This window comes from Rosa rugosa, chromosome 5 (genome assembly GCF_958449725.1).
Source record: "Rosa rugosa chromosome 5, drRosRugo1.1, whole genome shotgun sequence".
Lineage (NCBI taxonomy): Eukaryota > Viridiplantae > Streptophyta > Magnoliopsida > Rosales > Rosaceae > Rosa > Rosa rugosa.
The window spans coordinates 36,847,046-36,919,134 of NC_084824.1; the positions used below are offsets into that span (position 1 = coordinate 36,847,046).

A 72,089-nucleotide genomic window follows, 5' to 3' on the forward strand; every position below is an offset into this window, starting at 1 on the left:
ATCAGTTAGAGCTCTAGTCTGTCTGCCAAATATTGAGTGACCTTATGGGGGAAATTGAGAGTAACTCATAAGTGTCTATATATATATATATATGAGAGTGAGAAAGTAACGTGGGTTTGTGGTGGTCTTGTAATTTAATAAATCAACAGTTCTTTCTTGTTTACTCATACTAGCTGTCAAAAGCTTACCGGGTTTTGTGCTGTTGCAACTCCCGGTACACTATTCAAATTGTGTAGCGGGTAATCCTACAGGACAGGAGAACCAGGACGGTGATCGTGCGGTTAGAGCAATTGTTAGAGTTTTACAGCAATTGTACGTTGTGAGGTGTGTTATGCTCATTTGAGCTTTACAATATTGCTTGTGAGAGTGAATTGTAATAATGAACTCGAAGTTTCGAGATTTGGATTTTGTAATTGTAATTATTCATGTTTCGGATTTGAATTTATTATTCAAAATTCGGGGCGTGACAATTGGTGTGTGTTGTTTCGGTTGTTGTATTTGAGTTCACTTATACAAGCGTTCATAAGCGTACCGGGTTTATTGTGTGGCAACCTGATACACTATTCCATGGTGTAGGGGTTAATCCAGCAGGTTAGGGTAATCGTGGCTGAAGCTGGGTTCCGATAGTTGCAGCTTTACGGTAGGAAGCCAATTTTGTGACTTTACCGTTGTTAAGACTTCCGCTTGTAGCAAGCTCTGAGGAGCATTTACTTAATATTTTGTTGTGGCAATTTAATTCATAAACTTCTGTAATATTTGACTCTGCGGAGCGAGTCTGTATTGACATAGTGGGTTCAGGGCATTAGTATGTACTTGGCTTAAAAGGAAAAAGTTTTCCAGGTATTCTATATTAATGGCTGAACCATTCACTCACGAATAATTCAGGGATTATATTGATTTTTAATGTTGTTTAAAAATCGGGCCGTGACATTTTTATGATGATTTTTATTGAGTACTTTGAGTATCGAGTTATTGAAGATTTTCCTTTTTGAAAATGGAGATTTGAATATTATGAGTTGATGAGTTAATTATGAAATGAGGAATTAATAAGTTGGATTATGAATTGAGGAGGTAAATTATGAAAGATGAATATGATAGTGCATACATGCATTACCTGGTCGGCAGTACCCTCCAGCTAATAGTCTGGTTGGCAGTACCCTCTAGACAATATTATGGTCAGCAATACCCTCCAGAATGTATATTTCAGTCGGTAGTACCCTCCGATGTGTCAGTCGGTAGTACCCTCAAATGCGTTATCTGGTCGACAATATCGTCTAGATGGCATGAGATGATTAGTCGACAGTACCCTCTAGCCATCGCCTCCTCATATTCCAGTCGGCAGTACTCTCTGATGCGTCACCTAGTAGGCAGTACTCTCCAGGTGGCATGAGATGACTAGTTAGCACTTAGCAGTACCCTCTAGTTATCGCCTATTTTCTTAAGAGATATTTTGAAATGGAGTTTGAGATATCTATATATTTTGAGATTTCAGAAATGATTTGAGATATTTCATTCATGTGAGTTTTTAAATTGATTTTGAGATGAGTTTATAGTAGATTTTGAGATTAAATATCACAGCATGTTTTGAGATGATTTACAGAGGATTTGAATTTATTTTGAGATATCATTACTAAAGAATGATTTGAAGTATTTTTATGAAATTATACTACATGCTTTGTTTTTAGGGCTAAATACTTCTTACTACCCTGTAGTTTGGGTCCAAAATCAATTCAGTCCCTGAACTTCTAATTTCATCAAGAACACTTTCAATTTTGATCTAATAGGTCCAATTTATTAGTCTTCCGACAATTGAGTCATTTAACTTGTTGACGTGACTCATATATGGCCTATGTTTTATGATGTGGTGGCCTACATAATCAATTTAGGAGTGAGATCCACTATTAGAAATCTATCAAATAAATAGTTTTTCAACAAATAATCTAACTATAACTTGAACCCATAACAGAATATTAACGAATTTGACCTATTATATCAAAATTGAAAGTGCAGGGGTGTTTTTGATGAAATTAGAAGTCCAGGGACTGAATTAATTCTGGACCTAAACCACAGGGTAGCAACCAGTATTTAGCCCTTGTTTTTATAGGAAATTAAATTTAGGAAAGCACTAAATTCTATTTTTTAATTCGTTGAAATTATTTATTTTTCGTCCACCAACTCTAATAGTTTTCTAAATGCTTTTCCCTGGGCTTTTTAGTTTGTGTGCCCAATCTGTAGATAGGTTGAGATCGGGCTTGCATAGGAGTTCTCCACCACTTCCCTCTTCGTTGTAGGTTACTATTTAATCTACTTATGTGATATAGCGGTTTAATTCTTAGATTGCTCTGATTACTAACATTTGTATAACTTTGTATTCTGAGTAGATTTAGATTTATTGAAATTGTTGGGGAGTTGGTTATGAATTATGGAGAGCAGGTAGGCTCCAACAGATGAGGATGGTTATGATTATTAAGAAGTGTTATAGTATGTTTGCAGGTTTTGGGTAGTCCACTTTTAGGGGAAGTGGACTAAAAGTGGACATCAATACGAGAGGACGTAGCACCACCCTACAAGGAGGTAGACATGGCGCCAACGCCATAGAGAGTGACACTCTGGCGTTACAGGCCATGGCCCTAGCTAGGATGCTTGGGAGGCCCGTGGATTCGATGGATACTTTGGCACAACTGAATCCTTTGATCATCGACACTCAAAATCCGTCTCATGAGAACATTCCAAATTAAGGTTATCGTTGGGGGACGTCTCAACGTCAGAACCTATTCCTGAGAATATAGAGCTCATTGAAAATTACACTAGTGTACATGAGACATGGGATAAAAACTCCATCATAATTGATGATGTATTTGCGCATTTCATAGCGCATGAGTTTGTTAAGTCCGATGATATTGAACCACGCTCCGTTGATGAATGAATGTCAACATAGAGAAAATTGGCCTAAATGAAAAGATGCGATCCAGGTTAAGTTGGATTCTCTAACGAAGATGAAGGTTTTTCGAGCCAGTGATGCCAACACCTCCTAACATAAAACCTATTGACTAATGGGTCTTCGTTAGAAAGCGTGATGAGAAAAGGATATATGGTAATCTCGTCTTATGGCGCAAGGCTTCTCACAAAACGCCCTGGAATTGACTATGAGGAGACATATTCTCTCGTAATTGATGTCATTGCACTCCATTACCTTGTTAGATTGGTAGTTTCTGAATAACTGAACATACAGCTTATGAATGTGGTCACCACTACGTATCTTTATGGGGATCTAGATACAGAATACACATGAAGGTTCATGGTGAACTGCATTTACCCAAGTCAAGTGGCTCTAAACCACGGAGCGCTTTTGCAATGAGGTTGAAACGCTCACTAAAGTGACTACTTGATTGGAAAGGGATATGTGAATGCCCTCGCGTCTCTAAGACAAGTGTCACACCCCTAATTTTTAACACAAATAAAAATCGATATATAATCTCATAATTATACAAGCGTGATGGTTCAGCCATCAATACAAAATATCTGGAAAACTTTTTCCTTTTAAATCAAGTACATACTAATGCCCTGAACCTACTATGTCAATACAGACCCGCTCCACAGAGTCATATATTACATATGCTTACGAATTAAATTGTCACAATAAAATAAAACGTAAATGCTCCTCATAGCTACTACAACGGAAGTCTTTCCAACAGTAAAGTCACAAAATTGGCTTCCTACCGTATAGCTGTAAGCACGCGATCTCAGCTTCCACCACGATTGTCCTGACATGCAGGATTAACCCCTATACCATTGAATAGTGCACCGGGTTGCCACACAACAAACCCGATAAGCTTATGAAAACTCGTATGAGTAAACTCAAAACCACAAAGCAGAAACACATTCTTAAGTCACCTCAACCTAACAACGATAAGCACATAACTCACAACTACAGCCATCTGTTTCATAACCTTCCATAACATGCTTATGTAGGTCAACTCGTGACTAAAACTGCATGCTCAGATTCTCAACCTAGCATCTAATTACACAAATTCCAATCAAACAAAACCTCCTCAAGTAATGTTTGGAAATCCTTTGACGCACAACGGCGAGTCACAAAGATCACACTCATTTCCTTCCCACCGGAAGCCTTTGTCATCAACATGACATCAAAGGTGAAAAGAATGAATCACCTTCATATCTTTTGACGCACAACGGTGAGTCACAAAGATCACACTCATTTCCTTCCCACCCGAAGCCTTTGTCATCAACATGACATCAATGGTGAAAACAATGAATCACCTTCCTATCCTCACACAGAGCACAATCGTAACCACTATGGCCTTTAAGATCAATCAAACCATAAATCAATAAAATCAAGAAGAAAACAAGGCAATCACAATTCAAAACAAGCACAGCAGTTCATAGTAATCCCTGCGTACAGTTTTAGTTCAGGATGTCACATTAAGACAAACAATTCAAGTCATAGTAATCATCATAACCTCACACTCTGACATCCGTAGGTAGCTCCGACCATCACAGCAGACCTCTCGATCTTTGTTAACTTAATAACAATTCAACTTCGCTACCGAGCAGTCATCACACAGAGTTCACCGGTCATCACACAGATAGCCATCATCCTACTGATCATCACACAGATTTCACCGGTCATCACACAGATAGCAATCGTCCAACTGATCATCACACAGATTTCACCGGTCATCACACAGATAGCAATCGTCCAACTGATCATCACACATCACACAGATAGCAATCATCCAACTGATCATCACACAAATTTCGCCGGTCATCACACAGATAGCAATCATCACAAAGATTCATCACATTGATGTCATCGAATCATCACACAGATATTCCTACACAAGCTTTACATGACAATCATCACAAAGATTCATCACATTGATGTCATCGAATCATCACACAGATATTCCTACACAAGCTACCATATCTTAAATCTCAATTAAGACTGTCGTACTAGACTCATGGTATCTCAACACATGAAATTCTACAATCACAACTCAATACACAATTTCACCATTCTCGAGCAATAATGAACTCATTTTCAAATATTGTTCGCATCACAACGAAACCACCAATACATATATATTTCACGTAAATATATATATATATATATATATATATATATATATATATATATATGAAGTCATCCACTCAGGAATGCCACTAATACTAACTATAGTTTGCAGTTAAATAAATAACTCTCAAAACGATCATGGTATTCTGTTCTTAAATGAACCTTGTAAGATTACTCACCTCTGAATCCCGCTGCGTCTTCACACACTAACCAAGACAAGCACAAATCGCCGCAATCCGCTCAACACAAGCCTGTCAAGTACCTAAACACATACGGTCTCGATTCAGTGCGCGAATCACAAAGTGATTAAAGTTTGAAACCCCATTTTCAACTAAAATCACAAAAGTGACGCCAATTGAGGCGAAACCACATCCGAGACCATCCAAAGTCTCCGGAATACTTCTACGATCGATATGTCAAAACCACAAGTCGATCGAACACTCAAATCCTCACGGATCGAATAATCGGTTCGAAACCGTGAAAACCCTAACATGCTCATACGATCTCCAAATATTAAGTGTTGTATATCGAAATGCTCATATCGACGAGTAGATCAAAATCAAGAACAAAAACTGAAAACTACCACAGTGGCGGCCCCGCTGTCGGCCCAAAGTCGGAATTTGACAAAACTCCCAACACAAAAGTTTTTCATATGAACTCCAATTACAACTTTCATAACTAGCACAAAGTCTAAATCAAAGCCATATGGCCGGAATTTACCTCGAAAGCTTTGAATTTCGATGAACTCTAGAATCTCAAATTCCAAAATTCGATCTCCACAAGTTGAATCGTTGCAAGCCACCTTAGGAGAAAGCTTCTACGTCTTCTGGGCTTCAAAAGCCCTCAAGAATCACCGGCAAAGATGCCCGAAATCTCCAGTTCCGACGAAAGCGATTGCAGCTCCGTCACGGCCTCTTCTCGGCCTTGCAGCGCCCAACACAGCTCGACCCACACTCGATGGCTTCCACAGACTTGTAGAGGAGATTAAGGCGAAGAAAGCCCACTTGGTTTCACGTCCTATGGTGGCCGGACGAGGGAGAAATCGCCGAAGTGGAGAGAGCGACTTGGGCTCGGGAGAGAAGAGAGAGAAAACTTTCCGAAAATGGAAACTCTGATTTTTCTGATATTTTTTCTGGAAATTTCCCATATATACCAAAATGGAAACTTTTTCCAATGGCCATAACTTCTCCATATGAACTCCGATATCCGCGTTCCACATGTCCACAAACTCGTATCGACGCGCTCTACGACTTTCTTGAAGAAAGTTTTCAGAGAAACCCAACGAATAAAAAGTCAACCCTTGCGCCCCCCCCCCCCTAAAATGACGCTTCTTGAATAATTATTCGCCCGAAACACTTCCACTCCATCCACGAGCCACGAAACCATCCGATAACCACTAATTAAATTCTGGAAAATCCTCGAAAAATAATAACGAATTTTCGGGGTACTACTACATTCTACCCTCCTTAAAGCAATTATGGTTTAAAGTCTACAACAAATGAGCCTACGAGCATTTATGAGGATAATGCTGCTTGCATTAAATAAATGAAGCAAGGTTACATCAAAAGCGGCAACACCAAGCATCATCAGCAACAACAGACTCTCCTCAAGATCAAAATGAACTAGCTTCGATTTGAGGACAGTGTGGCAGACTTGTTCACTAAGTCACTGCCTAATTCCACTTTTGAGAAACATGTTAGTAGCATCGTTTACAGAAGTTCTGAACTCCCATGACCATTGTCATCAGAGGAAGATGCAGACATCAGGAAGAGATGTCTACACATTTAATCTCGAAACGTGAAGGGTGTGTTGTACTCTTTTTCTCCTTCGACCGAGGTTATTTTTGTGTCATTGAGTTTTTGTTACTCAGCAAAGTTTTTGACAAGGCAACGAAAGAAGCACCACATTTGAGCGACACAAGAATGAGTGTTCAAGTAAATCCAGAATATGTGTCTGTCTCAAACTCTAGTTACTTGTGAAAATTGTAATAGGGTTAATATTATAGAAAATATCAGAGATATCTTTGTAGATATCCATTCATTATATTATTATGTTTTCATGTACAACTCTGATTCTATGCTTGTAATCCTCTATATAAAGAGGTCACTATTATCAATAATATCACGACTCAATTATCTCCCAATTTCAGTTTTCCTAAAATACATTAGCTATTAGAGAAGAACTTACAAAAGTCTTCATGGATAAGGGGGAATTAAAAAAAAAACTTATTGGGGTAAGTGGGATAAATGACCCTAGAATTAGGGTAAAATGACAAAAACCTTTTTATTTTTTATTTTCTTCAAATAATTTTTTTTTTCAAATAAAAGATTTCTTTTTTATTCTTTATTCTTTTATTTTATTTTATTTTCAGTGACTAATTTTTTGAATTCTATGAGTCAAAAGAATGGAATTTGCATTTTGGCTTCAATATGAAGAACTTGCAGCTTAAGTTCTTGTGCATATTCTTACAAATGGTACAAAAATTGTGTCCGAACTCTGGTATTTGAGCATACCCAGCATACCGCAATGAACACAAAGCATGTATCTGCATGATACCTCATTCCTGACCATGTCGTAAGATGATATATATCAAGTCTTGAACAAGATGGATGAAACCTGAAAGAAGCATGCTCTCGGAAACGTCAGAATGGACAGATTATCTATACATGTTATGATAGAACAGCTCAGCTGAAAAATGGCTCTAGTCTCCAGCTAGTGAGAGCTTGCACACATCAAAAGCCTAACATCCACTGTATACAGATTGAGCATGCATTTTAAGGCTTGGTAGGGAATCAGGAAAAAAACAAATAGATATAATTGACATGGAGATAACAATATCAAAATCTATGTCAAATCAATATCTGTAGTAGAAAAGGAGTTCCTAACACATTATTCATTGGCCTCGAGAAGCATATTTAATTTTTTTAATAAAGAAATTAATGAAAAAACAATGGAAACCTGATCAGAATGAACGAGCAAGTGATGGGGTTAAACCAAGAATTAGACTTCATAACATCAATTTTTCAATCCTGGCCACATACTTGAGCATAAGAAAATTGGTATTATATCCACTGATAGATATGGAAATGCATGGACAGATCTCTTATGACTAAAGTTCAGGAATAAATTATTCAATTATATTTTCTGTCAGTAAAGTTTATTATGAAGTTAGACTATCAGCCTACTTATTTTAATCTCCCCTCCCCAGAATTAATAACTTCAATAATCAGCTTACTGTAAGGTAACGGAAAAAGTTTTATAGCAGAGTAACAACGATTATGCAGGAATGAGCTCCAAAGCTGGAGCTTCGAAAAGCACTTCCAGTGCAGGCACATCATAAGATTAGAAATTTCCAACAAAAGTTTGGAAATGAAAACGGAAATAAAGAGAAAATATATGAATAACAGAAAATGAGCAAATGCACAACATGATGGTGGAAATAAAATTTGAAATACATACAATTGTGGAAAGAACAAAAAAGAGCTGAGTTTCATGGAAGTTCAGTAAGATTATGTCATGCAAAGAGATTGTCATCCCTGGTATATTATGAATGTATGCTAAAGGTCAACAAAAGATGTAAAAAGATCGCATACAACCCATCAATCATGAAAACAGAATATCCAAACTTTCCACAGCTATAGATCCTAACACAAGGGACAACATCACAGATATATATTGCATGGGAAAGCAAATGTAAAGAATTGCTACAGTTTATGAGAAAGTAATATCTAGACTTGCATAGTGTCTTCTTAGTTTATTACATTTTAAAGACTTCACAATAATACAGAATTAGTTGGTTGTGACCTATTTTCTTTTCTAGTAAATATTTAGTAACGCAACTATACACACACCTTAAAAGAGCAACAAGTTCAACTTTTATCCTAAAACTAGCTCTACTTAAATTTACTAGAGGCATACCAGAGAAGAGCACGTTTAAATAAGAGATATGATAGTCATATCAAGGGATTATTAAAAGATATAAGTCAGACGAACCTTCACATGATGTGGCATAATCTTAATATCGTAGGGTGCATGAAGCCATGCTTCAGGTGGATAGAGCAAAAAATTCTCTGGCTTACTGGTATAGACATCTGCATATTGATGAATATGATACGCGAAAGCAGATTCTTGACCTTTATCCGTAAGGAAGGTGGCTCCGAAAGAGCTATTGAACATTCTCTTCATCTTGTAGCTTGCCTTACGCCTGCACTCATTTAGCTCCTCCAACAGTAACTTGTCCTCACTTTTCTGACTATTAGCTACCGTTGCATGCAGTCTACCAAGCAATTCTTGGAATATATGAAATTTTGCCTGTGTCCAGAAAGAAGTTTCAGTGGCAAACTTAAAAAATATAAGAAAATTAACTACTTTGAACAGAAGAAATTCTCCATACACATCAAGGATTTTGGCCATTATGCAACATCAGTTCATCCTATCTACCGGAATCGACGTTGTACCCAACACTTAAAATCTACTATTGCAATGTTGATTCCAATACCAGAATTTCTAATTTCCTGTAGTTTCTCTACATTCTAATCTCTTTGTTCTACATCAATGAGAACAGAAGCTCATCAACTATTTAGATAAATTGCTTTGTCAAATAATTTTAACAGATTTCATGGGTGCACTGAATGAAAGAGAGACGGTCAAAAGAGAGTTGAAAACTCAATTGTCATAAAAAATTAAAATTTTTAACTAAAGACCAGGAAAGAGTACTCTAAAGATGATAAAATAATGTTTCATGTAATTACTAGATGTTGCTCGTAGTCAATCTATAGTAGTTGTACACCAACTTCAAGAAGAAACAAAAATATTCCCAACCCACCGAAAAAAAAATACAATAAAATAAAATATGAGACCACCACCCAGTAAATTAAAATGAGAACATTTTCAAAAAATATACCTGCTCCACGCGGTAAGCATCCTCATTTTGTATACGTATTTCATTCTACAAAATTAATGGAGCATTTCAATAATGTGAAATCATAATAAATAAAAAATAAATAAACAAGACTTAATCTGAAATGTTCATAAAAGCCAAACAGCGCATCTCATAAACTACCAGATCTGACCATTGATTATCCAAAGCTAGGTGTTGATAAAATCTCCAAAATGGTGTTTTCTTTTGACCAGTGATTATCCAATTATTTGGAAAGGATTAGTAGTAACCCAGGTTGCTCTCACCTTAATGAGAAGACTAGATTATACTAGCTGATATCAAGGCAAACCGACAAATAAATGTAAAACAGTATGACACAAATGACTTTATCAGCTGTGGGTAGAGCTCCAAAACTCGACATCAAAGTTGGGGAAGAAAGAAGAGGGATGGGGCCACAAAATCAGGTACAAATGATGTAAAAATATAATACAAACAACAGAAAGGCTACAACTTCTAGTTGTAATGCAAAAGAGTCACTTAAAATGGTAGATCATTTGATGTAAAGGCTAAAAATGTAAATAAAACCTTCTGTCAGAAGACCACTGATGTAGGATAACCTAGGGGTTTATATGTTTATGGTCTGAGAAGGTGGGGTTCAGGGTTATGCTCTGTGGGGGAATGGGTCTTCTGATTTAAGAGCTGGAATTGAAGGGAAAGGAAGAGAAATTAGATAAACCTAGAATCACACCAAAAGGGTTCTTGGCATCGCACCAAAATGTCTTGGGAGTCACACCAAGACTTCTCATGAATCACTTGAGGGGATATTGTTTGTAACAAAACACAATCAATCTCATTCGCTCTAATTCCAGACCAAAGATTAAATGACCCTCATAAATTACCTCTAGAAACCCTAAAAGACTAATTATTAATGACTGACAGCTAATGGCTTAGGAAAACAAAACATAAGACCCAAAAAAAAAAAACACAAAACACAAAAATAAAAAAACAACTGTCAAAAACAGAAGAAAACCCAAGAGAACTCTGGAAGGAACAGGAAGACTCTTCATTTTCCATCAACCACCAAAGAGAACAAAAGGACGATGACGTCAACATTCATGAACTGAAGACACACATATACACACACTCCTTCTGCTTAAGCTATGATATACTTTCTGCTTAAATATTGCTAGGCTTAACAAAATAAACTTCTGCCTAAGCTAGGGTATACTCAACTTCTTCTTTAGAAAGTTTATATAAACCATCCAGTGGCCTCGTGAGTCCTCTCTGGGTCGGCCTGGTCTAATTAAACTCAACTTAATCATACAGAATAAGAGTTATCACCCAAAATTCTCAAAAATAAATAAAGTTATTACCCAAAGAAACAAACTTTCAGCCATGCAGATCGGACATATCAGGGGCTCGGTTAATATACCGATTGCAGAGCGAGGACTCAAATTATGATTCTCATCACCAACAGTGTAATAGACCAAAAGCAGGAGTTGAGAGAACCAGAAAGATGCAACAACTACAGCTTTTGAAGACCTTTATCAACTCTGCAGGATCAACAGTTAGATCCTTTTCAGTAGCATAACACTACGAAGAGCTCTGCTCCTATTTCTAAGATCACCATTCCTTTTACCTATTAGACTGTAAAATTATGCAAATTGTAAAACACTATTCTGAATATATAACACAACATTCAGAAGAATTATGGAGAAAGTCATACTTCTAGTTCATGGATTATAGCAGCAGTGCGCCAACCAGCTTTTGATGGTCCCCTTAGGTCGCTAAAGAGATGATCACCAAAGTATATCACCTACCAAAGGGGTGTAGGGAAAGGATTAGTTTTAATTAATCAAACAGAATAATAATACCTCTATATGAGAAGTTTGAAAAAAAAAAAAATAATAATAATAAAATCAAATGATATGTTAATACCTCTGGTCCCTTCCACTTAGTAATTTGAAGGAATGATTTCAGGCATCCATGGTAATAAATTTTATTAGGAAGGAACGCATCCACCTTCATGAAAGCTAAATTATCCTTCTCTGCATCATAACAACTGCAGAAAACAAGTTTCACAAAACACCATAGAAGCTACAATGTTAGCTTTTCTTGCAGAAATAAAGAATAAAACTGAACTAAGAAAAGGATACCAAAGTACACAAAACAAGAGGTTCGAAGAAACTATTGGTAAATATTTACCAATTTTTAGGTGTATAACATAAATGGTACAGGCATTCACCGTTTGACACTCAACTTCTATACAAGGAACCAACAGTCAAAACCAAAGTTTTAAATAGCCAGGGCGTTTTTGTCTCACATTGCGCCTCATAGTCTTGAAGCCTTGACGCATAAGCTCTCCCGAGTGCAAATGGGAGTGCTTTAGAGTTGGGTGTTATTGGTTAAAGTGAAAGACTTGGGCATATTTGGCTGAGAAAGCAAAACAACGTAGGTTGCAACTTTTTCAAAACCCACTCCCAAAGCTGTCGCTTTCGGTTTTCTATAATAAAAAAGAAAAAGAAAGGCCAGATCTTGATGTCATCTCCACATACGCTTGGATGAGTTTTCCACCACCTCAACAAGAAGGGCATGCTTCACTGGAGAAGCATGTGCCTACTGTGCCTTTTGCAAAACAGACCGATGCCCTGAGGCCATTTTCTTCCACCTCTATGGGTCAGGCATTTGAAATACTGGTCAAACCCTCAGTCCAACAGTTGAAACATAACCTCAATTCTTATTGTTTAAAGAAATAGTGTGTATCCGGATTCCACCTCACCTCAGTGTTCATGTGAATTCCCAATGCAACTACAAATTTTTTTGTTAGAAAAGCCGAAAAGAAAACTGAGCACAACCACAGTTTTTTTTTTTTTTTTTTTTTTTTTTAAGAAGTAAACAAAACAAAGCACCTTGTCATGTAACTATTTATGAAACAGAAAACAAAGTTGAAGATACACACCGGAATGGATGCTCAGATGTGTAGAAATCTGGCTTATTGGCTTTGGCAATCACAACGTCAAAAAGTTCCCTCCAAGAGTCATTACAACCCAAAGAATCCTAACAAAAAGCCATATTAGACTTCAACTAATTAATCCACAAAATGCCAAACGAGAAATATAAGATATTAACCTATGCACAGACACATTCACGTTCACATGAATAACAGACAAACCAAACCTTTCTTAAGCACGCATCAACTTTTTTTTTTTTTTTCCCAGATCATACAGAACCCCCTCCTATTTAGCTCGAAGTGGCTGGCAGTTATGAGACGGAAGCCATGAATTTGTGGGATCCTTCCCTAGTGCAACAACTAAAACCCCTTCCAGCCAAACCAAACCGATTCTGGTTGTGCCCTTCTTTTCTCAAAAATGGTGGCCATCTTCTTCAAGGTTGGCTTCTGTGGCTAGCACCACATATAAAACCTAGCAAGTCTCATATACAGCTTCAACACTTTACTTATAATCAAGTGTTACCAAGGCTACAATAGGATCTAATTTCACACTCGACAAGATGGATACTAATTTATAAATCAACCATATACACCTCGGTACTGCATCTATGTCAGTAACAATTTCAGTGATGAGACAAAAAGATGGTATGTCTAAACTCTTAAGACATCAGAAGGATTTGAAGATTAGAGTGCATGAGTATAAGTGTATAACTCAAAAGTTGGCTTGGAAAAATTGAATTGTACAGAGTTGTGATGATGTGTAAGACTGACATTCTATACATGCATGTTGATCCCTCAATGTGGTTGTAAACCAGGACGCTCAATAGCCCAAACTCCGAGATCCTAAATATTAACCACAAACATCTGGAATCACCAACTCCCTCCCCTCCCCAAATACGAACAAAAGCATACATAGTCAGGTAAACCCCTAAATCAGAAACATGATGCATGCCCATACAAGCAGATCATCCCTAACAAGACAAGATTATAAACAGGTTGGATTAGTGGAGTCAATGGACTCGACTAATCAACGGGTAGGATTAGGTACTGATATTTAACATTAGACAGAATGAGACTGCTCAAAAATGACCCCTAGCATGAATTGCCACCCCTATACACTATCAATACTTTATAATTCCTCTATTATCGAAAGGCTGCATATTTAGAAGATAATGATTCCTCACAACAGAATAGCATGCTAAAACTGGTAGGGTAGAATTTCCAGTTATTTGACTTTACCTCCAACAAAAAACGCATTCCTCCATCCACAAAGTAATATGGAGAGTTAGTCAGCAAGAAAAGTTTCTTTCCTTTTTCCCTGAGCATCTTCAGAAAGTGTAACAGCTGGTCCTATATTGACCAAGATAAGAAAAAGCAACAGGATATATAATAAGCTCAAAGCCTCAAACTAGACAATTGGATTAGATGCTAGGGTGATTTTATTCTCAATAAAGCAGTCATCAACACCAGCATGATTGTAACACATCATCTTGCTACATAACAACACACTTACAGATGTGAAAGGACTTACATTTTTAACAAGATATTTACGGGGATCAGAAAGAATTCCTCTATGAACAAGGCCCGTACGGTGAACATGCTGAATCGCACGATTTACATCTTGATAGATGTAGCAAGCATCAAATTCCAGCTTAGCATCCACAAAATATTGTACGATGTCTGCAATCAGGCATGCCTATAAAGTACAATTTAGACAAAACATAATTGAGTTACACCAAAGTGAACTTATTCCTATAACGTAGGAGATGACTGATAGCAGTTCACCTGTGCATTGATAGCAGGTCACATGTACATTTTTTTTTTTTTTAAGGGAGATGAAAGTACAGAGTATTTCTTTCTTCGCTGGCCTGTTACCCTATTAATTTAGCACGATATTCTTTGGAAGCTAATGCATTTTTTCTTGTGTGGAAAAAGTAATTTGCACATGGAGGGGTTCAAGGGAAGAGCAGAACCGTTATTAACTTAATATGTGAGGGCTGTTGTGTGGATGCTATAAATGGAAAGAAACAAAATGATCTGTGAAGACTAAAGGGCGGAAGGAGGGAGCATTGGTACATTAGAGGCGCAGTTTCTGGTAACATAGAGAAAAATACCATCATTTGTTATTCTTAGGTTGCAACAGGTGATACTTAAATTTACATTTGGGATCACTCAGATGTTATTCTATTTCAAATGGAAAGGCTTAGGATTCTGTATCTTCTCCAGTAGACAGCTCCTCTATTATGATTGCAGTACAACCTTTCTGGTCTAATTTGTGTTTCTTGACAACAAAGTTAAAAACTTGCCCAATGGCTGAAAGATTGTGTAAACAGGTCCATACTATTCTCATCATATGTATATGTTCTATTGCAGAAATGTTGAGATCACCACCTTACAGATATGAAATGAACCCCACCCCTTCCCTTGGAACTTGTTGGGAGAAATGTGGTAATTAAATAGAATAGCTAACCTCACTAAAGCAGAAGAAATCCATCAACCCAACAAGGCTTCCTGCTTGATCACGACCGATACGCCTTGTGCCATATATCTCATCTATTTCCTTCCTACTAAGCTGCATGAGATTTCAGAGAGAGAGAGAGAGGATGGTAAGAAACAAATTTGTGCACCAAAATCTTATTGAAAAACTTTAATTGGCAAAGAAATGCAACAAAATTTTGAAATGCAAAGAAGAAAAAATCAAGAGCAAGATTATATACAAACAATATTGAAATTACAATAGAAGTGAGTGAATAGATATTGTTGAAACAAAAAATAATAATAATAATAAAATAAAATAAAAAATAACAGCAAGGGGTGACCTTTTCCTTTAAGCATCAATCAACAAGAATTATTAGAACTCTGGACAATCCTTAAAAGCAATGAGGTCAAATCCAGATGATAAGCAATTAGATTCTCAGGATTTCATACAAGTTTGGGTTCTGGCAGCTAGTAACCATGGGCCAGCGAGTTATTGTGCAAAGAAAAAAAAAAAAAGGCCAGCTGTTCTCATAGTGAGTCACATTACAAATTCATCTTTGTAAATGCACTTTATTCCTAAATTTGAGTAAAAAGAGCTACAAGACAATTTTTTTTTTTAACAGTAAGGCCAACGTCCAGAGAGAAAACTAAAATAATGAATCCCTTTACTTAAATTTCTTGGAATTATGAATCTCCTGGCATAGGGTATCCATGCCATTCATTCGTTCTACTAAGTTAATACGAAACTACTAAGTACTATGAGAAATGGCATAGACTACGGCCTAAAGCTGTTAAAGCAAGTGATCTAAAGATCAAAGTTCCCAGTCCCTTGCAGCCTTAGTACTACTGCCCTATCTCCATGCCCCACAAATCCTTTTGGTTCTTTTGGCAAAATATGTGAAATACATATTCTGCAGCGACAACTGTTCTTAGTTTATTAAGCATGGTCTTTTATGTAAGAAAAAATTAAACAAATTGCTTACTGTTAAAATCGAACACAAGTTATATGAATGGACATGTATCTTCTATGTAAATAAGTTAAAAACTCATGACTAGACCTTCTAATTTTTCAGTTGCCAAATTGAAAACATCAATCATTTATAAGTTCTATCCCTCATTCCCCAAGACAGAATAACCATTACTATGATGTGGATCCCTTAAGCCATACATTTCTGATTAACTGCAAAACACTATAGTTACTTTCCTCAAAATTTGCTATCTTCTTTTCCTGGGAACCCATCAAGCACCTTAGAAGCATTATCTATAGCCTAGGGGCCTAGTAAAAAAATAAAGAAAATATCTCCATATAAACTCCCAGTTCTGGAAAACATTATACAGTACTCAAAGCAAAATAATTAATTTTGAAGTACCTTTCGACGACCATAGTAGCATCCATCTGGCTCAATTGACCCAAAAAAGTCCAGCTTCAAGAGACACCCTTTCAATTTGTCATAGCACAGTCCTCTAATGGGAAATGTAGGATCGTACTTAAATTCCATGCAAACCTCAGGATACCGGAACTGAAACAATCACAAACAAATATCTCTAGTTAAACAAGAGCAAAGCATCAGCGCCAGAGAGTTTACTAGTATTGCTTCAATGGGTCTCAACTGACCTCATTGACCATATGCTCCTTAGCAAGATCATATATCAAGTTCTGTAAATCTGCCGAGTAATGCGCCAGCGTGTAGTCATAGTCAAATCCATAAACTTGAATACTGTCCAACCTCAGGTTTTTATTTACATATATCCCTAATTTGGATGTATGACATTGATCAATAACACAACTGACACGAGTAATCAAGCTCAACTGAGAAACAGGAATGCTGGACTGACAAACCTTCTGGATTCATCTTCGGCAATTCTTTAAGTGCCTGTGGAATCTTGAGGAAACTCTGCTTTGCGGCATCAAATTCCCGCCGAATCTTTGCTATCTCATCATCAGCAGTCTCTCCATTCTCAAATTTCAACACGGTTGGCTCGGGTGTAGCAATGGCTCCATAACTCCGAAAACCTAAGTTTAAGTAAATTGAACAGCTCCATTCATTCGTAATCATCAACAGACAATCACATTTACAGTAAACGATACAAATCATAGTGCAACTCATTTTCTACAGGCCTCCAATGGATTAGCAGTTCCAATCATATAGTAACAAAACACAAAAGATTCAGGCATTGTTGAACAAATTCATATCGAAATTCAACAGAGAGAGGAAGTGAACCTTGTAGAGCTCCAGATGAGCAAAAGCTCGCCCTCTGCAACAAAGCACAAACAGATGAGATTAGAAGCTTCACACAGAGAGAGAGATATCGAGAGAGAGAGAGAGAGAGAGAGAGAGACGTTGATGGAAGAGCAGAGAGGGAGCAGCCTGCGAAACAAGGCCATGGGTTTTAGGTTTGCAGTCGGAGATTGGGGATTAGAGAATGGAATGAGAGAAGCTCAACTTGATTAGTGGTGTAGGCGAAAATAAAGCGCCGCCATTTTAACATTCAGGGCCTGATGCAGCTCAACTTGCTTAGGAGAACAGGGACACGACAAAAGTTATACATTTTCGTCAAAACTTTTGACTCCGTCAAATGTTGATTATTCCACCGAACCAGGGGCGTAACTACGTAGGAGACTGGTTGGGCTATATAATTCTTTCAATGTTTCATTGATTTTAAGTGCTAACATTTCTCATATTCATGTTGGTTCAGTTGGCAAAGTGAATAAAGTAATTGTAATCTCTTCAAAATTACGATCTACTAAAGTATATAAATAATGGGAACAAAGTAAGTTCTTCAATCCATTTTGTTGCTCAAAATCCATCACTGGCAGTCCTTTGGATCTGTTGACACCCAAAAATCGAGCTAACAAGCCCAATTCATATTTCAAGGAGAATTACACCTGTCACGCCACGCACGTGAACCCAAGCCACATTCATGCACTTGGGGCTTACAAGAATGGATGTGATGTGGAAGGTTACGGAAAAGTATGAACCCATCGTTAGTTTTAGACACTAGTAATTTTGGACTTGGGAACCAAAATTCAAGCCTAGTAGTCTAATCCTAACATGGGTAAGTGAAGAAGACAGAGAGCCCAAAAGCCCAAGCCCAAATCCTTTAGAACCAAACAAAACAGTAAATGCTAAACATAGGATTCTTGATCCCAGCCACATAACATAATCTCATAGAGGAACATAATCCCAGCAGCATAGCAGAAATTCTGGGATTTTTGCAATCTTACGAGCAGATTTAAGCAGCGGGAATCCTGCAATAGTAATCCCAGCAGCAGATTTCACGGCACAAATCCTGGATAGCAATCCCAGCAGCAGATCTTAGGGATTATGATCACAACCATACGTCAAAGGCAGCAAGAGTAATGAGGCATCATGACTCAACTCCTATAAATTCAGAGTTCTTGCGGCTACAAGGGGGGCATTCAGAAACGACCCCAAAGAAACCCACATGCAAAGCAAACCCAAGCAATTCTCCAATACTTATCCCAGAAACATTTAGGCAAACCCAGAAACAAAACCAAGCAGTTTCTCCTAACACCTATCCTAAAAACCCATTTCCAATCCAAAACCTCATCAACCACAATCTGAATCCAAGCTTTCATGGCTGCTGTGAATCTCTCATCTTCAATACAAATCATGATTTTCTAGCTCCCACGCCATGCACATCTTGCTAAGCCCTCCATTGAAAGTAACAAACAACCAGTTCACTGCCATGAGTGAGTATTGAGCTGCCGGGAGGAACACAATAGCAAGCTTCCTAAGATTCTCAGTCCTTCGAAGTTTGTTGGGCCTAGTCTTCGCTTACTCAGATAAAGGGGACAAGATTTTGGGTTCGGCCATGGTGATTTCACAGCCGTACAACCCTGATCAAAAGTGCCTCTACATTTTGGCGACTTCACTTGGGACTAGGCTGTGTTTCCACCTCAGCTTCCTTAACAGTAGCATTTTACTCCATAAATTTTCCATGCTTGCTTCAAACCACTCATGCTTTACCACTGACAATATGTATCAGATGCAACCAATGGGAGCTCTCTTGATGAACATGCCAATACTCATTGCCACACAAGCTTGTTGCTTATTGCATTGACTATGAAAATTTAATCCATGAGTTTCTGTTATAAGAATCATGAAAGCTGTTGTCACACCCTGATTTTTAAACACAAATAAAAATCAATATATAATCTCATAATTATACATGCGTGATGGTTCAGGCATCAATACAAAATACCTGGAAAACTTTTTCCTTTTAAACCAAGTACATACTGATGCCCTGAACCCACTATGTCAATACAAACTCGCTCCGCAGAGTCAAATATTACACAAATTTACAAATTAAATTGCCACAAAAAAATAATAAGTAAATGCTCCTCAGAGCTTACTACAAGCGGAAGTCTTAATAACGATAAAGTCACAAAATTGGCTTCCTACCGTTAAGCTGCTAGCACACTACCTCAATTTCAGCCACGATTACCCTGACCTGCAGGATTAACCCCTACATCATTGAATAGTGCACCTGGTTGCCACACAACAAACCCGGTAAGCTTATGAAAGCTCGTATGAGTAACTCAAAACACACATACATACAACTCGCCCAACGAGGAAAACCCATCAACTCGTGAAAAATGAACACACACCTTGTTTTCCCAAAACAACCCATTCTTTTCCCAAAAGAAAACAACAGAAATCACCCCGTGACAAAAATCATATTAATTGAAACTCTGACAATTCAATATGCATTTCCCCAAAAGTCACACCGTGACAAAATCATATAAATTGAAACTCTGACAATTTAAATATGATACACAAGTCCACCCTGGACATTTAAAAGAAAGAATCCCCGACACTCCCTTTTAAAACACGTTCTCAAATCAACAAAAGTCACCCCGTGACAAAATCATAATAATTGAAACTCTGACAATTAAATATGATACATAAGTCCTCCCTGGACATTTAAAAGAAAGAATCCCCGACACTCCCATTTAAAACACGTACTCATGAGCATCAAATAGCTCCCCGCTACCCCCCATGATGTACAATGGCAACAGACTAGAGCTCTAATTGATCGTATCCACAAACCCGGCCAAAGGCGTGAAGTCCCGATTTATATGCTCAGGGTCACTCCCAGCAACCCCGAATCCTCAGACCGCCCCGGCCGTTAGATCAAAACATTTCAAAGTGGTCACTCAGGACCAAAGTTACTAGACTCTTAAAAGGAGATGTCACCCCATGACCTCCGATCATCAGACCTCCCCGGTCGTCAGATCAAAACATTAAGCAAGTCGCTCTGGACCCAAAATGTTAAATCAAATCAAAAGGAGAAATCACCACTTGTGACTCTCAGATCTTCCGACCCCCGGTCGTTAGATCAAAATATTAAGCAACTCACACCAAATCTTGACAATTTTCAAATCATAGAAATTCTTAATTCCTAAAACAATGTTTCCCGAAAAGTCAAGCCTCAAAACAATAGAATGAAACCCATCAATCTCTATTGCTTAATTCACCCATCAACCCTTAAGAATATACATATTTCACGTAAATATATATATACATGGTCATTCACTCAGGGATGTCACTAATACCAACTATAGTTTGCAGTTAACTAAATAACTCCCAAAACAATAAAGGTAACTTCGTTCGTAAATGAACATTGTGAGATTACTCACCTCAAAATTCTGCTGCGTCTTCTATACAGAACCGAATTACACTCTCCCCAACAACTCGTCCAAATCACCTTAAGAAATACCTAATCACCGATGACCACAATTCAGTACACGAATCACCAAGTGATTAAAGTCCGAAACCCCCGTTTTGAACTAAAATCCCCATAAGTAACGCCAATCAAGGAGAAACCTCATACGAGACCACCCAAAGTCTCCGGAATGCTACTATGATCGATATGCCAAAACCACAAGTCGATCGAACGCTCGAATCCTCACGGATCGAATAATCGAACAGTTCAAAACCGTAAAAATCATAACATATTCCTTCGATCTCTCAAAATTATGTATTTTATATCAAAACGCTCGTATCGACGAGTAGATGATATATAAAACCATAAATTATCCCTTACATGGCCGGAACGCCGCCACAGGCAGTGGCACACCGCCGCCGGACCAAACTCAAAATCACAACAATCAAGCCATCCAGAAATGTTCATCATGAAGAGTAGAGCAACTTTCATACCTGGAGCTAAGCCTAGATCAGTCTAGATCGTCCTAGATCACGCTTGCAAGATCGATCAATCGTTGTCGTCCGATCAAGCTCCAGATTCGTTGTGCACCGCTGATTTTCAAACCATGCTCTTTCACTCCACACGCAAAATTGTCCTTCAAGGAGGGTATGAGGATGATCAAGAGGAGACGTCGCCGGAAACTGGGAAAATCCAACCGGATCCGATTACGTTGACTGTAGCTGCTCCGATCTCCACTTTTCGGTGGTTGTCATCGCCGTCGATCACCAGAGGGAGGACGGCGAGATGGTGGCAACCACATCTGCGTTGGTCTCGTCGCCGGCGGACATCGGGAACGGCCGGAAAACTAGGGTCGGATCACTGGGTTTGGGTCGGGTCGCGCGGGGGCTGAGGAGAGAGAACGGAGAGAAATCTTGGGGAGAAAATGAGAAAAGGAAAAATTCTGGGATTTATGAAAAAATCTGAAATTTTCTCCTATTTATATAAATTTCCTCAAATTTCAATCGCTCATAACTTTCTCATACGAACTTCGATTTCCGCGTTCCACATGTTCACGAACTCGTATCAACGCACTCTATGACTTTTGTGAAGGAAGTTTTCGTAGAAACCCAACATATAAAAAGTCAACCTTTGCGCCCCCCTAAAACCATACTTTTCAAATAACAATTCGTCCGAAACACTTCCGCTCCTTCCACGAGCCACGAAATCGTCTAATAATCACTAAATTAAATTCAGGAAAATAAATACTAATTTCCGGGGCACTACAGCTGTCAAAATCAAATTTATTCACTCATTATTCAAGCTTCAATATTGAGTGAACAAATTAAGAGTCGTATTACTCAATCTATTAAAAGCTATCTCACCTTGAGGCTTCAACAAAACCAAACAAGCTACCACAAATAACCTCATCACCAGTTGATGCATTTCTTCCATATTTGATAAGGTTTGAACCTTCTGCCTAGAAACTAGGCCATGATTCTAGCGGCTAACTTCTTCCTTGCTGAACATATATATGTCACGCTGAATCTTGACTACCACTGCTGGGAGTAACGTATAAACACGTTGCAAGCATCACAACCATTAGCACCACAAAACTATCTTACCTTTGTTTAGCCACTTTTCAAGCATTTTGGGCCTATTTACCAGATTTTTCATAAAACTTACCAACAGCATGGAAGACAAAATATTAGTCTTTATTTGTGCTAATACCATGCCTAAATCAACTCAGTATACTAAATCTCAAAGCTATCCTTTTTTGCAAAAGAAATTTCAAGTTTCATGCAAGAATACTTGGGGGCTTTGCTTATGAAATATTTCAAAAACATGCTATGATTTAACCACGACCCCCTCTATTTCATAGCAGTGCTCTATGCTTAAAAATAATAATAAAAAAAAAATCATGCTCTTATTCCATGGCAGGATGACAATTTTCTTCAAACTATCTATGTTTTGCTATCACAACACCGCCAGATATAATCAAGCAAAACAACAACAAACTTCAAAGTGATGCAAACAAGCTTATGGCCATAAGCACAAGCCCTTCACACTTCTCAAGTGATATTCATTGCCAGATAACATGCAGAGCAAAGTCAAATCTTGTTCTTCTAATCAAGCTACTGCACTTAGAGGCTGATGAGTTAGTTTATGTTAATTACTTTTAACAGCAGCTCATCCATCACTTTTGAGCCTCATATTCATGCATCAAGCTGATCCCATCTGAAAGCAAAAAATATTTAAATCAGGCAAAATCATTCCCTTTACATTCCATAACCAGCTCTAAATTATATCAATGAAAATCAACATCCAAATTCCGACAATACCTCAAGCATATCCGCTCTCAACAACCATACCATTTCAATCTATTACATCATTCAAGAGCACCCTTCCAGATCTATACACCAAAGCCAACCAGCAACAAGCAAGTTTGAAGAAAAGAAGAACTGCTAGATTACTGACAGATCTCGAGCATATTCATATCAGGCACACACATGCAAAATTTACAATTTTAATTTGAGAATAAGTCTTTCAAGCATACAGAAGAAGTGAAAAGAAACTTCAAGCACAACATTCACTCTATTGAAAAAAAAAAAAAAATTCATGTATGAAGACGGGAGCAACCAAGCAAAATGGACTGAGCATCATGCAACTCAAGCAACGTCCTAAGCAATTTAAGCATTTCAAGCTGCTTAGATGCGTAGACAACTTAAAATGAAAGAAAAGTTCACTGCTGTAACAAAGCCAAGACTATAACATTCCCCATTCATGATCACGTCACTAGTAAATCATGCAAGTCACAATTCACCACCATGCTAAAAGGAGCTTGAAAACAAAAACAAACCATTATGCCCAAAGTAACTCAAATATTCTAAGCTATTCTAGTGCCGATATCATGGTATTCACTTCCTTGCAGGCCTAAAGCTCTGAGATCAACAACTAGACCCATTTTACTGCTGGGAATAAAGATGACGTTCAAATACATCCATGAAGAAACTGTACTTTTAGCATGCTAATCCTATCTGACCATCAAAGAAAAACAATTCAATTCGAAGAATTTAAGCAAGCAAAGTATTATCCAAACTCGAAGATCAACAAGCACTTATTCAAGATTCAAGCTTCCATGCTCTATTGATTTCAGACGATCAAGCATACATGCATACTCTCAAAACCAAACTTTGCACCATAATACTTTCAATATCTGAGTCTACCTCCCTTTACTAAAAATGCCATCCATTCTTATAATAAGACATCTAATGTCATCCCCCTTCATTTTCTTAGATGAAAAAAATAAACACTTCTAACCAGTTTTCATTACCTGTTGTCTTTATTCCCTGTAAACCAAAATAGCTCATCATCGTAATCAACCGAGCATACATACATGTCATTAAAGCTTGTACTAAAGCAATTCCAGCAGAAGTTCATACAGCAACTGCAATTCCTACTAAATCCTAATTCAACAATTTCAAGCCATGCCAAGCCAGTGATTAGTCGACAAGTAATCGATAGACATGAGAGTATAGCTGGAACATGCTAGCTATATAAAATTAGACCTGAGCTTAAATCTCTATTATGTAACTCAAGCAAGAATCACGACATGCGAGCAAACATGACAGCCTTTATGCATGCATATCTATAGTATTGTGTCACTGCTGTGTTACATGCAAAACATCGGTTTTGCTTCAAGTAAGGTATACTTGGGGGCTTGGTGAAAGATGATTCATGATAAAAAGCACAGGCCCATGGTCTATTGATTCATTGGAACATACGAACTAGAACTTAAGGCTTCCAAGCACACTACTGCTGGATCAATTCTATTCATTTTTATGCTAATTCAAGGCATCATGACTTTTTTAAAAAAAAAAAAAAAAAAAAAGAATTAAAGTTCTTATGATGTTCGAATTATCAAAAATTCATCTACACAATGCCAAACTCATGCTCATGCCACTCATACATCATGCCAAGCTCATGCTCATGCCAAGCTCATTGTCAAGCCAAGCGGATTCACGACCGAGAGTAACATGTCTATAAACAAGCTTATGTCAAGCAAAAATATTTTAAGCATATAAGCATACAAACGCCAATCATGCCAAGCTTCTCTCTAAGGTCGTGCATCCATTAGAGAACTAACAAGAAGCATGCGCAGGTCACTCCAAGCTCTTATCTTGTAAGATCGTATATGCATCGAAAACCAAATGAGAGTCACACCAAGCTAATTACATCCAAGCTCATGCTTGTTAATGCTAATGCATTCTCATTTGGCCATTAAAGAAACTTGAGGAGGTCATAAGCTCATACCATCAAAGCACATGCCAAAGACATGCCCAAGCATAACGATCACTAATTGAATCAATTCAAACCAAAACAAGCAAGCGGAGATCATACAAACTCATTCTCTTACCAAGCCGAATCCCTTACAGGACAACAAATTAATCAAGACATACATGCCTGGAGAGTCAAGCAAGACAATGTGAAAAACTAGATTGCCAAACGCTGCTGTAAAAGCAACACAAACCACTACCATGCCATATAATTCAAATCAATAGTCTTTTCCAAACCATTTTGTGATAATCTTACTTCGTTAAACCAACATGCTAACCTATTTTTAACCTTATCCATACCAAATTGTTTCTAAATTAACAATCTCTTGATGTTGTGACAACCTCTTATCATGCTAGCTAGACCAAATCTCGATTCTTCTTAAAATGACCAAACCAAATTTCAATAACCAAAAGCACCTTCCTATCAATTAACAAATATTTCTAGCCCTTTAAACAACCATCATGCCAAACTAATACCTAGAACACCTCATGCATATGTCAATCGGATCACGACCAAGACAATCATGCCAAGCATACAAACTTCTCTCTTTCAAACTAGTGCTTCCACCAAGTAACCATGTGAGAACCATGCAAAACAACTGAACTCATTCTTTTCAATGCCAATGTGCTCTCCCTTGATAACTGAAATAATCATGCAACTGCTAGCTCAAGCCATCAAAAGCTCATGCCTAGAATATGCCCAAGCATGACTGTCACAAGTTCAATTGAAACAAAAACGAAGCCAAGAAAAGATATTTTTTGTTTTACAATATCAAAGCTAATCAAGCAAGACCAGGCCATGCAAACCAACGCAAATTCAAGCCAAGCAAATTACTGATATAAGTGTCAGTAACATGATCAGGCCAAACTAAGAAACTTACATATACCAAGTCAAGCAACGCCATGCTATACCATTAATTTTCACAATTATAGAAGTAAAATAGAAGAGGCTCACAAACGGCTTGCAAAAAAGGGCTCACAAAGACAGGTTACATTACAACCCTAGCAACAAAACAAAGTATGTGATAACTGCAGCAATTAAAACAAGCCACAGCAAAACATGCCATGCAAATTCATGTTATATCACTATTAAATTCAATTCTTGACAAGCAATATCCATATTCATATACTGTCAATCAATCATGGTGATTATTAAGCAAATTCAAAACCCAACAGCAAGCATAAAGAGTTCACCACCAGGAGAAAAGACCAATCGATGTTTCAATTGGATTCAAGAATACAACTTTAAAAGATCAAATGCAAGCATATCATTCTTGTATTGATGCTCACCTAGATATCATGAAGAACCACAATGCAACGATTTAGCCCAGTATGCGAATTCCTAGCAGCCAATTAAAGCAACGACAAAGCTAGCACCACCGCAATAAATTCAAGGTTGTGTGTGGTCAGTGCGTTACCACAGCTACCATAAGTCATACAAATTCACAGAGAGCATGCTCAAATAAGTAAGCAAGCCAAAGCCAAGCCACAAAGAAATCTAATACAAATGAAAATTCTACATGAAAGCATCTATTGATGCGGAAGATAACACCAAGCAAGATATAGCAAAAAAAAATGTATATGACTCATATATGCTAGTCAAGCACATGGTCATGCAAATCTATGACAATGAGTCAATGAAGGAAAAGCAAGCTAAGCAATTCAAGCAAGAAAAAAAAAATTCAGTTACTGTGATCAAGTTAAAACTCACTTCATTGCCGTGTTCAAAGCTTCCACCATTTACTTACATCTAGTTTATCATTGGAATTGAGGCTCTCATGTAGACCCCCGTACTTTTATTGTTTATTTTATTTTTATCGTATAACGTATGAAGCTACGTATTCATAAGGTACAAAAGTATTCGCACTTAGGTTAAGACTTTGAGGCTATTTTAAAGGATTAAGAATTTAGAGAAATCCAATTTGGGTCTAGGAAACTATTTTTAAAGTATCAAGGCTTAGGACAAGCCCGGAAAATTTTCCCGAAATGATTCGGTGAAGTGTCGGAGAAATAAGGATGTTTGAGGTGTATTTTCGGAGTGGACTTGAAGGAAATTAAGAGGAAAATGAAAATGGAGCAGCCCAAGCCCACTTGGTCCAAAAGGATGGGCAGATTGGACTTTTCGCACTCATTAAAAGGGAGAGATATTTAAGCAACACACTCTCTCAAAACCCTAGCCTCTACCCTCATTTTCTCACTTCTCACTCTCTCTTTTCAGCTCTCCCTCTCTCTCATCCGATTCTCTCTCTCCTCGGAAGCTGCCGGACGCCGCCGGCCGCCGGAACTCCGATCCAAGCCCAAATTTCCAGATTTTCTTCTCTTCATTCCCTCTTCCCATTTCTTCAACCAAAATCATGAAATTAATTTGGCCATTTAATCCTCCAAAAACCCTAGAACCCTAAGCTAATTTGGGGGTTTTTGTGATTTCTTCATTCCAAGTTCAAATCAAGGTAATCTCCCTCCTAATGTAGCCTCTATTCATCTGATCTATACCTATTTCTTCCTAAATCCGAGTTTTTGATTTTGATTTGTGATTTTGATGCATGAACCCGATTTTCCCTAAATCAAGAGGCTAGGCTACGGGTTTGGCAAGGATTTGTGGTAAGGATCTATCCATGCAACCTTGTTTCAAGTTTTTGGTTGTGATATTGATGTTGGACAGATTTGTAGGTGAAGAAGGCCAAGGAGGAGGAATAGGCCGTGAGTTTTGAAGAAGAAAGGGGAAGGAATGGGTTTTGGACAAACTCTAGAATTTTTGGAATTTGTTTGGTTAATTTTGATTTTGTTGAGCTATTGTTGTTGTTGGAAAAATTGTGAAAATTAGATCTTTGAGGAGGGTTTAATTAGTAGAATTTTATTAGCCTAGTTTTCAAAGTGTTGGAATTTTGTGTTGAGGAGTTTGGTGATTGTTGTGTAACTTTCTTCTTCCTTTTCTTTTTCTTTTTCGCCAAAAGAAAAAGAAAAGGAAGAAGAAAGAAAGTCTTTATTTTTGGAAGAAAAAGAAAATAAAGAAAAAGAGTAAAAGTTGGATTAAATGAGTTTTTACAGTGGTAAAGTGGTAAAAAGTGAAGAATGTGAAAGTAAAGGTAAATTCGGTAAAAAGGAGGTAAAAGGTAAAAGTGAAAGTATGGAGGTAAAAATCACGGTAAAAGTAAAAAAGTGAAAAAGGAGAAGTAAATGGGTAAAAGTAAAAGCAAAACTTTATTTATAATTATTTACTTATTTATTTTTAATAAATAAGAAATAATGGTAAATAAAATAATACTTAGTCAAAAGTCAGAAGTCAAAGTCAAATGTCAAAAGTCAACTCTTAGAGTTGACCAAGGTTGACCGACCTCGTAAAACGAGAGGATCGACTCGACTTTGGTCGCTCGGGTTGGCGATAGTTTAACGGAGCAATAAGGACGTTTTTCCTTTTTAAGAAAGAAGTTAGTTTCCTAAATTGGTAAAAGTTGAAAGGAATAATAAATGGTCTCATTGAAATAAAAGGATTTAGTATGCGCGATTACTTAGAGATGATCATGATGTTTACCTGGATAATTACTTACAAACTAAGTAATGGTTCAGGAAACACGATCGTTAAGGAAGCTTAAGCGGAAAGCACCACAGTGCTATATGTGTGGAATGCTCTAGTATAATAGTATGTTGCATGCAAGTATGTTTTTGGTTGTTCATTAGTTGATGCCTCGTGATACCTGTATTTTCATAACTGATAATTGCTGATTGCAAAAACCGAGGCTAGACTTGCATGTTGAGATATTGTACCCTTTGTATGTTTGTACTTTTGACTCGAAAGTGAATGGGACCTAGACGCGTTGATTCCTAAGGATCCCACGGTGTCGATAACCGTGAACCTCCTGAGGGGGCTGTGCTCCTATGTTTGTCGAGGAAGGGTGAGTACCGACAGTGAACCAATCATAGGAGACTTAGGACCAAGAAATGGACACTTTCGCTACTTGTAGTTATAAGGACTACAGTGTAGTTGGCCGGTTCTCGAAGGATGACGAACCTGGTCGGTCACCGATTTATTTTAGTTTAGCCGACAGGTAAGTATCTCGGAGCTCCAAGTTGTGTGAAGCATGCTGCATATGATTTCTCAAAAAAGGACAAAGATGATTGTTTTTGTTTGCATTTGTTTTACTCGATTTTACAAATGCGCGCAATCTATATTCTAGTAGTTATGTGTTACCTATTAGTTTTCAAACCTAACTAAGGTTAGGTCGGCCCCTATTGGGCTAGCGAGGACGAAATGCTCACCCCTACATTTCAAGTTACAACGAGGTCACTCCGAAAGATCTGGACTAGAAGTGGGTCGTTGGCTGAGTCTGTGTGTTGTTGTCCCTATTGCTTGAAGTTCTTCCCTTTTGGTACTCTATTGATTTACTCGCTTTTCTTTCAATGTTGAACTCTGTGAGGTCCGCCTACCTAGGAGTTCACCTCACCCTTTTTTTTATTGTTGTTGTTGAACTCTTTTCATTTCGGTTAATTATGATGTAAGCCCTAAGGCGTCACAGTGCACTTTCCCACTTTATTTTGAAGCATTTTCCAGACTTACTAATTTGAATATTGGGTTGTTGATTGAAAATCCTTTCTTAAAAGTTTACTTAATTGGTCTCCTATTTTCTAAAATTTGCATTTTCAAAAGGCTTTGTAGTATTAAGTTGGTAGGTCTACGGCACGTCTATGACGTATCGAGCTCCTATTGGCTTAATATTACGGCGCTGTGGTATATCCACTCGAGTCGCCACATCTCATATCCTGTGTCATTGGCCTCTACTACTCCACTACTGAAACAAAAGCTGCCGTAATCAATTTTATCAAGTCAGAGCTTAAGCACAGAGTATCTCATCTGAAGCAAAAAAAAATGTGGAGAAGTCATAAGCGCTAGCATTTACGATCCAGCAAGCATTATACAAGCTTTCACATGCTATGATTTCAACATCAGGCATATACCTACTCTTAATTCAAATTCCAACCTGTCATAGATTTTTGCTCCAACACCAACACACTACATATAAAGATCCAAATATTGCTACCCATATATACAAAATTCAGCAACCAAAGTCATACTCTAACCCTTCATTACTCTACACAAGCATCTACAGCCATACTTTAACGTCAAGCATCTACATATCCAATCAATCACCAAATATAGTACCCATTCTTCACATCAAGTATTACCATCTAAATGTCCTGTATATATCAAGTTCTAATTAAAGGCCCAAAATCTTGAATCCAAGCTGTTAATTTCTCCCTCAAAGCATCGCAAAGAAAATAGAAGAAAAATCATTGTCGAGATGGACCTACAAGACGTAGAGGCAAATGAGAAATCAATGAAATCTGAGCCCAAATATGTCCAAACCCTATATAAGGAGCAATCATGAGAAATTTCATGCTTAATACATGACACTTAATCTAACATCATGAACCAATATATCATGCCGGCCAAGTCCATGCAAATTCCAAGCTTGTGCTCGTGTCACTCAAACATTATGTCATGCACATGCTCATGCTAAGCTCATGCTCAAGCCATACAGATCCACGACCAAGAGAAACACGTCAATACTTAAACAAGCTTATACCAAGCAAAAGTAATTTAAGCATACAAGCATCAGACATGCATACACAAGCCATGCCAAGCTCCTCTCTTAAGGTCGTGCATCTACCATAGAACATATGAGGGTCATGCCAAGCAACCAAGCTCACTCAAACATTATGTTTTCATGTACAACTCTAATTCTATGCTTGTAATCCTTTATATAAAGAGGTCACTATATCAATAATATCATGACTCACCATAAGAAAACTGAAATTGGGAGAGAATTGAGTCGTGATATTACCCTCACCCATAACCAAGTTTAATACCCACCACCCATAACCAAGTTTGTTTATGAGGGTATCCTCATATGTTCCATAATACCCTCATATGTTCTTGGTATCCTATTCAGTTTATCCCCTTGAGGTTTGAGGGTAATTTTATGTTAGTCTCTATCCTCCCAATTTAATCAATTTACCCCCGAGCTTGTCAATTTTCCTCAACCGTGTCCAATGTCTCACTTTCCGTCCAATTTGGATGTTAAATATGTAATTAGGGCCCACTTCAAGGGCTAAAATGGTCATTTCAAGACAAAAATAATAATTAAAAAAAAATCATAGGGAAGAAAACCAGTACCATATACCATACGGAAGAAGCTTCAATTCTTAGTTCTTCTCTGTACCCATATACTTAGAAGAAAAAATCATTGATCAAAAACTAATCTTGATCCTTTTCTTACCAAACCCAGATCATTCCCAGCTTGTGCTCGAACATCAAGCATGTGGTCTTACCCAGAAACCTTGTTCATCTTACCAATTACCCATAACATACGCAGGTACGTACCCATAAAAGAATCAAATTGCCTTGATTCTTTTCTGACCACTCCAAACCAGACCCATACCAGAATCATATCAATCAATCAAAATTGCATTGTCAATCTCTTGCTCACACAAGTATTGCAGAAAATTAGCCATACCAATACCCTCAACAGAAGAACTTTGTTTCTTCAATCTACCCACCACCCATAACCAAGTTTTTTGCTCAAAGATTGAGCAGAAGCTCATACCATAAGATACCAAGAACAAATTTTGTTCGTCATCTAATCAGTACTTGTACCATACTCAGGAAGAAAGTCAAAGTACCTTCCGATTCCGGCGACCCGACCTGCAACTTCGACCCCCTCCGCCGCTCGGATCCTCCTTTGACCCAGAACGAACTGCAGCTCGGACCTCAGACGTCGGACTGCCTGTTACCAAGGAGAACCATCGGCGGTGCCATCGGATTTGAAGAAGAGGCCTGAAAAAGAAGCTGCCACCCAGACCTCTTCCACAAAGAATCTGCCAACCGATCAATTCGGAGATTGAAGATATCAAGAAGGGAAGATCGATTCGGACATGGTCAAGCTCATGGAGTCACCAAAACCGGTTGGGCTACAAGAATCAGCGTCACAAGCCCTTATTTTGCTGTTGACAGTTCGGTCGAACTGGAATGAGTTGGATCCCAAAAACGAAGCGGTGAGCCACAAGGATCGGTGTCACAAGCCCTTCGGCCGCTGCCATCCAGCATGTCGGATTTTGTTAGGGTACGAGCCCTAACTTCCAGATCAGAGAAAGAGTAGAAAGAAATTACAGAGAGGAAATCTAAGAAGAAAAGAAATTGTATTGCAATTGATATCGATTCGTACAGATTTGCCAGCATATGTAGCTAGACGATAACATGTGAGACACGTGTCAGTAGGACACTGGTAACCTCAAGATAGCCTAACAGCTCATAGATTCCTCTTCGATGTAAACAAAACGGTGCGTATTAACCTAATGACTTAAATAAAGAAGGAAAAAATTCTGTTTACTACCCTGTACTTTTAAGGGTTCGTCAATTCAGTCCCTGCACTTTTAATTTAATCAGAAAAGTCCTCGCACTCTCCAATTTCATCAAATCGATCCATTCCGTCACTATTCCGTCCATTTTCTCTGTTAATGTGCTGACGTGGCACATTTTCACAGGGAAATTCCCAAAATACCCCTACTCAAAGCCTCTTCCTGCAGAACAGAGCTTCACTCTCTCTCCCACTTCTTCTTCCCCAAACCCTCTTTCCCTCTCTCTCTCTCTCTTCTCCCCACCCAAAAAAATGGAGGAGAAAAAGAAAACCCATTTCTTCTTTTCCATTACCTTCACTCTTCTCCTCTCCTTCTCCTTCTCCGTCGCCCTTGACCACCAGACCCTCCTCTTCTCCCCCTTCCCCTCCGCCCCTACTCTCCCCCAACCCGAATCCTTCTCCGCCACCTCCGAACCCGACCCAGATTCCATCTCCCTCCAACTCCACCACCTCGATGCCCTCTCCTCCAACCAAACCATCTCCCAGCTCTTCCACCTCTGCCTCCACTGCGACGCCCTCCGCTTCACCTCCCTCACCTCTCCCTCAACCGCATCGGTGTCGGCACTCCCCCTAAATACCTCTACATGGTCCTCGACACCGGCTCCGACGTCGTTTGGCTCCAATGCGCCCCCTGCAAACGCTGCTACTTGGACTCTAGGAGGCTGGATGATGGAGTCGAGGCAGGACACGAAGCTGTAGTTGTTGATCCGGGCAAAGTTGGGGTCGTGGTGGGAGAATTCGGCGGCGATTTCGGAGGGGGTGATGAAGGAGAGTTTGGATCGCCGTTGAGGGTGTGGTTGCGAGAGGAGGTTGTGGTCGGGACGGTCGCCGAGGGCGTTGAGGACGGAGTGGGTCTGGGCGACGTCGGAGACGGCGCGGGTCATGGCGGCGATGACTTTGGGGTCGGAGAGGTGGGGCATCTGGCTGAGGAGGATGAGGATGGTTGCTGGGTATGATGAACTGGGGCTGGCCACGTTTGTGTGTGAGTTTGTATTTATACTAAACAAAATGATGAGCCAAATTTCTTGTTTTGTGTTTTGCTTACTGAATGGTTCATTGTGGGCTTGTTTTCTGAGTTTCTGGTTTAGGTTGATGGTGTTGAAAGCATAGAGTCCTCTCATTGATTGTTGGGGGTTTTGTCTTTGTGAGTTGCTCTTGATTTCAGTACTCTTGCTTGGATGAGTTCATATTTGGAGTCTTTGATGTGTTTTGGTATGCATTTGATTTTAGTATGACCTTCCAAGTGAGCTAGTAGTGGGGATCGATCTTGGGAAGTTGGTTGAGAATTGAACAAGGGAAGGACTGAGAAGAAGGAGAGTAAACAGAATATACTTGTATGGGTATTTTGGGAATTTCTCTGTGAAAAAGTGCCACGTCAGCACCTTAACAGAGAAAATTGACGGAATAGTGACGGAATGGATCGATTTGACGAAATTGGAGAGTGCGAGGACTTTTCTGATTAAATTAAAAGTGTAGAGACTGAACTGACGAACCCTTAAAAGTACAGGGTAGTAAACAGAATTTTTTCCAATAAAGAAAATAGACTAACTTGTCTTAGTCAACTGGTAAAGATAATTCTTAACTTCATAACAACTCTACCCCCCTCAAATCGAACTTGACCACAAGTTCAAAACTGTACTGTAACTCTCACAACACATGGGGTTGATCATGGCCCTCCACATCAGGATTAAATGTTGGATACCTGAGTAAGATTGTTTCTGCCTCTTCCCAGGTGGCTTCTTCTGGTGTAACTCCCAACCACTGAACCAGCCACTGAGTTACTACTGCCCCCTTCTTTTTGAAGATTCTTCTATCAAGAACAGCTACAAGCTCCCACCTGGGGTTCTCAGGATCACATATTGGAGGGAGCTGTGCAGCCACTGTAGCAGTTTGACCAAGCTTTTTCTTCAACAAGGAGACATGGAAGACATTCTGAATCCTAGCTGATGGTGGTAGGTTGAGTCTGTAAGCCACCTTCCCAATTCGTTCTAACACCTCAAATGGACCATAGTACTTCTGTGCTAGCTTATGAAACACATTCTTATGCATAGAATGTTGTTTGTAGGGTTGCAGCTTCAAATATACCCAATCTCCTACCTCAAACTCCCTTTCAGTGTGTTTCTTATCGTAGAAGTTCTTCATTCTAGACTGAGCCAAATGAAGGTTTCTCTTGAGAGCAGAGAGTATGGTATCCCTATTTTGCAGTTGATGGTCCACTGCAGCAATAGAAGTTGAACCCGGCAGATAAGGAATGATGGATGGGGGTTCATATCCATATAAAGCTTGGAAAGGTATCATCTGTATAGCAGAATGATAGGCTGAATTATACCACCACTCTGCCCATGGCAGTACTTGTACCCAACCAGTTGGTTTCTCACTTGTCACACACCTAAGATACTGTTCCAAAGTTCTGTTGAGGTTTTCAGTTTGTCCATCAGTCTGTGGGTGATATGCAGATGACTTGTCAAGCTTGGTACCCTGCAATTTGAAGAAGGATTCCCAAAATAGACTGAGAAACACTGGATCCCTGTCAGAAATAATGTGTTCTGGCATGCCATGAAGTCGGAAAATTTCTTGGACAAACAGTTTTGCCACTGATGCAGCAGTATAGGGGTGAGACATAGGTATAAAATGGCCAACCTTAGTCAACCTGTCCACAACTACCCAAATGACTGTTTTTCCTTCAGAATTTGGTAAACCATCAATGAAATCCATTGATATATCAGACCAAGCTCTTTCTGGAATTGGGTTAGGCTGAAGTAATCCTGGTGGTTTGACTGTTTCATAATGATTGATTTGACACACATGGCAATCAGCTATAAACTTTTTGATGTCCTTAAGCATTCCAGGCCAAGCAAAGGTTCTGTGGATTCTCTTGTGAGTTCTAGACCTACCTGCGTGACCTCCAGTATATCCACCATGTAATTCTTCCATAATCTTCTTCCTCCAATCATTGGTCTGAGGTACAAATATTTTGTCCTTGTAGATGAGCTGGGAGTTGATGACCTTAAAGTTTTTTCTGTTTCCCAAACCATGATTGAGATAATCCAATATCTTAGAAGCTTCATCATCCACCAAGCAATCCCTCTTCATTTCATCCACAAACTGATGTACAGGTTGTGATACTCCAGTTAATGCAAACTCCAATTTCCTTGACAAGGCATCTGGGGCCACATTATTTTTACCAGCCTTATATTGTATAGAATAATCATATCCCATCAGCTTGAGCAACCACTTTTGCTGAGCTGGAGTGGTGATTCTTTGCTTCAAGAAGTGCTCTATGGTTCTATGGTCAGTGTAAATTTTGAAATGGTGGCCCAACAAGTAAGGCCTCCAGTGTTGGACTGCAAACACCACAGCCAACATCTCTTTGTCATATACTGACAAAATGGAATGCCTTGGAGCCAAGGCCTTACTGAGAAAAGCAATTGGATGCCCTTCCTGAGATAGAACTGCCCCAATCCCTCTTTCTGATGCATCACATTCCACAACAAATTCTTTATTAAAATCTGGGATAGCTAACACTGGGGTAGAAATTAAAGCTTCCTTGAGCTGCTCAAATGCCACTTCAGAATCTGCATTCCATTTGAAACCATCTTTCTTCAACATGTCAGTTAGAGGCTTTGCAATCACCCCAAAATGTTTCACATATTTCCGATAGTAACCAGCCAAACCTAAAAATCCTCTTAGCCCCTTCAGTGTTTTTGGTTTTGGCCACTGCTTAATACACTAAATCTTGGAGGGATCCACTGCCACCCCTTCAGCACTAATGATGTGTCCCAAATATTCCACTTGTGCCACCCCAAAGTTACACTTACTTTCCTTGATTCTTAAAGAGTTCTGCTGTAATTTGTCAAAGACCAGCTGCAAATGCTTCACATGATCTTCCAATGTAGGTCTATATATGAGTATGTCATCAAAGAAAACCAAAACAAACTTCCTCAAGAATTCCCTGAGAATGTTCATAACAGACTGAAATGTTGATGGGGCATTAGTAAGCCCAAAAGGCATCACTAAAAACTCATAGTGACCAGAATGAGTTCTAAATGCAGTTTTGCTGACATCTTTTTCACACATCCTAATCTGATGGTAACCAGATCTCAAGTCCAACTTGGAGTATATTGTTGCCCCATGCACTTCGTCAATCAACTCATCCACTACTGGTATAGGGTACTTATCCTTCACAGTTGCTGCATTCAAAGACCTATAGTCAACACACATTCTCCAAGTTCCATCTTTCTTTTTAACCAACAGAACGGGGGAGGAGAATGGTGATACACTAGGTCTAATGATGCCATTTTCCAACATTTCCTGTACTATTTTTTCAATTTCTGCCTTCTGGAAGTGGGGATATCTATAGGGTCTGACATTAATGGCTGAAGTGTTAGCTGCCAACTCAATCCTATGATCTTGTGTCCTTGCAGGTGGCAATGTGGTTGGAGGTTTAAAAATATCAGCATAACGGTGTACCAACTTTTGAATTTATGGATGAACAACATCAGTAGCAGATTGCATGGAGATAGGACTTAACTGTACCATTATGGCTTCTTTCTCTTTTTTGAGCAGTCTGATCATTGATTTGCAAGATACCACTGTGGCTTGTGCCTTTGTCTCTCCCTGCAGTGTGAATTGGGCCTGGTTACTGTAAAATGGCATTTTCATGGTTTCAAAGTTCCAGGTGATGTCCCCAAGTGTTCTGAGCCAAGAAGCTCCCAAAACTACCTCACAACCTGAAATAGGTAATATGTAACAGTCAGCAGAAAAAATGTATTGTTGAAGCTGCATCTCAACTCTTACCTGACCCTTGGTCTGCATTAGTCTGCATTATAGCCCCACTAGCTAGCTTGACCTTCAGTGGCTTAATGTCAATAATTTGAGCTCTCATTTTTTTTTAGCAAGGATGGATGGATGAAATTATGAGATGCGCCAGTATCAATTAGTACATGCACCATTCTTTTGTTAAATACATCCTTGAGTTGCATAGTATCAGAATTATTCTGTTCCCCCATTACTTGCAACTGAATTTCAGGTTCAGGGATGTCTTCCTCATTTTGAACTTCTTCTACGACTTCATTATTGGCAGGTGCAGGTAAGTCCACCTCATCTTGAGTCACTTCAATGACCATAAGCTGGCCTTTCCTGCAGTTGTGGCCCGGTCTAAAAAGTTCATCACAAAAAAAACATTGGTTCCTAGCTCGTCTTTCCTGATATTCAGCTTGGCTCAATCTTCTATTCCCTGCGTTAATGTTGTTGCCTATAGCAGAAACAGTCACAGCATTATTCCTAGGTGGGAAATTATGTGGTCTTTCTGAATGACTCTTATTGAAACTCATTCCACTTCTTCCTGAAGTAGCAGGAATTGTGGTTGAAAATGACCTACTTCCCATTGGGGTTTTGGCTTGGTTTCTATGCCCTGCTTCCCTTTCTTCATAAATTCGAGCTAATTCACAAGCCTCATATAGTGATTTTGGTTTTTGAGCCTTAACATCTGCTCTGATCTCACTTTTCAACCCTCCCAAGAAACACGATAAAAGCACCTGTTGAGAAAAACCAGGGGCTCTCCTTGAGAGTTTGGTAAATTGTTCCTTGTACTGCTCTACATTTCCGGTCTAGCTCATTCTAGCTAGGGCTGCTTGATAATCCACAATATTATAACCACTAAACTCTCTCATCAACAGGTCTGCCAATCCTGCCCAAGTGGGGGAAAATTCATGTTTGAACATATACCATCTGTCAGAAGCCTTGTCTGCAAGGTGCATGGTTGCAATTGCTAGCTTTTTTTCCTCAGGGATTTGGTAGAATTCAAAGAACTGCTCTGCCTTGTTTAACCATTCCACTGGGTCCCATCCACTGAATACATTAAATTCTAATCTCATCTGCCTCATTGTAGGTAAGTTGGGATCAGTTTGATGTTGATTTGGATGCACAAACTGATGGCCACAAGGATGTGAGAGAGGTGTACTGTAAGGCATATAGAATTGAGGTAAAGCATATGAACTCTGCAACTGTGATGAATTCATAGGTGGAGTTGTGGGAATTGAAGCAGCTAAGCTGTTGTGTGGCTGGTAGGGCACATATGAATAAGGGTTGGTCTGAGATGAGCTCATCTGTGTTGAGGTGTGGTTTGCGAGGTATGATGGTATGGCAAAAGGCAAGGTGGGATGAACTTGCTGAGGAAAGTTGATGGCTGTGTAAGGATAAGGACCGGAGTAGTTTAATACAAAGGGCTCAGTCTCACTGTAGTGAGTGGTTGCAGCAGTTCCACATGAATTGAAATTTTGGTGCATGTTAGGTACTGCAAAGGGCCCCGTGAAGTGATTAAATGGTAGAGACCCAAAATTTGTATGCTGAAAATACTGTTGTTGCACACTAGACCCTGATTGAGTAGTTGGGTTACTAGTAACCTCTTTGTTACCCAAATTATCTAACACACCAGACCCACATATCATAGCACCATTAGTTTGCACAGTCCCAGCAGTGTTCATCAATTCAGAATAAGTATCACTAGTAAACCCCAATATAACATCACTATGACTCAAAGATGCTGGATGATTAATTGTAGAGGGTTTGGAAATACTACCCATTCCAATAGTGGTAGCAGATGAAGACGTAGCCAACACGGAAGAAGCTGATGTAGTGCGTCCCATTAGGTTACTCGCTGGAGTACCCTCAGACATGTGTAGAGACCCAAATTTTAGTTGTGGTGATCCGATCTGAGCCTGACTAGACTGAGGTGACCCGATCTGAGGTTGAGGGTGCTGAGCCTGAGCTAACAGTGTACGCATATCCTCTAAGATCTGGTGGCGTAATGATGCGACTGATTCCTGTATATCTGTCACCGTTCCTTGAACTGTTGCTACAGATTCCTGCATAGCAATAAGTTTGGCAGTTGTCTCATCCTTGTGAACTTGCAGGTCAAATTCCACACTAGAAAGTTCACCGGAGATGTGTGGTTGAGCTCCGGCACCTCCAGCTCCCTTGAGCTTCACCATCGCCCCAGAAGAAGGGCTCTGATACCAGATTGTTAGGGTACGAGCCCTAACTTCCAGATCAGAGAAAGAGTAGAAAGAAATTACAGAGAGGAAATCTAAGAAGAAAAGAAATTGTATTGCAATTGATATCGATTCGTACAGATTTGCCAGCATATGTAGCTAGACGATAACCTGTGAGACACGTGTCAGTAGGACACTGGTAACCTCAAGATAGCCTAACAGCTCATAGATTCCTCTTCGATGTAAACAAAACGGTGCGTATTAACCTAATGACTTAAATAAAGAAAATAGACTAACTTGTCTTAGTCAACTGGTAAAGATATTCTTAACTTCATAACAGATTTCTTGATGGGCTCGGGTTTCGACCCGTTGCTCCACCAATTTACCGGAAGAAAAAGAAGACCCAGAAGCTGGAGTCGTCGGATTGGCAGCAAGGCGACGGTCCAGGTCGACCCAGAAGACGGCGTAGGGATTGAGGTACCTAGAACAATGGGTGCCCAAAGCATTTATGGGTATGATGAGATCGGCGCGTGAGCTGGTTTCCTGCGTCACCGGACGATGCGGAGGCCGGACAGAATTTGTAGGAGACTGGCGAGTATGGTGATGGTGATGAGTTGCGATGAAGTGTGGTTTGGTTTTGGAGAGGAGAGGATCAGAAGGGGAGGAAGAAGATGATTTTAATTTTTTGTCGTAGAGTTCTTTTTTTGTCTTTTTTTTTTTAATTATTTTTTTTGTCTTGAGATAACCATTTTAGCCCTTGAAGTGGATCCCATTTACAGAATTAATGGACGGAAAGTGAGACATTAGACACAGTTGAGGAAAATTAACAAGCTCGGGGGGTAAACTGATTAAATTGAGAGCATAGGGACTAACATGAAATTTACCTCCAAACCTCAGGAGAGTAAACTGAATTTAATCCTTTTTTTTTTTTCAAATAAAAGATTTCTTTTTTATTCTTTATTCTTTTATTTTATTTTATTTTCAGTGACTAATTTTTTGAATTCTATGAGTCAAAAGAATGGAATTTGCATTTTGGCTTCAATATGAAGAACTTGCAGCTTAAGTTCTTGTGCATATTCTTACAAAGAATGGTACAGAAATTGTGTCCGAACTCGGGTACTTAAGCATACCCATCATACCGCGATGAACACAAAGCACCTATCTGCATGATACCTCATTCCTGACCATGTCGTAAGATGATATATATTAAGGCTTGAACAAGCTGGATGAAACCTGAAAGAAGCATGCTCTTGGAAACGTCAGAATGGACAGATTATCTGTAGATGTTATGATATCTAACCGCTCAGCTGAAAAATGGCTCTAGTCTCCAGCTAGTGACAGTTTACACAAATCAAAAGCCTAACATCCATTGTATACATCAAGATAGAGCATGCATTTTTTAGGGTTGGTAGGGAATCAAGAAAAAAAAAAACAAATAGATATAATTGACATGGAGATAACAATATCAAAATCTATGTCAAATCAATATCTGTAGTAGAAAAGGAGTTTCTAACAAATTGTTCAATGCCTCGAGAAGCAAATTTAATTTTCTATAACAAAGAAATTAATGAAAAAGCAATGGAAACCTGATCAGAATGAACGAGTAAGTGATGGGGTTAAACCAAGAATTAGACTTCATAACATCAATTTTTCAATCCTGGACGAATACTCGAGCATAAGAAAATTTGGTATTATATCCATTGATAGATATGGAAATGCATGGAACGATCTTGTATGACTTAAGTTCATGAATAAATGATTCAATTATATTTTCTGTCAGTAAAGTTTATTATGAAATTGGACTATCAGCCTACTTATTGTAATCTCCCCTCCCCAGAGTTAATAACTTCAATAATCAGCTTAGTGTAAGGTAACGGTAAAAGTTTTAGAGCAGAGTAACCACGATTATGCAGGAATGAGCTCCAAAGCTGGAGCTTCCAAAAGCACTTCCAGTGCAGGCACATCGTAAGATTAGAAATTTCCAAAAAAAAAGGTTTGGAAATGAAAACGGAAATAAAGATAAAATGAGCAAATGCACAACATGATGGTGGAAATAAAATTTGAAATACATAAAATTGTGAAAGAACAAAAAAGAGGTGAGTTTCACGGAACTTCAGTAAGATTATGTGATGCAAAGACATACAATTGTGTCATGGAAATAAAATTTGAAAGACATACAATTTTGAAAGAACAAAAAAGAGATGAGTTTCATGGAAGTTCAGTAAGATTATGCCATGCAAAGAGATTGTCATCCCTGGTATATTATGAATGTATGCAAAAGGTCAACAAAGAAGTAAAAAAATCATCAATCCCGAAAACAGAATAGCCAAACTTTCCACAGCTATAGATCCTAACACAAGGGACAAACATCACAGATATATATTGCATGAGAAAGCAAATGTAAAGAATTGCTACAGTTTATGAGAAAGTAAATATCTAGACTTGCATAGTGTCTTCTTAGTTTATGACATTTTTAAGACTTCAGAATAATGCAGAATTAGTGGGTCGTGACCTATTTTCTTTTCTAGTAAATATTTAGTCATGTAACTATACACACAACTTAAAAGAGCAACAACCTCAACTTTTTTTCTAAAACTAGCTCTACTTAAATTTACCAGAGGCATCCCAGAGAAGAGCACGTCTAAATAAGAGATATGATAGTCATATCAAGTGATTATTAAAAGATATAAGTCAGACGTACCTTCACATGATGTGGCATAATTTTAATATCGAAGGGTGCATGAAGCCATGCTTCAGGTGGATAGAGCAAAAAATTCTCTGGCTTACTGGTATAGACATCTGCATATTGATGAATATGATACGCGAAAGCAGATTCTTGAACTTTATCCGTAAGGAAGGTGGCTCCGAAAGAGCTATTGAACATTCTCTTCATCTTGTAGCTTGCCTTACGCCTGCACTCATTTAGCTCGTCCAACAGTAACTTGGCCTCACTTTTCTGACTATTAGCTACCGTTGCATGCAGTCTACCAATCAATTCTTGGAATATATGAAATTTCGCCTGTGTCCAGAATGAAGTTTCAGAGGCAAACTTATAAGATGAGAAAATTAACTACTTTGAACAGGAGAAATTCTCCCATGCATATTGAGGATTTTGGCCATTATGCAACGTCTGATCATCCTATCTACCTGAATCGACATTGTATCCAACAGTTAAAATCTACTATTCACACATCCTATGCATTTTGCAATGTTGATTCCAATACCAGAATTTCTAATTGAGTAATTTCCTGTAGTTTCTCTACATTCTATTCTCTTTTGTTCTACATCAATGAGAACAGAAGCTCATCAACTATTTAGATAAATTGCTTTGTCAAATAATTTTAACAGATCTCATGGGTGCACTGAAGAAAGAGAGATGGTCAAGAGATTTTTCAACTCAATTGTCATAAAAAATTAAAATTGTTAACTAAAGATGACAAAATAATGTTTATGTAATAACTAGATGTTGCTCGTAGTCGATCTATAGTAGATGTACACCACCTTCAAGAAGAAACAAAAATATTCCCAATCCACAGAAAAAAAAAATACAATAAAATAAAATATGAGAAGACGACCAAGCAAATTCAAATGAGAGAACATTTTCGAAAAATATACCTGCTCCACGCGGTAAGCATCCTCATTTTGTATAAGTATTTCATCCTACAAAATTAACGGAGCATTTCAATAAAATCATACTAAATAATAAAGACTTAATCTGAAACGTTCTAAAAAGCCAAACAGCGCATCTCATAAACTACCAGATCTGATCATTGAGTATCCAAAGCAAAGTGTTGATAAATCTCCAAAATGGTGTTTTCTTTTGACCAGTAATTATCCAATTATTTTGGAAAGGACTAGTAGTAACCCAGGTTGCTCTCACCTCAATGAGAAGACTAAATTATACCAGCTGATATCAAGGCAAACCCACAAATAAATGTAAAACAGTATGACATAAATGACTTCATCAGCTGTGGGTAGAGCTCCAACTTGACATCAGAGTTGGGGAAGAAAGAAGAGGGAGGGGGCCACAAAATCAGGTACAAATGATGTAAAAATATAATACAAACAACAGAAAGGCTACAACTTCAAGTTGTAATGCAAAAGAGTCACATAAAATAGTAGATCTTTTGATGTAAAGGCTAAAAATGCAAATAAAACCCCCTCAGAGGACCACTGATGTAGGATAACCTAGGGGTTTATGTGTTTATGGTCTGAGAAGGTGGTGTTTACGGTAATGTTCTGTGGGGGAATGGGTCTTCTGATTTAAGAGCTGGAATTGAAGGGAAAGGAAGAGAAATTAGATAAACCTGGAATCACACCAAAAGGGTTCTTGGCATCGCACCAAGACTTCGCATGAATCACTCAAGAGGAAATTGTCTGTAACAAAACACAATCAATCTCATTCGCTCTGATTCCAGACCAAAGATTAAATGACCCTCGTTAATTACCTCTAGAAACACTAAAAGACTAATTATTAATGACTGACAGCTAATGGCTTAGGAAAACAAAACATAAAACCCAAAAAAAAACAAAACAAAAAAAAAACAACCTAGAAAACCCAAGAGAACTCTAGAAGGAACAGGAAGACTCTTCGTTCTCCATCAACCACCAAAGAGAACAAAAGGACAATGACATAAACATTCATGAACTGAAGACACACACACACCCCTTCTGCTTAAGCTATGATACACCTTCTGCTTTAATATGGCTAGGCTTAACAAAATAAACCTTCTGCCTGATCTAGGGTATACTTCTTCAGAAAGTTTATATAAACCATCCAGCGGCCTCGTGAGTCCTCTCTGGGTCGGCCTGGTCTAATTAAACTCAACTTAATCACACGGAATAAGAGTTATCACCCAAAATTCTCAAAAATAAATAAAGTTATTACCCAAACAAACAAACTTTCAGCCATGCAGATCGGACAAATCAGGGGCTCGGCTAATACACCGATTGCAGAGTGAGGACTCAAATTATGATTCTCATCACCTACAGTGTAATAAAATAAAAGCAGGAGTTGGGAGAACCAGAAAGATGCAACAATTACAGCTTTTGAAGACCTTTATCAACTCTGCAGGATCAACAGTTAGATCCTTTTCAGTAGCATAAGACTACAAAGAGCTCTGCTCCTATTCCTAAGAGAACCATTCCGTGTACCAATTAGACTGTAAAATTATGCAAATTGTAAACCACTATTCTGAATATATAACACAACAATCAGAAGAATTATGGAAAAAGTCATACTTCTAGTTCATGGATTATAGCAGCAGTGCGCCAACCAGCTTTTGATGGTCCCCTTAGGTCGCTAAAGAGGTGATCACCAAAGTATATCACCTACCAAAGGGGTGTAGGGAAAGGATTAGTTTTTAATTAATCAAACAGAATAATAATACAGAGGCATATGAGAAGTTTGAAAAAAAAAAAAAAATCAAATGATATTATCATACCTCTGGTCCCTTCCACTTGGTAATTTGAAGGAATGATTTCAGGCATCCATGGTAATAAATTTTATTAGGAAGAAACGCATCCACCTTTGTGAAAGCTAAATTATCCTTCTCTGCATCATAACAACTGCAGAAAACAAGTTTCACAAAACACCATAGAAGCTACAATGTTAGCTTTTCTTACAGAAATAAAGAATAAAACTGAACTATGGAAAGGATACCAAAGTACACAAAACAAGAGGTTTGAAGAAACTATTGGTAAATATTTACCAATTTTTAGGTGTATAACATAAATGGTACAGGCATTCACCGTTTGACACTCAACTTCTATACAAGGAACCAACAGTCAAAACCAAAGTTTTAAATAGCCAGGGCGTTTTTGTCTCACATTGCGCCTCATAGTCTTGAAGCCTTGACGCATAAGCTCTCCCGAGTGCAAATGGGAGTGCTTTAGAGTTGGGTGTTATTGGTTAAAGTGAAAGACTTGGGCATATTTGGCTGAGGAAGCAAAACAATGTAGGTTTGCAACAATTTCAAAACCCACTCCAAAAGCTGTAGCTTTCGGTTTTTTTTTTTTTAATAAAAAAGAAAAAGAAAGGCCAGATCTTGCTGTCATCTCCGCATACGCTTGGATGAGTTTTGCACCACCTCAACAAGAAGGGTATGCTTCACTGGAGAAGCATGTGCCTACTGTGCCATTTGCAAAACAGATCGATCCTCTGAGGCCATTTTTCTTCCACCTCTACGGGTTATGCGTTTAAAATACTGGTCAAACCCTCAGTCCAACAGTTGAAACATAACCTCAATTCTTATTGTTTAAAGGAATAGTGTGTATCCGGATTCCACATCACCTCAGTGTTCATGTGAATTCCCAATGCAACTACAAATCTTTTTGTTAGAAAGCCCAAAAGAAAACTAGAGCACAACCACAGTTTTTTTTTTTTAGAAGTATACAAAATAAAGCACCTTGTCTGATGTCTATCTCACATGTAACTATTTATGAAACAGAAAACAAAGTTGAAGATGCACACCGGAATGGATGCTCAGATGTGTAGAAATCTGGCTTATTGGCTTTGGCAATCACAACGTCAAAAAGTTCCCTCCAAGAGTCATTACAACCCAAAGAATCCTAACAAAAAGTCAACTTCAACCAATTAATCCACAAAATGCCAAACGAGAAATATAAGAAATTAACCTATGCACAGACACATTCACGTTCACATGAATAACAGACAAACCAAACCTTTTTTAAGCAAGCATCAACTTTTTTTTTTTTTTTCAGATCATACACAACCCCCTCCGATTTAGCTCGAAGTGGCTGGCAGTTGTGAGACGAAAGCCATGAATTTGTGGGATCCTTCCCTAGTGAAACAACTAAAACCCTTTCGGGCCAAACCAAACCGATTCTGGTTGTGCCTTTCTCTTCTTCAAAATGGTGGCCATCTTCTTCAAGGTTGGCTTCTGTGGCTAGCACCACATACAAAAACTAGCAAGTCTCATATACAGCTTCAAAACTTTACTTATAATCAAGTGTTACGAAGGCAACAATAGGATCTAATTTCAGACTCAGACACGATGGATACTAATTTATAAATCAACCACGCACCTCGGTACTGCAGCTGTGTCAGTAAGAATTTCAGTGATGAGACAAAAAGATGGTATATCTAAACTCTAAGACATCAGATGGATTTGAAGATTAGCGTACATGAGTATAACTCAAAAGTTGGCTTGAAAAGACTGAATTGTATAGAGTTGTGATGATGTGTAAGACTTGACATTCTATACATGCATGTTGATCCCTCAATGTGGTTGTAAACCAGGACGCTCAATTAGAGAGAAGTGACTTGCTAAGAGAAAACCCCGTAGCGTTTGGTAAAGGTAAAAAGGCCAGAACCCTTTGGGGTTGTGGGGTGCTAGCTGTAGTTTGGGTGGTCTGGATGGAAAGAAATAAAAGATTATTTGAAAACTATCGAGGGGTGGAGAAGGAAGACCTGTGGGAGAGAGTCAAGTTCTAGGCATCCTTATGGGTTTCTATTTCTAAGGAATTCAAGGATTATAATCTCTCTTCCATTATACTTAACTGGCAAGCAGCTGTAGTATAAGCCCCTAGGCCTTGATTAGTATTATTAGACGAGATGCTAGGCCTATAGCCCTAGCTGCCCTCTTTAGATCATTAAAGCGGACTCCTTGTCCGCCTCCCTGTATCTCGATTTTTGCTTTTTTAATAAAAAGCTGTTTCTTCTCAAAAAAAAACCAGGACGCTCAATAGCCCAAACTCCAAGAATCCTAAATATTAACCACAAACATCTGGAATTACTAACTCCCTCCCCTCCCCAAATACAAACAAAAGCATACATTAGTCAGGTAAACTCCTAAATCAGAAAGATAATGCATGCCCATACAAAGCAGATCATCCCTAACAAGACAAGATAACAGGTTGGATTAGTGGAGTCAACGGACTCGACTAATCAACGGTAGGGTTAGGTACTAGTATTTAACATTAGAAAGAATGAGACTACTCAAAAACGACCCCTAGCATGAATTGCCACCCCTATACACTATCAACACTTTATAATTCCTCTATTATCGAAAGGCTGCATATAAAGCAATATGGAGGTAAAACTGGTAGGGGTAGAATTTCCAGTTATTTGACTTTACCTCACAACAGAATAGCATGCTAAAACTGGTAGGGGTTAGGCTGCATATAAATCATTATCGAAGATAATGATTCCTCACAACAGAATAGCATGCTAAAACTGGTAGGGGTAGAATTTCCAGTTATTTGACTTTACCTCCAACAAAAAACGCATTCCTCCATCCACAAAGCAATATGGAGAGTTAGTCAGCAAGAATAGTTTCTTTCCTTTTTCCTTGAGCATCTTCAGAAAGTGTAACAGCTGGCCCTATATTAACCAAGATAAGAAAAAGCATCAGGATAAATAATAAGCTCAAAGCCTCAAACTAGACAGTTGGATTAGATGCTAGGGTAATTTTATTCTCAATAAAGCAGTCATCAACATCAGCATGATTGTAACATATCATCTTACAGATGTGATAGGACTTACATTTTTAACAAGATATTTATGGGGATCAGAAAGAATTCCTCTATGAACAAGGCCAGTACGGTGAACATGCTGAATCGCACGATTTACATCTTGATAGATGTAGCAAGCATCAAATTCCAGCTTAGCATCCACAAAATATTGTACGATGTCTGCAATGAGGCATGCCTATAAAGTACAATTTAGACAAAACATAATTGAGTTAAAACAAAGTGAACTTATTCCTATAACGTAGGAGATGACTGATAGCAGTTCACATGTGCATTAATAGCAGGTCACATGTACATCTTTTGTTAAAGGGGGCTGAAAGTACAGAGTATTTCTTTCTTCACTGGCCTGTTACCCTATTAATTTAGCACGATCTTCTTTGGTAGCTAATGCATTTTTTCTTGTGTGGAAAAAGTACTTTGCACTTGGAGGGGTTCGAGGGAAGAGCAGAACCGTTATTAACTTAATATGTGAGAGCTGTTGTGTGGATGCTATGGATGGAAAGAAACAAAATGATCTGTGAAGATTAAAGGGCGGAAGGAGGGAGCATTGGTACATTAGAGGCACAGTTTCTGGTAACATAGAGAAAAATACCATCTTTTGTTATTCTTAGGTTGCAACAGATGATACTTAAATTTACATTTGGGATCACTCATATGCTATTCTATTTCAGATTTTTGGAAAGGCTTAGGATTCTGTATCTACTCCTGTAGACAGCTCCTCTACTATGATTGCAGTACAACCTTTCTGGTCTAATTTGTGTTTCTTAACAACACAGTTAAAAAACTTGCCCAATGGCTGAAAGATTGTGTAAACAGGTCCATACTAACATACTAAAATTTCTCATATGTTGAGATCGCACACCCCCCCCCCCCCCCCCCCCCCAAAACACAAACACAACAAACAAAAAAAAACCCTTCCCTTGGACCTTGTGGTAATTAAATAGAATAGCTGACCTCACTAAAGCAGAAGAAATCCATCAACCCAACAAGGCTTCCTGCTTGATCACGACCAATACGCCTTGTGCCATATATCTCATCCATTTCCTTCCTACTAAGCTGCATGAGATTTCAGAGAGAGAGAGAGAGAGAGAGGATCGTAAGAAACAGATTTGTGCGCCAAAATCTTATTGAAAAACTTTAATTGACAAAGAAACGCAACAAAATTTTGTCAAATTTTAGAAAGCACAAAACCTAGCCTGTAAAGTGTACATTATTCAATAAACATAACCTGTGTAGTAGCATTTTTAATTCATATAACATGTTGCCTAAGTAGTTTTCTTGTGTTGAACAAAAGAATAGTATTCACATATTTTAACTACAATTGGTATAGGAGGCCGTGCATCAAATATTTCAGGAAGCGGGAAATGCAAAGAAGAAAAAATCAAGAGCAAGATTATATACAAACAATATCGAAATTACAATAGAAGTGAGTGAATAGATATTGTTGAAAACAAAAAAAAAAAAAACAGCAAGGGGTGACCTTTTCCTTTAAGCATCATCCACAAGAGTTATTAGAACTCTGGACAATCCTTAAAAGCAATAAGGTTAACTCCAGATGATAAGCAATTAGATTCTCAGGATTTCATACAAGGTTGGGTTCTGGCAGCTAGTAACCATGGGCCAGCGAGTTATTGTGCAAAAAAAAAAAAAAACAGGTCAGCTGTACATGCACCTTTATTCCTACATTCGAGTAAAAAGAGCCACAAGAAATGTTTTTTTTTTTTTACAGCAAGGCCAACGTCCAGAGAGAAAACTAAAATAATTAATCTCTTTACTTAAATTTCTTGGAATTATGAATCTCCTGGCATAGGGTATCCATGCCATTCATTCTTTCTACTAAATTAATACGAAACTACTAAGTACTATGAGAATTGGCATAGACTATGGCCTAAAGCTGTTAAAGCAAGTGATCTAAAGGTCAAAGTTCCCAGTCCCTTGCAGCCTTAGTACTACTGCCCTGTCTCCATGCCCCACAAGTTCTTTTGGTTCTTTTGGCAAAATATGTGAAATACATATTCTGCAGCGACAACTGTCTCTTATGTGAGAAAAAATAAAACAATTGCTTACTGTTAAGATCGAACACAAGTTGTATGAATGGACATGTATCTTCTATGTAAATAAGTTAAAAACTCATGACTAGACCTTCTAATTTTTCAGTTGCCAGATTGAAAACATCAATCATTTATATGTTCTATCCCTCATTCCCCACCATTACTATGATGTGGATCCCTTAAGCCATACATTTCTGATCAACTGCAAAACACTATAGTTACTTTCCTCAAAATTTGCTATCTTCTTTTCCTGGGAACCCATCAAGCACCTACCTTAGAAGCATTATCTATAGCCTAGGTGCTTAGTAAAAAAATAAAGAAAATATCTCCATATAAACTTCCAGTTCTGGAAAACATTATACAGTAATCAAAGCAAAATAATTAATTTTGAAGTACCTTTCGACGACCATAGTAGCATCCACCTGGCTCAATTGACCCAAAAAAGTCCAGCTTCAAGAGACACCCTTTCAATTTGTCATAGCACAGTCCTCTAATGGGAAAAGTAGGATCGTACTTAAATTCCATGCAAACCTCAGGATACCGGATCTGAAACAATCACAAACAAACATCTCTAGTTAAACAAGAGCAAAGCATCAGCGCCACAAAGTTTATCAGTATTGCTTCAATGGGTCTAAACTGACCTCATTGACCATATGCTCCTTAGCAAGATCATATATCAAGTTCTGTAAATGTGCCGAGTAATGCGCCAGCGTGTAGTCATAGTCAAATCCATAAACTTGAATACTGTCCAACCTCAGGTTTTTATTTACATATATCCCTAATTTGGATGTATGACATGGATCAATAACACAACTGACACGAGTAATCGAGCTCAACCGAGAAACAGGAATGACGGACTGACAAACCTTCCGGATTCATCTTCGGCACTTCTTTAAGTACCTGTGGAATCTTGAGGAAACTCTGCTTTGCGGCATCAAATTCCCGCCGAATCTTTGCTATCTCATCATCAGCAGTCTCTCCATTCTCAAATTTCAACACGGTTGGCTCGGGTGTAGCAATGGCTCCATAACTCCGAAAACCTAAGTTTAAGTAAATTGAACAGCTCCATTCATTCGTAATGATCAATATGCAAACACATTTACAGTAAACGTTACAAATCATAGTGCAACTCATTTTCTACAGGCCTCCAATGGATGTAGCATTTCCAATCATATAGTAACAAAACACAAAAGATTCAGGCATTGTTGAACAAATTCATATCGAAATTCAACAGAGAGAGGAAGCGAACCTTGTAGAGCTCCAGATGAGCAAAAGCTCGTCCTCTGCAACAAAAGCACAAACAGATGAGATTAGAAGCTTCACACAGAGAGAGAGATATCGAGAGAGAGAGAGAGAGAGAGAGACGTTGATGGAAGAGGAGAGAGGGAGCAGCCTGCGAAACAAGGCCATAGGAAGGGAAGGGAATGAGAGAAGCTCAACTTAGTTTAGTGGTGTTATATGCGAAAATCAAGTACCGCCATTTTAACATTCAGGTGGTGATGCAGCTCAACTTGCTTAGGAGAACAGTACATATGGAGGAAAATTATTCTTTTTTTTTTTTTTTGGTTACAAGAAAATTATTCATTTTCGTCAAAAAGTTTTATCTTTTTGGCTACATTTTCGTGAAAATTCTTTTTCTCATTTTCTATTCCGTCAAATGTTGATGATTCTTTTGTTTTTTTTTTTTTTGGATAGAAAAGTTGATGATTCTTAGCTTCCACCAAACCCCAATTTTTTTTTTTTTTAATTAATCTTCACTCCAAAATATTGCCCAAAAAAAAAAATCTTCACTCCAAAATATCTTACCATCCACTTAAATTCCTGTGACGTCATTGTTACCTCTGATAGGAGAGTGGCTATCCATGATTGTAGGTGTGTCTTCTGTGGTTTACATTTTGAAACTAGTTTGCATTTATTTAAGATTGTTTTGGCATGATGGGCCACTTCACTTGTTTCCTAATGATCATCCAGCCACTAATTTAGATGAGTGGGTATGGACTATGATGGATGAATTGGATAGTGAGAAACGGTGCATATTTTATGTCCTTGTGGACCCTCTGGAGTGAGAGGAACAAGGTTGTCTGGCAGGAGGCAGTGTTTGATCCCATATTTGCTACTAAATGGATGGTTCACTACTTGGTGGATTTTCAGCGCTACCATTGTAAACCTAGGCTATGTTTGTTTCATGGGATTGGATTGGATTGGATATCCTTATTAGCTTGTGTTACACTAATCCCATGTTTGGCAACTTCAAGGACTGTTTTAAATGAGACTCTAGAGTCCCAAATTCTCATAAACACCTTCTACCATAAACCCCCCAAAAACCATGGGATTATGGAAGCTCTCCTTCTCACCTTCTACTGCCCCGTCGCGACCCAAAGCCTCCCTCTTTCTGACATCAGCGACCTCTACCTCCTCGACTTCGTCGGCCCACCTGGGTTTGTCCAGGAGGTCTCTGCCGAGGTCCCCAACCTCATTTTCTATCCCCAATTGAACCCAGAATCACTGCCACAGAAGGTTATAGCAACGGTGGCCGAATACCTAGAAATCAAGTCTTCCAAAATTTTATCAAATTCAAAAACCATGTATACTAGCATGTAGAACACGAAGAGCAGATCAACTTTCATATCTTATGCACCTCAAAACATTGCCGGAGCAGCCGGAATTTGTACAGAAACTGCAGGAGAACCCAAGATTTTCGAGGTCCGATTCTCTCTCCACAACCAGCAACCAGACCAGCCGAGGAAAGAGAAACGTCGGCGATGACGAGATGGATCAAACCCAGCTGCTGCGCCTGCCGGAGGTGGCCTGATGGCAGAGTTCCAATCAGCTGCCGTTTGGAGCCTCTCGGGTCTTCATGTCAATGGTGTTGGCTCTAGTTTTAGTCCTAACTGACCAAACATGGGTTAGGGAATAACATAGCATAATCCAGGCTTGAGGAGTCCAGGACTCTTATAGAAATTAAGGAGAGGTATGACAGTCCGGTGAAACAAACATAACCCTAGTGTGAAGCAGAAGCGGTTGCCTACCAAGTGGGAGTGTCCACTGCAGGGTCGCCTCAAAATTAATATTGATGGGGCATTTCGTGGGGTGGATGGTAGTGGTGGTATTGGGGTAGTGGCTAGAAACGATGAAGGTGTGGGAGTCGCAGCTATAGCTAGGCCCATTGTACATGCTCACTCACCATTTAGTATGGAAGTTGAAGCATGTAGAGCGGGTCTATTACTTGGTATTTACCAAGGTTGGTCGGACGTAGCTAGACATTGAAAGCGACTCTATCCTTAAAACTCCCACTAGGACTATGAATATCTCTGAGAGAATTCTAATCTTAACTTTGCCTTAATAGGACTATGAATTATCTCTGAGAGAATTCTAATCTTAACTTTGCCTTAAAAATTCAAAGACAACATGATCAGGCTTTGAATATTCATAATCTGTGGATAACAACTAAAACCTTTTGGCATAAAATCTTGAGTCCATGGAAAAACTCAATCTAATAAATCTGGGAATGCACTTTCAAGATAATCGGCAACTTAAAAAAATAGTTGCTATAGGAAGAACTATAGGTCAGTAAGAAAGAAAGTACTCCCACTAAACCAAGAAAATTTAGAACTTCCACTAAAGAATATGAAAGCAACATTCAGTGAAAATAGATCATAAAACACACCACCAATTTCTTGATTTATCCTTAACTAATAGCAATTTAAAATAAGACAATTCAACTTCTCCAAAATCTATAAGATTTGAAAACTCCATAGGCCGTAAAATAATGTCAAAACTTTAATGAAATTTTCTTTTCTAGTAAAAGAATCAAGAATATCATTTTCTCATGAAAATTTAACTTGTGAAAGTAAAACCTTACTCCCACTGTCCCTTATCAAATCCGAACATTCGTATGACCATGAAAAATAGTGAAACCACAAATTACCAAGTTGTAGGTTTTAAGCAATCAAGTGATAAGCCACACAATACTTTTACAGTAAACAACACATATATGTCAAATACTTTCCCCTGTTAGGAAAAAAAAATTGTTGTCCAAAATCAAAACTTTCGTACATATAATAAGACCATGGTCAATAGAAAAAAATTGCTATATCCATATGTATAATTTATGTGCTGCTTTTGAGATAACCAAAAAATCTGCAATCAGAAGAAGTTTTGGTAGACTATTATTGATAAAATACAAAACCTATATATATAGCTTCATAAAATTTTCATGGAGCCAAAGTGCTCGTTAGGATAAAATGTGGTGATGCTATTTTAAATTCATATTTCATGTCAAATCAGGTGTCATAAAATAAACACTCTCCCTATTACAATTGCTTTTAGATCAAGCAATTAGGGAACATAAACCATGTTTACTACCTTTGAAAAATATACCATAACAGACTCGTCAAAAACATGACGGCAACTTTCTTGACAAAAATATATCAACACGTACGATATATTGAATACCACTTAACATCACATTAAACATGTGAATGATTCAAACAAAGAGATTCAACATCCATGCCAACTTTAATGTTTCTATCTTTAGATGCAGTTTGCTATGTCTCACAGGCAATGGGAAAATAACAGACAGCTTAGCAAACAATATAAAAAATTGTAGTGATCACATCAACCAAGATGTACTGTAGTAAGCCCCTTAAGACAATGTCAAGCAACACCTGTGTGGCACGAAGACATGACATTTTGAAGTTTCTTATTCACAAAACCAAAATGGATAAAATTGCTATTTTGCTAAGATCAGTCAACACCTTTAATGGCAAGAGGAAAAGATCTAGGCAAACCAAATGCATTTATATCAATTTTGTGATGTGCTGTATGTGCAAGCTAAAGCCATGTAAAGTTTAAACCTCCTTTGAGAGATACAGTCATGAATTTAATATGCACAACACAAGTTTCTTGATCTTATAACCTTTATAATCAATGAGAGATCCTAGTGGCGGTTTGCTGTGTGCAACATGTACCACTAAGACACCCCATAGACCTAAGATCAAAGTTGGTTCCTGAAGTTTCGTTGAGCACAAAGCTTGATGAAAGACACCAACTGTGCTCACAGTAAAATTTAACAAGATCTACTTTGGGAGATATTTTCTTGTTATTTAAATTTTACACCAGCAAATTGTACACAATGATTATCAACATATGCAAGATATTCCAGATCATACAAGAGCATGAGAGGTAACATATCACTATAGCCATTGAGGTATGATCATCACAAAATATCCTAATTTAAAATACTCAAGGTGCATCCCTGATACACTTTAAGCATCACTTGATAATCAATGATAAAAGTTTTCAAGAGTTCTTGAAAACATACCTTAGTTGTGTCAAATCATGTTAGCAGCAGATGCATAGATATAAGCCGCATAGCATCCAAGCAATCTCTATAGTCTGATTTCAAGGAAAACTTATCAAAAACGCCAGAAGACTATTAAGTGGCTATCAAATATAATTAGGCCAATGTGGCAATTTTCTTTCAAATTAAATGTATCACTTAGTCTAAGAAAATATTGATTAACAACATAGAGTAGTCAAGTTCTCCTCTGCAGGATAATCTGAAATCAGACATTAACACTTTTATGCTAAACTTGATTTACTGCACAGCGGAAAATGAATAGAACATATCCAAGTTCATGATATAATTTTGTTAAAGGACTTCATTTCATATGTCAAAAATAGCCTTAAAATATAATTGCATGAAAATAAACTCATTCATATGATTAGTCATATGCATTCTTCAGCTGATCATAACAATTCTTAGAAGGAAAAACCAGAGGATATGCATTGAAGGAAACTATAGATGCATAATGATCTGAACTTCGTAAGCCCAACTTGTGCACCGCACAATAACATGTGTATCCAATAACAGACACATACACATGACATATTATAAACTTCGTGAGCCTAGAATTTGTATACGTTATACCCATTTGCTGGCCAAATATGTCATAAATTAAAAAAATTTAGGCATAAGATAGAGACATGCATCAACCAGACTTTGGTTTTATTTTTCATGAGAGCATGTAAAAGAGTAAAAATTAAAATCATAAGCATTAATATAACCCCTGAACAGCCTGGCCAAAGAGAAACAATACATATAAGGGGAATATGGATACATATGCATCACAACTTGTCATGGAAACATATTCTGCATGTTCATTTTATGGTAGCAGACCCTTCACATTGGTTCTCAAAATATCATAAACTTCATTTGAGATCATTCCTTCATGTTTTGTATTTCCAGTGGAATTAAGCTACCAGTACCCTATTGACTAGCACTTCGTAACATGCACTTTACTCAAATAGCGGGCAATTTTGAAGCAAGCAAAAACAATTCTACTGGTTTCTAGTAATCATGCATGTAACTTACAGTCATGCTCACTGAATATGAAATAACAAATATTATTACCAACAACAAAATAAATTAGTTGGGCCAAGTTTCTACAAACAGTAATATTATTTACAATAAATAGTCCAAGTACTTGTTATGCAGTCATCCTCTATAAAAGTACATCCACTGCCATTGCAATTTCACGCAAGGTTTTAAATATCTGAGATATTTTTGATATCTCCCCCGATATCTCCTTTTTTCGACGAACCGATATATTTAGGGGGGTAAATATCTTATATTTTACCGTTTCTGCGAAATTTCTCCGACATTGTCAAATATCCCTGATATATTAGATATTTGCGATATATCCCCGATAAAATAAAGAAATATCTGTAAAATTTGAGGTAAAAATAAAAAAAGGATTAAATACTTGTTACTCCTCATACTTTTCCCTGAAAAACAGTTTGGTCCCTCGCCTTTTAAATTAAACTGAATAGTCCTTATTCTCTCAAATTCTCATATAACAAGTCCAAAATGATCCGAAATGACTATTATGCCCCTAATTTTCTATTTTTATTATTATTTTAATTTTTTTCTCTATTTTTTTAATTTTTCTCCCTTTTTTTTATATTTTCTCTTTCCCTCCCTCTCTCCTGGCCGCACAGTCTCTCTCTCTCTCCCTCGACCTCTCTTCTTCTTCTTCTTCTCTTCCTCTGCAACCACCGGAGAACCTTGACCTCTCTTCTTCTTCTCTTCTTCTCTTCCTCTCTTCTTCTTCTCTTCCTCTGCAACCACCGGAGAACACCTTCCTCTACACGTAATTTAGCTACACTTCCTTAATAAACATTTAATCCTTAATATAATTTAGCTACACGTAATTTACCTTCCTCTCTTCTTCTTCTCTTCCTCTGCCATCACCGGAGACCACCACTTCCAGCCACCATCTCACCAAAAACCTAAACTCTACCATTCTCTCTTCTTCTTCCCTCTGCAACCACTGGAGAACACCATCTCCGGCCACCATTTCATCACCATTCAAAATTAAACAACAAAATTAGGGATTCAATTTCTCGTCAACCCAGAAGCTCCAATCAAAGGAAAAACATGAAGATTACCTAATAGAGGCGGTCTGAAGCTCCAGCAGCCATGAGCGGCGGAGCTATCTTCTCCCACGCACCAGCGGTGGCGCGTGAAGCGCGTGCGGCGGCTTTGGTCAGAATCGGAGGTCGGGAGTTTGGGGTTTCGAAAGATAGTGCAGCTCCGACTTCGTTTATGGAGGTGTTGAAGCTCGATTCGAGCTGGAGACTAGAAATGGAAGGCATGCAGAGCCGAGAGCTTCGGTGATTCTCGAACGGCGTCATTAGGCGTCGGCTGGCAGAGGGGTTTCTAGGTTTTGCTCTCTAAGGCTTGCTGAGTCTGACGGTGGTGTCGATATGGCGAGGTGATGGTCGGAAATCGATGGAGGTAGAGAGGCGGTAGTGTCGCAGCCTTGGGTGGTTGCGGGTGGAGGCCGGAGGCGGTGCATGTCGATGGTGAGGCTTGGGCTTGGGTCGGATTTGGGTGCTGGATCGATTAGAGGTACGTAGCGGCGTGATGAAATGGTGGCCGGAGATGGTGTTCTCCGGTGGTTGCAGAGGAAGAGAAGAAGAAGAGAGGTCGAGGGAGAGAGAGAGACTGTGCGGCCAGGAGAAAGGGAGAGAGGGAGGGAGAGAGAAAATATAAAAAAAAAGGGGGAGAAAAATTAAAAAAAATAGAGAAAAAAATTAAAATAATAATAAAAATAGAAAATTAGGGGCATAATAGTCATTTCGGATCATTTTGGACTTGTTATATGAGAATTTGAGAGAATAAGGACTATTCAGTTTAATTTAAAAGGCGAGGGACCAAACTGTTTTTCAGGGAAAAGTATGAGGAGTAACAAGTATTTAATCCATAAAAAAAAAACTCAGTAATTCTCTAAATGAAAATCTGTGTGAAGATCAGAGATCTCCTGTAGGCAAATCTGAGTGAGGAGAAATCCCCTCAAGGTGAATCTATGTGAGTAGAAAATCCCCTCAAGGCGAATCTAGGTGAAGAAAAAAATTCCCTCAAGGCGAATCTAGGTGAGGAGAAATACCCTCAAGGCGATTTTGGGTGAGAAGTAATTCTCTAAAAGTCTAAATGCAAATCTGTGTGAGGAGAGATTTGGTACTGTGTAGTCTGTGACTATGTCTGTAACTCTGTAGTTGAATAATAGAAAGAAGATCGATAAAGCCATAAAGGTTCAATTATTCAAATGAGGCCAAATGACATTGCAGAAGGAAGATCTCTTTCACAAGTTGTAGAAACTGCAACTAATGCTGGAATCAACGTAGAGAGAGTCTTATCTGAAGAAGTTGTTAAAAACCCATAAGATAATTCAGATAGTGATGATGCGTGGGGTGGTACAGCAACTCCAGATAGTTCTGATGATGGTGGAGATGGTGGAAGCGGAACAGGTGGTGGAGGTGAAAGATATGAATATGGACAATCTTTTGTGGATGGAGGATTCCAATTAACCTGTGAAGGTAATTTTGATCATACCACCCAAGATGAAGACCACGGAGTGAGAACAGCTGGTCATAGTGCTCAAGAGAAGACCTGATATGGGAGGAGGACTAGAGGTGCAACTGATGATCAAAGTACCCCATCTGATGTTTCTTCAATTGCCTTAAGTTTTGACTCTATTAGTTTAGACACAGAGCGCAGTGGGATCTCAAATGAATCTTATGAAGGCAACAATCAATTTGGTTATGATGCTTATGGATATAATCAATATGGAGAAGTATATGATCAGTCATCCAGTTGGGTTCATCCTTATTATCCCCTTATAGGGGAAACAGTCGACAGCTCTAAAGAGATCTATAACTATCATGTTCATCGATCATTACAATTCGCACTATATGGGTCATATGTCTTGGTCTGATTATTGCATTTTCGTAGACCAGCGAGCGACTTTTCAACCTCCTAGAGTCTCTTTTTGGATGTAGATGAAGTTGACATTCATATGTATTTATATGTAGTTCTAAATTTCTAATAAATTGACTTTTTTCAAAAACGACATTTTGTTACCCTGTATCCCCGATATATCCCCGATATTTCTGATATCTCCATTTTTCAAAGTACCGATACATATGAAGATACCGATATTTAAAACCTTGATTTCACTTTCACGTACCACATAACTCAACATTGCACAAAAGAATTTTCAAAAAACCTTTTAAATGTCCAAAATCATACTCTTGACGATATTTTAATTAGTCTTGAAAAAAATATGGTTTCTTCGTTTTGATGGTTTTGTAATATAAAAATTAATCAACAAGGAGAACCACCACAATCAATTTTCAAGACACTATAAAGGAAATCAAGAGAGAGATCTAAGTTTCCTTATAATTAGTCATGGAATGGAAGCTTGACATGTAAATTTTATCATGTAATTACCTCTAACAGTAGAATAAATAACCAGAAGGTATATATTTTACTCATGCATATTCAAAAATATGCCAGATTGCAAGTTCCACAATGATCCTTAGTAAACACATGAAGAAATCAAATTTGTAGTAGATAAGAACATGTGTCAATGGCCTTATAATTTTGATTGACAATTTATTTAGGTCCCAGCCCTGGATATAAACATGTACAAGACAAAATTCAGTCAAGTCCCAAAATTTAGTAATTTCAGCAACCACAGTTTCATGTAATGATCAACTTATCATGCGTTCTAAGGCATTAGTCGCATTACTTCCTCAGTTACCAAGCTATCAATTAGTCCATCTATTCAGTTATACACATTTGCGATCATGCTTATAAACAGCATATAATACCTTCTAAGAGAAACCTAGCCTGAACACAATATTCATGTGCTCTATCTTTAATTGTAAAAGAAGCAATTTCCATGCAATTGCAGATACAAAATGGGTGTTTGCCGAGATTAAGATGATCAATTCGCACTGTTCGTGGGAAAATGCAAAATGCAAATATGCAAGTATTGACATGAACATATTATATTAAAAGATACATGGTCATAAGCTTTGCCAAAACAAAAACATGGCCTTATGTATGTACAATTGATACATTCATTATACTGATCACTATAGTATATAGCACCGTATATTTAAAACAAAACCAATGCCATTTTTCAAAGTCAAAGACGAATTCAAACAGATGCATACTTGTTTAATATATGAACGTCCTTCATGGACTAAAACAAGCCTGTTATATCCATAACACAATGCTCAATGTCAAAGCGCAAGTTTAGACTAATTTTAACAAGTCCCAAACCAAGCATGACAATAGTAAACTGGGCAGCATATATGGATATTGGTATTTCAAAGAATATAAGACTTCAAAGAACAAAAGCAATATAAATTTGCTTATCTATCCTTCTGAATTTGGGATTGCATGACGTTTTGACTCATCATCTGTTCCAACTTCCGGATTATGTTATGATTCTATCCTTATACAAGCTGTCATTCTTGTATGGGCCTATTTGGGCCTTATGTTTCATGAGTCCACTATTTCTAGATGTTTTCTTTGCTTAAATAGCCACTAGGACTTGTAACAGGATCATTGAAGAATATTGAAGTTTTCATTTACTTATTTCCTTTAGTTTCCTTTATCTTCCTTCATTTACAATGTCATTTTCCGATAACGATCCCGGGAACGTAACAACTGGTATCAGAGCCCGCACCTGGGCCCTTTTCCGGTGAGTCCAGCGGCTTACGGCGGTGGGATCTTCGGCGGGTATTACAGCTCTCCTTATCATTCTAACTATAGTTCTCTACCTGTGAGTTTACCCAATTTTCATCACAACCAAACCCTTACCCACCATTGCAACTCAACCCTTCTGCAACCATCATCAAGGGCCACTTACTTCCTCACCAATTTCCATGTGTTCCTTAGACTCACTCACAGTTCTTCCCTCCTCCATACTTGCAACTGATTCATCCTATTGCTCCGCAGCCACTCACCACAACTCCTCAAAGCCCATCAATCCCTACTTACCACTCACCTCATCCTAACCCAAATCTCTGGATTCATCCTTCAATTTCACAAAGCCATTCACATGAACCATCAATTCCCAGTGTTTATTCTCAGTTTGTCCCCACAAAAACCATGACTACACAACCTATTTACCATTCTGCTCCTCCACCTTCAGCTTATGAGCAACCACGACTAATTTCATATCTAAAGCAGGTTGAACCTGCCCTTCAGCTTCGCCCAATTCCAATGGAACCTAACCAGATACATAAAGATCAATTGGAGGCAAAACTTTCGAAGACGCCAGATTCTTTTGAAGCCATCTGCTCCCAACAATCAACATTCCAGGCTGAGATTTTAGCAAAGCTACGTCAGCTGCGTTTGGGTCCCAAAAACCCAGTGACTGAAGCCGATTCGAATTTGTTGAAGTTTGGGTCACTACCAGCTACTATGATTGCTACGTCTCTTACGGCGTCGAGAAAGACATCGTCCTCAGCTACGGCTACAACGGCTACATCTGGAGGTAGTATTCGAATCTCGGAACCAAATTTTAATCTATCACCTCATGAAGCAATATTGGATTTGAATAATGATATTTCTGTTGTGGTGGTATCTGGAAGTAGTAGTGAGGATAATATTGCTGTGGGTATGACTGAGAAATTGAATATTGTGAGTAATAGCATGGATGCTAGTACCGGAAATAGGGAGTCTGAGATTCAAAGTACTGAAGGGCTGAATAGTGTGGTGTGGAAGAATAAGGCTCAATCACATTATTTCTTTCACACTAGCTTTGATAATGGATTATCTGTTGGGAACACACTTCTCGGTTCTGAAGCTCATACTTTCATGGATTTTGGCAACGGAATACTTAATGATAATTTTGGTGAAGAAAATGTTTATGCGGATGACAGCTATGAGAAAATGCAAGTGAATTTTGAAACGGTGCTGGTGTTAATGTTGGAGAAGTGGAAATCAAGAGTTACTGCCAAAACACAATCTCAAGCAAAGTTAGTGCAATGGTTTATTCATTGCTTGCAGCTTTGTCATTGTACGACAAAAGATATTATACTCTTTTGCAAGGAAGCATTCGACATAATTGGTTAAATGACTCAAAGTCTCAAACCTCATTGGAGCAGAAATTTGGCCTCTTGATGATGGGGAATGGTTGGATTTGGATGGAGAAACGTATTGTCGAGTTGTTATAGAATTTCTTGATAACAAAAATGTGAAAGAGTTGGCAACTTTGATTCTGAAAGCTCAGAAGCTAGAGTCTTCTACAATTGTGGTAGATAGATCAGGTTGTTGCGGTATTGTTATTGCTTGTGTTGGTATTGAATTTTCAGATAAAGAACACAGCATTCTTGATGAAGTGAATGCTCAGGGAGGTATTTTGGGGCGTGATGTGCATGTGCCAATATTGAATGCTCTTTGCAAAGAGCGTAGAACTGCTGAAGCCACTCAACTGTTTATGGATATTAGTAACTCGAAGCCTGAGTTGGACATGAACGTGCTTGCCAAAATGCTTTTGAAGAGTCTTGATAAGGAGCAAGTGAGTTCAAATGTTGTTATAATGGATTCAATTGTGGCTGCATTATGTGGAAAGTGTATTGACTCCATTGAGCTACATGTCAAGATGGATGACGTTGGAATTTCATTTTTAAATTGGTTGCTTACATTTCCTAATGCAAAGTTCAAGAGAGAAGCTGCAAGTATAAGACACAGCTTGGCATTTTATATTGACGATCAGATGGGTTTGGAGATTTCGACATTAAAACATGAACTGCAAACGGCTAAAAGTACACATGAAAGCCACTGCCTGCAATTAGAGGTAAATGCAAAAGAAGCTAAACTTGAATTGCAAAGGAAGTTGAACGAACTTGAGTCTTTGCTAACAGGTTCGAAGAAGAATGAGAAAGGACTAGAGGCATCTTTAGAATCTGTATCAGGGAAATGGAAATAGAAACAAGGATCTTACCAAAGCTTTGTAGATTATCAAGCTGGAGCTTTGACGGAACTAAATGTTGCTCTGGAATCTACAGGGTGTGAAATCATGAGTGCAAAACATAGTCACTCTGAAGAATTTAATTGCATGGGATTGAAGCTTGGAGAATTAGTAGATGCGGCCGAAAAGTACCATCTAGTTCTCGCTGAGAAGGTTTTTGCTAATGTACCTAAAGTTAGTGTTGTTTCTTGGAATGTCGTGGTAACTGGGTACGACCTGATATTTCAGAATCAAAAAGCTATCGAATATCTACGAAGAATGAAATTTTGGGGCTTTCCTGATATTGTTGATGGGGATAAGGAGCTTACTATTTCCTTGCTTTGGAATATGTTTGTTCATTTGCGGCTACCTCCTTTGGTCAAGAAAACAACATTGGCTGCTGAAATATGCAACATCCAGGGAAACTTGGATAGCTTCATTAATGTTGAATTTACGAGTTTGAAGTTACTGCAAAATGGGTATCACATTGATCAAGGAGGTGTCAAGGCTGTTATTGCAATTGTAATTATTCAATTGCGTTCAAATGAAGCTGCTGAGATCTACAAGGAGTTGAATATGATGGCAGGGAGTGCATATAAGTTGGTGAAAACGTGGAAAAGTGGAATTGATGATTCTAGTTTTTTCAATTCTTCAGACAATATGAATCGTTTGCCCTCTTCACCTCATAGGCAACATATTATGAAATTCTTTGTCAAGTACTTCTTTCCAGTTTATAGTGCACTTGCTAAATCAGACCAATTACCTTGTCTTCATGCTTTGGAGGTTATCTTGGTGGAATGCTCAGCCGCACTTGAGAAATATTGGAATATTGGATGTTGGTTGTTGTCTCAGAAGTTTTAATGTTTACAACTTATGGTGTCAAAGAAGTTCATGCAAGTCGATTTTTCTGTATGAGAAATGTTAATGCTCTAGATCAGTTTGTGGAAGCACTTGGATCAATAGTAAATGGTAAAGCTATGATGGCGTTGTACACAAATATTGGACTCCATAATTTACTACTAACTTCTCAGAGCCCAACACTTGGAATTGAGTTGTTGTTTTCAAAGATGAAATTCATAGAAGTACTATCCATGAAAATGTTTGGCACGATTTTGACCCAAGAATGGGATCGTAAGGACATGGTTGCTTCGGGAGCCACCACTCAAGGCCACATGCTACATGACAAGGCTACTGAATTTTCCCTTGAACTCAATCAAGCCAATGCATGTACACTATTAAGTAATTATGGTCATGGGAAGATGGAAAGATTGGTGCAAGAGAGTGAAGAGACCAATGGAAAATGTAATGCACCTCCAATTACTCTAACAGTTTCAAAAGAAAATGAACAGGTCAAGACTCATGCTGGAAGCTCAACTTTGAATGTGGATAGAGTAAAAGTATCTCATCACTTGGAGGACAAATCTGATGTGCTCAGGGCCACACAAATGACCGGCCAACCTTGAAGAGAGAGATGACTTGTTCCCTTACTCTCTTCATTGGGTATCACGTTGATCGTCTTCTACTTTGAGTTTGTCTCTACTATCTCCATTTATGGTTGCTTCTTGCATAACAATTTGGGTGCTGCTTTTGACAATTCGATGGCTATCGAGCTGGTCAGCATAGTTGCTTATGCTCTTGAAACTTCACTCCATGCTTTTCACAGGGACAAGTTTTGGAAGAAATTTCAGGCTTGAGGTCAAGCCTGTTCTTTGAGCGGGTGGAAATGTTATGATTTTATCCTTATACGGGCTGTCATTCTTGTATGGGCCTTATGTTTCATGAGTTCACTACTTCTAGATGTTTTCTTTGCTTAAATAGCCACTAGGACTTGTAACAGGATCATTGAAGAATATTGAAGTTTTCATTTACTTATTTCCTTTAGGTTCCTTTAGCTTCCTTCATTTACAAATTACAATGCCATTTTCCGGTTACGATCCCGGGGATCGTAATAGATTAAGATTGTTCCTTCCGACAAAAGATTCCGACCACACCGCCCCCCTTGACTTCAGTTTGTTTCCGTCACTGTCCAGGGGGATAACATTGGGTTTCGTCTGGTTCGACTCTATACCCAAATTATAGGTTTGATCATCTTCTTCTTTGGTTCCTCGTGCAGAAATAGAGTCGAATCAGTTTTTGGTTTCCTCGCATCAAAAGAAGGAATACACATTAAAATTAAAAAATAATATAATGACAAACTCGATCCGTAGTTGGTTTCCAGGTTTCAGGTTTCATGTAAAAACCATTTTCTTTTTACTGCAAAACGATTATCGACAATGATCTATATTTTGTGAAGGTGGCTCTAATACCACATGTAATCTTAAACTGAAAAGCCATTAGATCGCTTCACAATGAATACAGATACAATTGTATAAAAGTAAGAACAACAAATAGATAAAGAATGGATCGTGAACCTTTAAACTGAATGACCACTCAATCCAAGCCTAAGTCTTTTGCACTGCATCTCAATTTTGGTATCCTTTCTATGGGGCAAGAAACTATATTACCGAGAGCATATGAGAAAATGCAGGGACCTAAGCTTTTTATAGAGAATTGGATATTTTGTAACCTCCCATAAAGGAAACAATTTAAGTCCAAATCTCTATTGTAATTGCATATCTTATTAGGTTAACTTAATAACCAAGTCATATTAGATTCATACTTTATTTACGGTGGATACACCGTAAATAAAGTATTTAAGATTAAAATCTCAAGATTTTCCAATTACTTATTCTGCGTAAATTGGTAAGTTGTTGATGACTCGATGTAAACTAATGATAAAGTCCATTTCAGTCTTTCACATCACACTCACTACCTACCTCTCTTCAGCGTAAGCAATCTTACCTGGAGCGGTGTCCAGTAGTATAACAATTAAGATAAACATCCAACGATTGTTGTGAACTACTTTTAAGTGATCATATTTACGTCTCTTCGTATTGTTGAAATGTGAGCTTACAAACCATCCAACATTGTTACTTTCTAATTGTTGCAGAGAGGCAAAATAAGAAGAAAAATTTGAAAGATAAAAGGTGAAAAATTCCGTACGAAATTAAGAGTTGTTTGACAAAAAGAAAATGAAAATTAAGAGCAGAAAATTTAAATTGAATAAAAATAAAATAAAAAAACAAGGAAGCCGAGCGAAGTCATGGCTCAAGAGCCTGGACTGAGACTAAACTAAAACCCTACTAAAAACCCTCACTACATTTTTAGGAAAGGCAGCGTGAGACTGCAAAAAACAAAGAGCAGAAACCAATGTCTCCCTTTCACTTCACCTTCCGCTCCGTCCTAAACCCCCACCACCACCGCCACGTCAGCCGCAGAACCTTCGTGGACACCACCATAAACTGGGTCCGCGACCGCGGCCTCGACCACGTGGTCGAGCGGGAGAGAAACCTCCGGCCAATCATCAACATCAAGAACCTCATCAAATCAGAGCCCTCCAAATCCCTCCCCATTTCCCTCCTCACCAAATCCCGCCACTCCCTCATGATCCCCACGCGCCCCGTCGAGTTCGTCCGCCAATACCCCTCCATTTTCGAGGAGTTCCTCCCCGCCGGCATCGCCGCCGTCCAGCCCCACGTCCGCCTCACCCCGCAAGTCCTCGACATCGACGCCAACGAGCAGTTGGTGTATCAGAGCGTGACCTACACGCACCAAGCCGCCGATCGCCTCTTCAAGCTGCTAATGCTGGTGAGAAGCAACAAACTGCCGCTGAATCTCATTGAGCTTTTCAAATGGGATTTGGGGCTTCCTCAAGATTACGTGGACACCATTGTGCCGGAGTTTCCGGATTACTTTAAGATTGTAGTGGGGAAATATGGGCAGCCGGAGTTGGAGATGGTGTGTTGGAGTGATGAGCTGGCCACTTCGGTTATGGAGAAGAAGGCAAAACAGGGCTATGTCAAGGGAATGCCGCTTGCTTTTCCTGTGCAGTTTTCGAGAGGTTTCGAGATGGATAAGAAGATGAAGAAGTGGATTGATGAGTGGCAGAAGTTGCCGTATGTGTCTCCTTATGAGAATGCAGCTCATCTGTCGTCTCAGAGTGACGAGTCGGATAAGTGGGCCGTTGCGGTTTTGCATGAGCTTCTGCATATTTTGGTTCCGAAGAAGACAGACAGGGAGAATGTTTTGGCTCTGGGAGAGTATTTGGGGATTAGATCGAGGTTTAAGCGGGCATTGCTTCACCATCCGGGAATATTGTATGTGTCGAGCAAGATTAGGACTTATACAGTTGTGTTGAGAGAAGGGTATAAGAGGGGTGCCATTATCGAAAATCATCCGCTGATGGACATAAGAAACCAGTATATTCACCTCATGAATGCTGTGAAGGAAGATGGTAAAACGATAAGTTCTAAGGAGAAAAAGAAGAAGAAGGGAATTGAAGATTCTAAAGGAGAGGATGTAGAAGAGGACGACGATGACAATGAGGAAGCGATGGAAGGGGAGTTGTGTGATTCTTCTGATGCTGAAGTGGAGCATGACAATGTTGACAGTGAAGACGATGAAGAAGAAGATGAAGACGATGATGAAGAAGAGAGTATGACAAGCGTTCGAATGAATGATGCTAATACTAGAGGAAGAAGAGCTAGGAAATCTAATTTTGATGTCATGACACCGTCCAGAAATGCTGGAAGAAGAGGAAGTTCAGGTCAAAGAAGAGCTTGGAAATCTGATAATACTGAGAGAGGGAGGTCTGGTGGACAATACCCTGGTAGGAGTGGGAACGAAGTCTCAGCAGAAACTTCTAGAAGAACACAAGCTGATGTTAGGCATAATGTCCACCAAAATTCAAGAGAAACATCAAATCGCTCCAGAAGCAGGGGGAGTTCTTCACCAGACAAGAAGAATTATGTTTAGAGAAAGTCGGCTAGTTTTCTGCAACAACATTCCGATAGGTTTGTTCTATGTTCTAGATACTACCTTGTTATGAGCTTGGAAATATATTTGCCTGCTTAACAATTGTGATTGACAATGGCTGTGACTTATATGTTCATTCATACAATTAAAACCATCAATAAATAAAAACTTTATATTAATGGCATGAGAAAGCTATTGCCTGTTTGAGTTTAGGAGACCCCCAACTCTGTTTCCCTAGGGAGCATATAGTAACATAAATTGGTAAAACATCCACTTCTTCTTCCATACAGAATTACCCTTCTTTCACCATTGATGTAAGCTGTCATGGAAGGAGTAGAATAGAATGAGGAGAAATAAGTATAGCTGAGAGTATAATGGCCTATGGCCTATGAAATTGTAGTCAAATATAAACAGTTGGTAGAGAACACAATTAGGCAATAGAAAGAAGCTGTAAGAATCATTCATACATCATAGCATTCAGCAGTCTTGCAGTGTTCCTGTTGTTGTTTAGGAATCTCAGCAATAGGACACTTCAGTATTGCTTAAGATGAAATTCTGGGTGTACAGCTCTCTGGGAGATTGCCATGCCTAAAATGATTAAGCTTTTTTCACTTAAGTTTCCATTATAATTAAAGCATTTCCTTCTTGTTACTAAACAATGAGAAAACAGACGAGCCAGAGGAACTAACCCCAAGCAAAGAATTCACAAATATCATTTCAGTATTTCCCTTTTTGTTTCTTGATGGCCACAGGACAAAGATGTTCAATTGAAATCCCAAACGGTTTTTTCACACTTTTGCCTGCTCAGGCATAGCATGCCCAATCTTCCCACTACATAGCTCTAGTAATTTCACCTCTCCTTCCATGATAGAATGGGTTATGTGACTTGGTAGGTCTATAGGATCATCTAGAATGGATGTCTAACATTAGCTTAGATACAAACTTTTCCTGCTTGAGGTGCAATTTTTTCTGGCCAGTTTTTACTATTTCCCTTCTGTAATTTTATTGACACCCTATGTTGTGTTGGTTTTATAAGGAGATATCATAGGACAAACTGTATTTCCCTCGGAAACCTTAAGCTTTTTTCTCAAAGTACATGTAAAATAAACATTTCTTAATTAAAAATGGATAAAAATGTGAAAGAACTCCATTGACTGAAAGATTGGGCAAGGAAGAGACGGAGTTTTCAAAATAGGTTTGAAGGCATATGATCGTGTGGAGTGTAGGTAGATGGAGAAATGAATTTGGGAGGCCAGCAAAAAATGCGTCACATGCTTTGACATTCGGGAATCCACTTGTAAACTTTTTCATCTACAGTGGTAGAAGATGTTTCAAGTAGACTAAAGGACATAGCAAAGGAGGCCTATTAAGGAGAGTTGTAAGTTGGCACAGAAGATGCCCTTTTGACTTAGCTAATGACACTATTTTTCTCAGGGGATAAGCAGAAATAGAACATCCTTTAATTATTTTAGGGAATTGTTAATTAACAAAGCCAAGTGTTTGCTTGTGAATTGAATGGGGAAAGTGGAAGATCATCAGTCTCTGAATTCTGAAAAGATTCATGCAAAGGGTAGGTGGCTGTGGGTATCTTTGGTTTTTTTTATATTATTTTTTATTTTTTATAATTGCTCAAAGATGTGTTTTCAGTTTCTTTAGAAAGAAGGAAGAGGAACTGCAACACAATTTTGTAAACAGTATTTTCTTGATGCAACAATCTTCTTTGGAGGGAAAAAAAAACAATGACCATAGATCCTGTTTTATGAAACTTGAATGTCTGAGATTTAAGAGGAGAGAAAAGAATCATAAAACAATAGTAGAGGCTTCAGGTCCTTGTTTATGAGATGTATGACTTATGAGTTAAGGGTAAAAGGTTCAAGTTTCCCGTCAGTAATGGAGGTTAACACTTAACGGGTTATTACATAGAAGATATCCTGTTTGGTAAATAAGAAGATATCTGCTTTTCTTATGAAATCACTGATCCTGACAGCAATTTGGTAAAGCATCTGAAAGGTCGTCTTTCATTTCTTCTTCAAATGATCAGGGGCGAAATATCCTTCTTGTTTTGAACATCTCACATATATTTTTTTTTATTTCTTTCCCATACCTTCTTCCTTTTAGGTTTCCTCATCATCTCTGTTTCGTGGTCCAGTCTTGTTTAGGTTTTTGCATCTTGTTTCTTTTCCTCTTGTTGGTGCAGCTCTTTCTAGCTATAGCATGGCCCAGGTAACATTAATTTGGGTTTTGTTTCTTATCATTATCCATAACCGGCTTTCTCTTTATTTTCCGGGGTTGAATTTATATCTCAGTTCACTCTTCTGAAATGTCAAAGAAAATCATCTTGACTTTCAAAACAAGTATTTATTTTAGGTTCTTCGAGAATTTTTTATTTTTTATATTGTTTATTCTTGTACTTTGAGTTTTCTTGATTTTTTTTTTTTTGGTTTAATTTTCTGATTATTGGTGTGTTTGATGGGTAGTTCTCTTCCAATTAATCATAATACAGACTTCGCTGGTTTTAGAGAAAGATGAGTATTATGGCCCAGTTGTTTTGTTTTCAGCATTGTACAGATTAGAATCTTGTCCACGTTATAGAATACACTTTGATAAAATCCTCTGTCGCCACCTTACAAGTTGTCAACATTTATTATCTTCCTTGAAAATTTTTGACGAACAACTACTATGTTTTTCTAGAACTACATCATTTCACATAGGCTGTTCATATGAATTGTTGTTTTGTACACGTTTTGTTTTTTCGTTCTAGGCATTTCTGTTTTCTTTTACCTTTTGCATGACTATAATTTATTCTTTTAATCTTTCCTTCTTGTGTTTTGGTACATAGATTCATGGCTTGGACTTTTTCGTTGAATAGAAACTGAAACTGGACCTGATTTTCCTCCTTTATCTGCTAATTACCTGATATGCTTATGGCATTATTTCAGTTGGCATGATGTGTCTGAGAAGAAAACCTGCATCCCCCAAATGTGACGAAGAAGACTACTGGAGGATCTGTGAGCTTGCCAAAACTTCATCTCCAATGGTAGTGAGAGCAGACTGTGATATGAGTTGTAGGGGCTTCACTGTTTAGTCTGATCATTCTTACTGGTATGAGTTTTTTTGTTTGTTTGTTAGGATAGTGTATATGATCCATCTTTCTGATAATGTAAGTGAAAAGATGAGGGAGACCAGTACACAAGGTATGATACCAAAACCTGTGAAAAAGTAATATGGCTGCAAGGTTACTGAGAGCATCAATTTGGAGTCTTGGACATTCAGATGTGCACATGTTACTTTTATCAACTTTTTGTTGTTATACGCCTCCAAACATCAGAAAATTCATCTAGAATCCTTATTGAAGTTTCACTCTAATTCTTGTATCTTGTCTTTGCTGCACACTATGATTCATTGTAGGTTTACGACATAATGTGCATTGATCACCTGTATTGTATTTGTTAAATACACTGAAGTCCATCTACCACAGTAATGCTGATTTGACCATCTTATGGTATTTCCTTTGAATACCTGCTGGCCCCCAATTTTCTCATCCTTTTTCTGCCGTGCTGAT

General features: G+C 38.4%; 3 protein-coding genes and 3 long non-coding RNA genes across 10 annotated transcripts; 2 read left to right on the plus strand and 4 right to left on the minus strand.

The window, feature by feature from the left end:
- Positions 1-3,567: 3,567 nt before the first annotated feature.
- On the minus strand, positions 3,568-6,969 carry LOC133709419 (uncharacterized). Its single transcript, XR_009846284.1, has 3 exons — positions 5,816-6,969; positions 5,275-5,357; positions 3,568-4,761 (listed from the first exon to the last, which is right to left on the minus strand). It is a non-coding gene; the product is annotated as an uncharacterized LOC133709419 (long non-coding RNA).
- Positions 6,970-7,491: 522 nt separating this feature from the next.
- LOC133709417 (uncharacterized) lies at positions 7,492-17,928 on the minus strand. 3 transcript variants are annotated; one of them, XM_062135148.1, is made up of 14 exons: positions 17,744-17,927; positions 17,625-17,658; positions 17,243-17,416; positions 17,018-17,154; positions 16,773-16,922; positions 15,395-15,496; positions 14,456-14,620; positions 14,164-14,274; positions 12,934-13,031; positions 11,913-12,036; positions 11,701-11,790; positions 9,999-10,043; positions 9,089-9,406; positions 7,492-7,711 (listed from the first exon to the last, which is right to left on the minus strand). In XM_062135148.1, exons 1-14 carry the CDS (start codon positions 17,786-17,788, stop codon positions 7,685-7,687), a joined length of 1,620 nt encoding a protein of 539 aa, XP_061991132.1. In that variant the 5' UTR covers positions 17,789-17,927; the 3' UTR covers positions 7,492-7,684. The 3 variants fall into 3 exon arrangements, with proteins under 3 accessions (XP_061991132.1, XP_061991134.1, XP_061991133.1); XM_062135149.1 differs by lacking the exon at positions 7,492-7,711 and adding an exon at positions 7,712-7,845; XM_062135150.1 differs by lacking the exon at positions 14,164-14,274 and having other exon boundaries at positions 17,744-17,928.
- A 9,734-nt stretch (positions 17,929-27,662) lies between these two features.
- Positions 27,663-28,274, plus strand: LOC133708890 (uncharacterized). 2 transcript variants are annotated; one of them, XR_009846112.1, is made up of 3 exons: positions 27,663-27,859; positions 27,979-28,010; positions 28,080-28,274. It is a non-coding gene; the product is annotated as an uncharacterized LOC133708890 (long non-coding RNA). The 2 variants fall into 2 exon arrangements; XR_009846111.1 differs by having other exon boundaries at positions 27,663-28,010.
- Positions 28,275-30,289: 2,015 nt separating this feature from the next.
- LOC133712463 (uncharacterized) lies at positions 30,290-32,514 on the minus strand. Its single transcript, XR_009847418.1, has 2 exons — positions 32,088-32,514; positions 30,290-30,712 (listed from the first exon to the last, which is right to left on the minus strand). It is a non-coding gene; the product is annotated as an uncharacterized LOC133712463 (long non-coding RNA).
- An 8,300-nt stretch (positions 32,515-40,814) lies between these two features.
- On the minus strand, positions 40,815-51,902 carry LOC133710677 (uncharacterized). 2 transcript variants are annotated; one of them, XM_062136813.1, is made up of 14 exons: positions 51,798-51,902; positions 51,607-51,640; positions 51,224-51,397; positions 50,999-51,135; positions 50,754-50,903; positions 49,261-49,362; positions 48,320-48,484; positions 48,047-48,157; positions 46,286-46,383; positions 45,258-45,381; positions 45,055-45,144; positions 43,429-43,473; positions 42,515-42,832; positions 40,815-41,046 (listed from the first exon to the last, which is right to left on the minus strand). In XM_062136813.1, the coding sequence occupies exons 3-14, from the start codon at positions 51,234-51,236 to the stop codon at positions 41,020-41,022; spliced, it is 1,380 nt and encodes a 459-aa protein (XP_061992797.1). In that variant the 5' UTR covers positions 51,237-51,397; positions 51,607-51,640; positions 51,798-51,902; the 3' UTR covers positions 40,815-41,019. The 2 variants fall into 2 exon arrangements, with proteins under 2 accessions (XP_061992797.1, XP_061992796.1); XM_062136812.1 differs by having other exon boundaries at positions 51,723-51,870.
- Positions 51,903-66,861: 14,959 nt separating this feature from the next.
- LOC133710086 (protein WHAT'S THIS FACTOR 9, mitochondrial) lies at positions 66,862-71,779 on the plus strand. Its single transcript, XM_062136067.1, has 2 exons — positions 66,862-68,565; positions 71,467-71,779. The coding sequence occupies exon 1, from the start codon at positions 66,923-66,925 to the stop codon at positions 68,525-68,527; it is 1,605 nt and encodes a 534-aa protein (XP_061992051.1). The 5' UTR covers positions 66,862-66,922; the 3' UTR covers positions 68,528-68,565; positions 71,467-71,779.
- The last annotated feature ends 310 nt before the right edge of the window (positions 71,780-72,089 follow it).

Excerpts from the sequence above, each read along its gene's own strand:
- LOC133709417 (XM_062135148.1), bottom strand. The coding sequence starts at position 17,788 with ATGGCCTTGTTTCGCAGGCTGCTCCCTCTCTGCTCTTCCATCAAC. Across the intron at positions 17,659-17,743 it reads CTCTCTGCTCTTCCATCAAC|AGGGCGAGCTTTTGCTCATC; the intron begins GTCTCTCTCTCT and ends GCTTTGTTGCAG. Across the intron at positions 17,417-17,624 it reads CTCATCTGGAGCTCTACAAG|GTTTTCGGAGTTATGGAGCC; the intron begins GTTCACTTCCTC and ends ACTTAAACTTAG.
- LOC133710677 (XM_062136812.1), bottom strand. The coding sequence starts at position 51,767 with ATGGCCTTGTTTCGCAGGCTGCTCCCTCTCTCCTCTTCCATCAAC. Across the intron at positions 48,158-48,319 it reads ATAAATATCTTGTTAAAAAT|GGCCAGCTGTTACACTTTCT; the intron begins GTAAGTCCTATC and ends TGGTTAATATAG. Across the intron at positions 45,382-46,285 it reads ACATCTGAGCATCCATTCCG|TTGTTATGATGCAGAGAAGG; the intron begins GTGTGCATCTTC and ends TGTTTTCTGCAG.
- LOC133710086 (XM_062136067.1), top strand. The coding sequence starts at position 66,923 with ATGTCTCCCTTTCACTTCACCTTCCGCTCCGTCCTAAACCCCCACCAC.